General features: G+C 43.4%; 2 protein-coding genes across 3 annotated transcripts; one reads left to right on the top strand and one right to left on the bottom strand.

Moving 5' to 3' along the window:
- Positions 1-17949: 17949 nt before the first annotated feature.
- Positions 17950-27796, top strand: GOT1 (glutamic-oxaloacetic transaminase 1). The gene is made up of 9 exons (XM_061636322.1): positions 17950-18192; positions 20959-21140; positions 22111-22234; positions 23838-23950; positions 24538-24642; positions 25474-25624; positions 25911-26076; positions 26209-26351; positions 26717-27796. Exons 1-9 carry the CDS (start codon positions 18069-18071, stop codon positions 26854-26856), a joined length of 1248 nt encoding a protein of 415 aa, XP_061492306.1. The 5' UTR covers positions 17950-18068; the 3' UTR covers positions 26857-27796.
- On the bottom strand, positions 27524-50939 carry CNNM1 (cyclin and CBS domain divalent metal cation transport mediator 1). 2 transcript variants are annotated; one of them, XM_061636320.1, is made up of 13 exons: positions 49296-50939; positions 45995-46138; positions 43749-43889; positions 43098-43267; positions 41612-41711; positions 41300-41347; positions 38537-38599; positions 34910-35073; positions 32892-33072; positions 32448-32564; positions 32223-32339; positions 31821-31929; positions 27524-30343 (listed from the first exon to the last, which is right to left on the bottom strand). In XM_061636320.1, the coding sequence occupies exons 1-12, from the start codon at positions 50815-50817 to the stop codon at positions 31850-31852; spliced, it is 2847 nt and encodes a 948-aa protein (XP_061492304.1). In that variant the 5' UTR covers positions 50818-50939; the 3' UTR covers positions 27524-30343; positions 31821-31849. The 2 variants fall into 2 exon arrangements, with proteins under 2 accessions (XP_061492304.1, XP_061492305.1); XM_061636321.1 differs by lacking the exon at positions 38537-38599.
- Between the last annotated feature and the right edge of the window lie 20742 nt (positions 50940-71681).

Below are 71681 nucleotides of genomic sequence, written 5' to 3'. Positions count from 1 at the left end.
AATGGGGAATTCTTGACAATGGAGTTCTCTCTCTTCCTTACCTATCCCAAGCGTGGCCTGCCTTGGCTTGAGTTTGGACTACTGAGGAAACACAGCTATGGGAATTGGACTGGTCTACTAAGGGCATAGTCTTGCAAATATTTGCTACCAGATCCTACTCATTTTGTTAAGAGCCTACCTAGTTACTCTTGAGGATGAGGACGGTCTGTTCCAGAATAAACCTCCCCAGTGCTGAAGAACCTGTGGCTCTCCAGATGGTGTTGGACTCTAGTTCCTGTCATCCCTAACCATTGGCCATGAAGTCTACAGCTGATGGAAGGGGGATAACATCTGGAGAATCACAGGTTCTCCACCCCTAATCTAATTTTTGAGCTTTGAGGGTCAAAAGGGCTTTTGGCAGAAGCCTCCACTGGTGCAATTAAAGTGGACTTCAAGCTGAGTGGACTTCTGTAGGAAGGGAAGCATATTTGGTCTTCAGTAAGCACTGGGATCCTACTGCAGCCACAGAATAAAGAGAATGGCACCATGGATTAAAAGTTGAGGAAAGGCAACTGGGAGTAACTCTGGGAGATACATTCTTGGAGACCCAAATCTGAGGACAATTTGAAGGAGTTGGATATATTTAACCTGGAGAAGAAATAATTAAGAAGCAACAGGATAGCCATCTTCAAATATCTGAAAAGATATCACATACACGATGAAGCAAATTTGTTGCCTGTTGCTCCAGTGCAGGTAGCATCTGAACTAATTAGGGTTCAAATTAGAAGAAAGGGAATTTTTGACTGAATGTTTAGAAGAATGTCCTGATGATATGATGTGTTTGACAGTGGAATAGGTTCCTTTTAGAAGGTGATGAACTCTCCATTGTTAGAAGTTGTTAAGCAAGGGCTAGATGGACATCTATCAGGGATGCTGTAGGACTGGATTTCCTGCATTGAAATGCTTCATATGTTATTGTTATGTTTGTTTGCATTATTATTATTCAATACCTTGTCATAAATTTTCTAAAATACAGACTATAAATTTATTAAAGAAAGAAAGAAGTCATAGAAGTTGGACTAGATGAACTTTGAGGTGCCTTCTAACTCTATAATTCTATTGTTCTATTCCATGAAAGGGCCAAAGTGGTTGGATCCTGTCTGTTGTCTGTTAGAAATGTTCCTAAATGCAATAATATGCCCTCCTGTCTCAAGAAAAAGAGTCAAGCATAAATCATTAGTGGAGGGGGGGCAGTTTTCAGGCTTGTTGGTTCTATTTTATTTTTTTACTAGAACCCCAAGATCTATCAACCAGGGCCTTGGGCAAAAGACATAGAAGTAAAGAACAAGGTGCCCCTAAGCACATTCTGAGCCTAGGATATGCTTTCAGTATCGCCAGAACTGAACTGACGTACAAGTCTGTTCCTTATTAGCTTTCTTCATTTCAGGGGCCTAACTTAGATGGAGAAAAGTCATTTTCTCATTGCTGCTGTTAAATAGCTGGGAGTCAGAAACTCATGCAGATCTACTGCTAATCACCCAAAGATCTACCAATATATCCCAGTGGTCTATTTTCCCCCATCCCTGCATTAATGGTATTAACATCAAAACAGTTCTTATCATACCCCAAAGTAGGAAATAATAACTATGAGAGTAACTATTTACATAATATCCATTGGAGATTTGCTTATTTATATGGAGCCCAGAATAAGTGAGAATGTCACGTATGCTCAGAAACTAAGCAATCTCTGTGCTTTCTATCATATTCATGATTCAGTTGGCTGGCCAGCAGATGCATCTTTCTTGCTACACGTTTTCCAAACAAAGCTGCCAAAACCTGAGCCACCAGTTTAAATAATATTCTGCATTGCTGCTGTGCATTCCCATTTCTCAGACAGAGAGCTAAGTCTCAGAAGTAAGTGACTTGTCTGAGGCCAGAAAATGAGTTCTTGCCAGAGCATTCTTAAAGCATGCCACTTATTCAGCTGTCTTGACAGCAAGACTTTCTGACTTCATATTAAGTTTTTCACCTTTGATCTGATATATAATTTCCTCCTTAAGCTCACAAAATTCATGGTCATTTGTGCACACAATTTTTATTTTTCAATATTTGGGTTAACAGTTGTTGGGTGGAATACACCAAGGATGTAGCTTGGCTAGTATTCTAGCTCTTGGCTGGCTGGTGACACTGGTTTGCAGCAAATGACCTGCAGAGGTGGCATAGCTGAAAAAACCTGCCCACATGCAACTGATGTTTTGCTTACATGGCTACAATGTCGAAATAGCACAGCCTTAGAGGTTTCCCAAGTTGTAGCATGTGCAGTGCACTGATGATAAGATTGTGGCATTTCAACTATTGTAAGCCACTTTGAGTAATGTGTAGATATTAAGATGTTGGGATATACAGTACATTTTAGAATAAATAATGAATAATTACAGGTGCCAAATACATATCAAGGCTACCCTGAACTCTAAATCCAGTACACCGGGTCCAATTATACATGTCTGTTTGTGAGCTTACCCATAGAGGTGCTTGGCACACCATATGGACTTATGATGCTTGTCTCTGAATCATCTTCTCCTATTCTTGCACAGTTGTGCTTTTTGATCATACCTGAGCAAATGCAGGAGCTCATCATGGATCATAGCAGTCAACATAGCCACACTCCTAAGGAGAGTTCAAAACTGCAGGGAACTGTATTGGTCTCTCTCTCTCTCATTCCATATATAGTCAGCTGATAGTCATAGAATAGCAAGTTGGTCTCAGTTTCTGATTTCCTCTATACTGATTACCTTAAATATTAGACAGGCACCATCTCTGTTATCTTTTCGGTGCCTATTGAAGATCTTCTTCTTTCAACAAGACTTTTAAGTTGAGACCTTGTCCCAGTCTGCTTCTGTGTTGGAATTGCTTTTTAATATGTTTTTAAACCTTTTTTTAAAAAAAATACTTTTTTTAACCTTTTTTTAAAAGATGTCTTCAAAGCCGCCATGAGTTCCAGTTTTGGAAAAATCACAGGGTATAAATAAAGACAATAAATAAAGACAATAATTTTAAAGAAATGTTTTTAAAGTTGTGTTTTAATGTATTTTAAAGTCTGTTTTTATGATGTTTTAAAGTGTTTTTAGTGCTTTTGTTTGCTGCCCTGGGCTCCTGCTGGGAGGAAGGGCGGGATATAAATCAAATAATAAATAAATAAATACATCACAAACAATAGTAAAACTTGAAAGCCTCATTATCCCCTCATTCACTTGTCAGAGCAAGGATGCTCCATCAATCACCCTGGCACTCTAACAGATGACATAATCATTCATACTCTAAAATAGTCCCAGAGCTATCCTCCTCTGCATTTCCCCACCATTATACCACAGACTGTGATGCTTGTTATGGAAACACATCTAAGAAGACCTAACAATTGTGGCATCCCAATTATGCTCTAATTACTCAAAAAATGTTTGGAGGAGGTGCATAGGACTGGGAGCCTAGATTTCAAATTATCTGGAAGTATGCTCACATCATCATCAATTGTTATTATATTTATATCCCACCTTTCCTCTAAGGAGTTCAAGGTGATGTATATACATGGTTCTCCCCCTCCTAACTTTATCCTCACAACAGCCTTGTCAGGTAGGTTAGGCTGAGAGACAGTGACTGGCCCAAGGTCACCCAGTGAGCTTCATGGCCAAGTGGGAATTTGAACCCTAGTTTCCTAGGTCCCAGGGTGACACTCTATCCATTGCACCACACTGGCTTATGTTTCCAAAGACCTCCCTCTATCCATTCTTTCACAGCTTTGCCTTTTCCTATAGTATATCTGATTTTCTTCTCATGCAAAAGTTGAGGCTTGCAAGCAAATCTTGGGCTGATGTGTGTGTGGGACACTGTCAACTAAGGGTTAATGCTGCAGATCTGGACATGCTGTTAGAGATCAGCTAATCTGAGAATGGCAGCAGAAAAAGCTTCCTGACCTGACCTTGGGGCTGAGAATGAAAACAGCCTACTCTTCCTAGTCTGGACCCATCCGCCAGAGAACAGCTGCAGTCAGAGGAATGCTAATGTCACTAAGGTTCTGAAGCAACCCAGCTACCTCAGAGCTGTCATGAGAAGATAATGGGGGCAAGTAAAGCAGGACTAGGTCAGGAAGCAATTGAGCAAGGTTGGGGCAGACAGAAGAGGGTGACATTACGCTGGCAAAGATATATAGCTCCAGGGCTGGATCGACCATTAGGCAGCGTGAGGCAGCCACCTCAGGCTGCAGATGCTCAGGGGCAGCAGTAGCAGCCCCTAGATAACACTTCTGAGTCCCCAATCATTTCCTTCTGTTGCCACTCCTAGACTCCCTAATCTGACCTGCTGCCTCAGACGTGCTGAAAGGATGCTATTCTATCACCAGTGTTGAAGTAGACCAGTCATGTTGGCTTCTGTGTGTGGAATCGGGAGGGACGCCGTATTACCACTTGCCTTGGGGAGCAAAATGTCTTGAGCTGCCCCTATATAACTTTCTGTCTGCTTGGGAGTTTCCTGGAAAGAACCAGAAGATTGGCTCCTTGAGTACATAGGAAACACAGTTGCCACTTCCTGATCTGGAAACACTGTCTATGGCTTCTAACAGCTCTTTGAGCGATCATTCAGGAACAGTGAACCTTACCCTGATGATCTAGTCTCCCATTTTCTTCTGTACCTTCTGTATCTGGCAACACTTGAGTCCATTTCCCCACCTGTTGCGAATTAGGACTACTTGCAGCGCTGGTGTGAGAAAGAATAATATTGGCAGAGCAATCTATCCTGAAGCTGGAGACGGTGTGCTTTGCTGGGGAGTTGACAAACTGTGGCTAGCCAGAAGCTGCTTTCTGGGGAAAGAAAGATCCAAGAAGGCTTCCATCCACAACTGGTTTTTCTTTTCCGGGCCCCCTCTACTTCTCTGTGGGGAGTCTTTCTCCACGGCCTCTGTGGTAGATGTAAAAACATAAACATGGATTCCCTGCCAGGGTCATGCTGCAGGGTGGGGCTGTATAAGTGTGTGCTGTGGGGGAGGGTCTCCCTCTTGGCTCAGGTGTATGAGTGTTCATGTTAAATGGCAGGTCATTTCTCTGTGTCAATCATAGTCAGAAGATTAAGGGACAAGGGTGCCTCAGGGCCCCTTTCTTCCTTTTTATCTTTTTGCATACCTTTTCCATGGCAACCTTTGTGTATCTGTGCAAGATTAAAGTGCAGCGGGTGGGAGCTTGAGGATGGAGAATTATCTTTCTTGGAGTGAACTGCCACATGGATAATTAGTGGAGGGTCTATATGTCTCCAGTTTTGTGTGACCTGCATGCATTTGCTGAAGTATCCATATCCGAAGATTGTGACTAGGTTCTAGGGTGAGCAACATCTAAGATGGTCAGTAAACAATGGGTGATATTCAATACTAGTTCTGCTCAGAGTAAACCAAGTTAATTGATATGACTAACTTAGGTCCATTAATTTCAGTGGGTCTTCTTTGAGTAAGACATAGTGGAATACAAGCCAATACACTTAACACTGCTCATATGTTAAGAGAGTTGTATTACCCTTTACCCCAGGAGGATGGTCTACACTGCCATTTACCAGTTGGCTTCTGTATGTGGAAATGGTAAGGGGCACTATCTTGTAATTTGCCTCAAGCAACAATTGGTTTCAGAAAGCCAAAGCACCCCAGTCAAGATCTGATGTTTTTCTGAAGAAAACCTCATAGACTTTCTCCTACAGACACCTGGGAGAAGAGCCACCATTTGTTCCCAATACACAATAATATAAGAGTCCTGCTGAAGCAGGCCAATGGCCCATCTAGTCTAGCATCCTTTCTTACAATAGCCAGCCAGATGCTTATGGGAAGCTGAAAACAAAACCTGAATGCAACAGCATTCTCCCCACTTGTGATTTCTAGAGTCTAGTATTGGTATACAGAAGCATACTGCCTCCGACAGTAAAAGTAGAAATAGCCATAGCTCAATAAGGATATTAGCCATTTAGTCATTGGGCTTCCATGGGGTTAAAAAAAAGGTAGATAGAGAGGGGACCTCCTGGTTCCTAGACTGTACCTGCCCTTTGATCTGCTAATCCTTCCTTCCTGTGTAAACTGATATTCTTAGGTTGCTGGCCACATCTTCTGTCTTCCTCCCCCCCCCCCTTTATTCTCATGGGAGAGAGAAGGCATCTTCCCTTTGTCTGTTTCTCTCCTCACAGCATCAGAGCAAACACTGGGTCCGGTGTTTGCATCTCCAACCAGCTAGATAGCTAGATGTAGAACTCTTAACTATCAAAGTATGTATTTCCTGAATAAAGTAGTTTTCTCAGTATAACTAATTCCAGGGAAGGTGTGCTATATAGCAAAGATTCAAACACACACAAAGCTTGCTGAGGCACTTCTTTGCAACTCTATAACTTATCCTCCATGAATTGGTCTTATCTTCCTTTACAGCCATCTAAGTTGGTGGCTGTCACTACATTTTGTGGGAGCAAATTCCATAATTTAACTATGTGCTGTGTGGTTTCTTTAGTCTGTCCTGAAAATATTGAGAAAATGCAGATAAACTACAATTAATCTTATATGCTGCAATTGTAATTATTTCCTACTCAGAAATTATAAAGAAATTGTAGAGGGAAAGCCTTCTTCTGTTTGAATCCTTCCAGGTTCAGGAATATCTCCGAATGCATGAGCAGTTAAGAGAAGCAATGGAATGGAAGAAGTTAATAATAAAAAATAATAAATACTGAATAGCAAATATTTGTCATCTACTGGTCAAATATGATACAGAGCCAGAAAAAGTTAAGGAATATATGGTGAAATGGGCTCAGAATGTAGGAGCAAATATTCCAATTGAGGTTTGGGGAAATTTGTGGAAGAAAGTACATACATTTTATTTGAATATGTCAGGGAGGATTGTTACAAGCAAATGAGTAGATGGTCCATTACTCCAGTAATAATGCCTAAAAGCAGTAAGAATTACCTGCACACATATTGGAAATGTAAGAAAAAGAAATGAGATTTTTTTCTACGTGTGGTGAGAGTGTGGGGAGGCAAGTTTTTTGGAAAAAACCCTCAAGAAGTATTTTAGGATATGAAATATTCCTAGATCCAGTGTCATTTTTATTGAATTGCACAGAAGGCCTGATGAAGCAAGAACATTAGGAACTGGCTTCTTATATGCTGGCAGCCAGAATCATATATGCAAAGAAGTGAAGGTTAATAACAATTTGATCTATTAGATAGTCAATTGAGCAAGTGTGGGAAGATGCTATAATGGCTAAACTAACATATGACATCACTGAAAGGATATTTCATAGCTAATTGAGTTGTTTATTGAATATTGCAAGAAATATTGGTTACTACCCAAAATAGTAATGAACCCATAATGAACTTTGGGGTTTATAATGGTCAATTAGCTTAGTACAGCATATTTATAAGGTATTAAAATAAATTGGGTACCTGTTGTTATAAGCAGGTAATATACGATATATAGTTTTTGTAGATAATGTATTTCTTCGATGACAGTTTGGTGTATTAATCAGAAGTGATTTGATTAGCCTTATGGGTTTCTCATTTAAAAGCCTTTTGTAATTCAGGTATGACTATTTTTATTTTCTGTTTTTGTAAACTGACTATTAATTGTATGTCATGTGTAAATACACTTATGCTATTTAATCATCATCATCATCACCAATGGTAATTATTAATTAGGAAATTGCCAAGGGCCAATTTGGAACTTGGAAATCTTTAACAGGGCTGCAGATGAAATGAAAAGGAATTAATATTAAATTAATAGATGGCCTGGCCACCTATCAGTGCCCTGGTCAACTTAGTACCCTTGCAACACATTGTATGTGGGGCTGCCTTCGAAGACTGGTCAGAAAGTGCTGTTCATTCAAAAGCACAGCTGCCAGTCTACTGGTCATTTTGGATATAGCTTGGTGGTGGTGCTTAAACCCTTCCACTGGCTCACAGTCTGTTTCTGAGCACAATTTCAAGTGCTGGTGCTTAGCTTTGAAGCCCTACATGGTTTGTGTCTTCTACCACTCGGGGGTGTAGCAATGGGGGAGCAAATGGGGGCATTACCCCTCCAATGATAATTCTGCCACTCCAAATGAAATTTTCTTTCAGTCCCCAAATTTCTAGAATTGCAGTAACTTAACACTTCAGTTGAGTTTTTAGAAATACGGTGTAGGCATCGAAAGAGGAGGGCAAAGTTGCCAAGGGAATGTGAATACAGCAAATATAAGAGTTAAAGGTGTGAATGAAGTGAGCACAAATCTTGATGGATGTGGGATAAGGGCTGGCAACTGGAGGAAGGAAAAATAGGAAGGGCAGTCTCAGGACCAGTCCCAAAGGGTGGCGAGGTCGGGCCCTGGCCAAGGGCCCCTGGAGCCACAGAGGCCCCTGAGGGGCTTCTCAATACGGTGGGGAAGGAAGAGTGCTTTGCTGCGGATCGCAGGGAGAGAGCTTCTTCCACTCCCCGGTTGCTGGCTCCACTTACCCATCTCTCCTGTCCTTCGGCTGCGCGTGCAGGACTGCCATTAACCAAGACGGCGGCCGAGGTTTCCCTAAGGGGCTGAAGCCTCCGCCGCCATCTTGGTTGATGGCAGCAATGCGTGTGTTTGTGTGTGTGTGTGTGTGTGTGTGTAGCAGCCTGCACAGCCATAAAAGACAGGAGACAGAGAGGGCGAACGAGCTGGTGGAAGAAGCTCCATCCCTATGAGAGACAGGTAGGCATGCGTGTGCGTGCGCACGTGTGTGTGTGTGTGCACCAGGGCCCAGGGCAAGCTGGTGCCTAAGGGCTCCGGCATGTCTGGTGCCAGCCCTGGGTAGTCTTGTTATACAGTGCAGAGCATCTCACGCTCCCCTATACTGCTCAGGCAGAGTCTGTGGGTGGTGGGTGTTATCAGTGCATGGAGTGGGTGTGCCTAGGCTTTGGGGCCTAGACTGTACAGCAGCCTAGCCTAATCCAGGGCAAGACCTGAGAAGAAGTTGAGAGGTGGGTGAGCTGGCTCTCCAAGGCCCAGGAAGCCTAACGAAACCTTACTAACTTAGCCCAGGCAAAGGTAGAGCTTGGAAAAGTTACTTTTTTGAACTACAGCTCCCATCAGCCCCAGCCAGCATGGCCACTGGATTGGGCTGATGGGCGTTGTAGTTCAAAAAAGTAACTTTTCCAAGTAGCTGGAATATTGTGTGTGTGTGTCTCTGGGGGCATTTCTTCCCTAGTTTGTTAAAAAATTGACAAATACATCCTTTCAATCCTTTCAAGCTGGTTCCATTTCAAAATGGGTTTGAAGAGTATAATGTAGCTAGAGCCCTAGTTGCAACAGTTTTAAACCTCCACCCAACGGTGCAAATTATCATTATAAATAATTTACCTTATTTAACTTTTCTCATGTGAACCTATGTTCTACTAAAATAGGGTATGTGAGATTTGCAGTAGAGTCATCAGAAACAATGTTAGCTGGCTAGCTCAGGGCCTTTTTGTAGAACAGAAATTGTGTGCTTGTACAGTTGATTCTAGTACCTATAGTTTGGAGAGACATATAGTTTCTCTGTGACATGCTGTCAATCATTTTCTTATGAAAAGTGATGTTTATAGGTATTCATTTAATTTTTAACACGAAACTCCTCTTAATTGCTTTCCTGGCATGGCAATGGACACCAGAGAGTTCCTGGAAGCAGCTACCTCATGAGAACTGAACTCACAGTTCATGAGCTTACTAAAACATTGTACCTATATGCTGCAGGACTCACCTTTGGTGCATCTACAGCTGTGTGTGAAAATTCATTATGAACTTTGACACATGTTTTGACACCATACAGGCATTTAATGCTTCATTAGAGAAAAGCAGACTTAGTAACCGTGGCTTTTGAAAGTAACATATTTGAAGGAATTTCACGTGAACAGTACCTCTGCAGGTTTGCAGAGAAATCACGGCTGATTAGACTTTGTTAACAGTTCAGATCATTATGGTAGGATGACTAGTGAATTTTACCTCCTTTACACAATAGTTACAGTAGTTTACACAACTATTTTGCATGTGCAAAATATTGTATTTTAAATTGATTTGCTTTTTTGGAAACTTCACAAGTCATAGTTCCTAATTCAAATGCATAAATTGGGATTTATTTTTCTCATTACCTATTGAAACATCCCTCCCAGAAACCTACTTTATAGTGACCGACACCCCAACTTCTGCCCCCTTCATTTTTGTCTCTGCTCACCAATGAAAATTGTCTCGCTATACTCCTGCTACCACTTCAACCTGTCTCTGTGCTTACGTAAACTTTGGAGGCTCTTCAGGTGTCCCCACTATCTATTTTGGGGACTTCAAAATACCCATTTCACAAAAGAAAAACTGGGAACACTGTCCTACAAGAAAGCAAAATACCTACATACATCCCCAAATAAATGAAACAGACAAAAAAGAAGCAAGAACCTCCCAAAACAAGGAGCCCTCCCAACTACCACAAAAGCAAGCAAGCAAACTGAGCTAAAAAAAAAGTAGAAGGGGCAGGGGACATTGGCGAGCACCAAGGAGAGTGTCTGAGGTTGTCGTTGTTGGGTCTGATGTAAGGCAGGGGACAATTGGGTAATAACCAATTTTTGGCTATGGTATCCCAATTATGAAACTCCTTCCCCATCAGGGCATCTATCTTGATATATTTCTGGTACCAGACAAAGATCTTTTCATTTTCTTAGACAAACTATATATTATGAGATTCTGTTAATGCTGCAATTTGAGCTGCTGTTTTATTTTAGTATATTTTTTTATTTTACCGTTTTGTGAATGTAATCCTTAATTATTGTTATACTGAAGGCCACCTAGGAAATATTAATACTGAAGGGCAGCATATAAATCTATTAAATGACAAATGAATATTAAATATTTATTTCTTATTACATTTATATCCCACCTTTCCTCCAGGGACCTCAAGCTGGCAGATATGGTTCTTGTCCATACAGCATATAGTTAAACTATAGCATTCACTCCCACAGGAGGCAGTGAGGGCCACCAATTTGGATGGTTTTAAAAGAGGATTAGACAAATTCATGGAGGATAAGGCTACCAATGGATACTATCCATGACAGCGATGCTCTTTCTCCAAGGCAGTTCGCTTCTAAATACCAGTAGCTGGAAGCAGCAGGAAGGGAGAGTGCTCTTGCGCTCAGCTTCTGCTTGTGGGCTTCCCATGGGCATCTGATTGGCCACTGTGAGAACAGGATCCTGGACTAGATGGGCTACTGGCCTGATCCAGTAGGTGCTTCTTATGTTCTAGAAGGCCTAGATGTTGATGATGCCATTGGAATATCAGTGTCTTACATATGCACCAATTGGGTGAGGGCTTGCCTTTATCCTCTGCTTATAGTTTTGCTGCCATGTAGCGGCTATATTAATTATTTGAGCTAGAGGTACCCAACATGGTGCCTTCCAGGTGTTGTTGGACTACAAGTCCCATCACCTCCAGCCAGCATGGCAAATGGTCAGGGATAATGGGTATTATAGCCCAGCAACATTGGGAAGGCACCATGTTAGCTGCTACTGATTTGAGCCATTCAGCTGTTTTGAGTTTTGTTTTATACACTTTGACCTTTTATATCAATAGGAGAGCAATTAGGGGCTCTACTTAACATTTCTAGTGAATTTTAGTAACTTGTGTTGAATTTTGGTGTTCTTTGTTGGTTGCTGGGTTTTTTAACTTTGAAACTCTTTGACACCTAATACACAAAGTGAGACAGATGGTAGAAATTAGAGGTTGAGTCCCTTCTTGCCCTAGAGAGATCAGCCTTCTGGAATTTTTGCATCTGATAATTGTTGCTGGTAGCAAACAATTTTTTGTGTTAGGATTTCCCTCCAGCTTGCAAAAAAAGTAGCACTGAGGCTAGATTTAAAGTTTCCAGTCTAGCAAATATATATTTGAAGACAAAAATATAGGGGCCAGAATATCAACATTATGACAGACTATGGCCTTACAAAGTTGCAATCTCTTTTTTAGAGTTTCTTTCTTTCCCTTTTTTTTTATTAAAAGAACCAAGGTCCTGCCTGTAACTGGAATTATCTCTCTGGAAGCAGTAGATCAGATTTTAATCGCAGAAGCCTGTGTTACATTTTATGTATCGAGTCTCTGAGAAAAATCCTAGGAACAGAAGATCTAATTTTAATTAGGATTCTACTGAACTTATTTTTAGATGCTGATTTGTTTTATAGAAACACACACAACATTGTGGAAACAGAGTTTTGTAAGAATCCCATTTTGAGTCCTGTATCCATGTTTATGTAGAGGGGGAAAGCTAATCAAGGGAGATTTCTGTTAAAAACTTAGTAGACATACTTTTTATTTCATGGAAAAACACTTACTACAGACATTAAATAATTAGTCTAACAAGCACCTACAATTCAATATCTTAAATATTTACACAATTTTAAATATTCTATTAACATACTTTAAACCACAAAATAAACTTCCAGCCCATACTCTTTTTTAAACAACATATAACCCTTTCCCTCTTCTTCAAACCCAATTTTAGCCTGATGTATAGAAGTACCAGATCCCAACTTCTTAAATTCTTCATGTAATTCATAGTTTCTTAAAGATGTGGTCAATTTATTTATTTCTATTTGGTCCCATTTTTTGACAGCAATTCAGTATTACAAGGTGCTTTCAGATGTCTGTTTGTTGTGGGATTGGTGCTCCTCATGCATGCAAGCTTTTTGTAGCATCCACATGATGGCATGGGCTGCAGCAGGATACAATTTTTAACAAAGTAGAAAAGGTACACTGCTGGATTCATTTCCACATTAAGCTGAAATATTTCATGTATCCCTCTCAAAATCATCTTCCAAAAAACTTAGTAGATGTTACTTAAATACCGCTTACCATGAAAACCCTATTCATAGGGTAGCCATAAGTCAGGATGGACTTGAAGGCAGTCCATTTTTCATTCAATGCAGCAAGTGCTTAGTATAAACTACAGCAAACAAAAACAACACCATCTTCACAGTAACTGCTACTCCCACCCAAAAAAGTGGCACATAGTTGTAGTTTAATGATTTGATCTTGCAGTACAGCTAGATGGAATTCACTTTGTTTTGGAAAGGAATTTTTTGGACTTTTAAAGGAGTCAATGATAATCTGTCTGTAGGAAATGTGGATTAGTGTTCTAGATCTAGATAAGATCTGCAGGTTGTTGGTTAAATCAAGCCTGGGCAATGCAAACAATTAGAGTACCGACAGTGGGCGACCTGTGAAAGGTAAGCTCTTTAATCAACTCCAAAAGGAAACTGGAGTCTGAATTAATAAAGCTTCCTAGTTGCCCTTTTCTTCTGATAGAGTGTTGCATGAACAATCTAATTCTTTAACTTTGGGTAACAGAGTAAACGCCATACTTTCAGTCCTCCTCAGAACTCATTATCTGGGTCCCTTTGGCAAGAATTGAGTTCTGGCACAGAAACAAAACAATTTAATAAAATAATAGAAATAAAATCATTATTCCAACTACGCAATTTCCTGAGTGCCAAACTATTTCTTTCTTTCTTTCTTTCTTTCTTTCTTTCTTTCTTTCTTTCTTTCTTTCTTTCTTTCTTTCTTTCTTTCTTTCAGATGCTTACTAGCTGCTGAAGCCTTCAGAGAGGCTTATAAAACCAAAACAATAAACCACAGCAGTAAAAGAAATCGCAGCAGGGCAAAATAAAATCTGTTTTTCTTCTCTTGTTTTGTATCATGGGACCACAAAGTCAACTTTGCTGGTATTTGGTTTGTTTACGTTACGCATGATTAAAAGGGGACTATTACACTTGTTTTAAATGTTTTAGCATTCCTGATACAGTAAATATGGTATAACAGCGCCCCCAAGTGACCCTACAGAGATGACTAACACTGAAAGGTAAAGAATACTGGTATTTGCATTATGTTGCTGTTTATGTATAGCACTATCAGTATAGATGGTGCTTTAAAGAATAAAAGAACCGACTGACAGATCCCTTCCCCATGGTGCTTACAGTCTAAATACAGTATGTGTTGATCTTATATATTCTGGCCTATGGGGCAAGCGTTATGTTTGGGTAAGAGATCTATTTTGCCCCGCCCACCTCTGAGAGTTTCTCCTCTCCTATTTTTGGTGTTTTCCCTTTTCCTGCCATCAAGTTGCCGATTGACCATCACCCTTAACCCTTCCCCCTGCCTTGGCCATCCATACCTGATCTCTTCCCCACACACCTATCGTTGACCTACTAAAGGAGACTCTGGCTTCTGCCCCCTTGTTGAGGAAATTCTGGTCTGTTTTGCCCTTTGTGTCTCACACCATCAGTCGCTCCTCTTCAGTCTTGTTCCTGTGTTTTTCCCCAGAAAAAAAAAAAGATTCAGTTTTTAATTTCATGCAGCAACACATCTTTTGGTTCTGTTATTCTATAAAATAAAGTGATGGTGGTGCAGGTGACATACCATTTATGTTGCTGATGTGACCGGTGCAGCTTCCTTTGCTTTTTGTGGGCGCTTCCAGATGACTTTTTAATTGAGCAATCATCTCATTTGTTTGCAGAGAGATTAGACTTTGGGTATTTAATTAGTATTCACGCCAGTTTTTGTTTGCAGGGAGGCCAGACAGCATTGCATCAAAGCAAGTATTATCCCACACTTTCCACGGCATTTTACCATCACTTTCCTTATCACAAAAAGTCTAATCTTTTGGGAAAGCAGATTGGTTGGAGAAGAGCTCCAAATCAGCTTTATTTGCAGGACTTGAATTTGCTGGTATGTTACTGAATCTCATCTGAAAATAGCAACAGTCTGGAAACGGCCTGTGTGCCTTGAGGAATACCAAATTCAGCCATTCAGGAGTGGGTTTCTAAAACTGGAGGAAGATTATGTTCTGCCACCTAAAAATAGGCCTTAACTATTTAAAGGTTACTTTTCCTCCAACTACTAGGTAATGATACCCAATGTGGCTTCTGTTGACTTTGTTTTAGCTAGTATGCCACCTGAAATTAATATCCATCTTTTGTTACTATAAAAACTGTTAATTCTATTCTCTACCTTACAAGGAACATGTATGTTTTGCTTAAAGCCAGAGACAGAACTGGGTAATTGCAAGATTTTATAGTTTCAAAAAAGGGGAACAACCATTAGTTGCTTCTTTGCCCAGTAGTCCTATCTGTACCAGAAACCTGAATAGCATCTAGTTGAGTCTAATCCAATTAGCAATGCAATCCTATACATGTCTACTCAGAAGTAAATCCAGGTTAAGTAGATATAGGATTGAAGCCTGCTATCGCTTCTTACACTTAAGGGTTAAAAATGCAGACTTTGTGGCTTCAACATCATCAGTTTTTTCCTCTTCCCACCCCTACTTTGTTTAACATCCATCCTGGTGAAGATTTCTGGAGAACTTGAAAGTTTGCTGACTGTTCTGCAACATTTTGGTTAGCCCTAGGAAATATATTATTGTTTGAGTGTAGGTTTGGACTTCCTAATGAACCAATGCAGCTTTTCAAAATGATTGTGATCTAATGAAATATATATTTCATTGCAACCAAGTAGCATTTTGGCAATAACAATATTGCTATAGCAACAGAATAATGAGGAGGTTCCCATGTCCAGTCTTAGTCTTGGCAGCTAAAGTGGGGATATTCTCCTGATTTTCATAGAGACACATCTTGTCCATTCTTGTTTTTCTACATTTGAAGGAATTCAAATTCACTTTGGTTGTAGTTAGTTGCCATTGGCATTTATTTTTTATATATTATCAATTTCTGGCCTACCCTTCATCCTATGATATCAGGATGGCTAACAACAACTTAAAATACAATAAAACCAATAAAGCATATTCAAGTAAAATATTGGAATAAGAATATAATACAGTATATCATCCATCAGTCCTAGTGCAGGACCAATATGATAATATGTGAAATGTGTGGCGGAAGAGAAAAAGTCTTTAGCTGGCGTTGAAAGATGGGTAGTGTTGGCATAAACCAAACCTTGGGGGGAGGGGGTGTTTCACAGCTGGGGTGTCAGTACTGAGAAGTCCCTCTGGTTTGAAAGATGGTGTAGCCAAGAGGGTCTTCCTAGTTGTTCTCTAAAGTTCAGGCCACCCAATAAGGGGAGAGGCATTCCTTCAGGTAATTGGGTTCTGAGACATCCAGGGCTTTATACATCAAAACTAGGTCCTTGAATGGACTCCGTAATAAACAGTGCAGCATTTTAAGGACAGCTGTAACAGGGCCCCATGCAGAAAGGTTTATCAACATTCTGGCTGCTGTTTTGAAATAGCTGCCATCTCCAAACAATTTTCAAGGGTAGCACCATGCATGCAGAGCAAATAACAATAGTCCAAATGGAAAGTTCCTAGACTAGAGCATGGATAATCGGAAGTATTGCTAGAATATCTGTGAAAGACAGATAAGCAAACGAATGGTAAAAAGAGGTGTTTGTGACCAGCCACTGTCCAAAATAGCTGGACTACAGGCAAAGGAGATGGAGTCAAATCTTTTTAGCCATTAAATCCCTGCGTTGCCTCAGTTTCTCATCTGTAAGATGGGACTCTCAACTTTCTCCCTCACTCAGTTTTGATACCCCGCTTAACCACTTACTCAAACCCTTTTTCCAAACTTGGATTAAGGTAGAACAGAAAATGGAGAAAAGGAATGGCTAATTTTGGAGGGTTTCCCTCCCAGTCCTGAAGGGCTCCTCCATCTTCAAAAAGCAGACAGTCAACAGGAGAAGCTTCTCCCATCACTGCTTTGCTATACTGGAAGAATGTCACCTACTGAATTTTTGTTGTTGTGTTAAAGACCTAGGAATACTTCAAAAAAACCCACCTGGCAACTTTTAAAGAAAACTCTACTTCCACCCTCCATGTAGGAACTGGGCACAGAGAATGATGCTCAGAGTGTACTCATGTATTGGGTGGGTTTATTAAATTTGTGGAGTAGGCAACCAGCAGCACCTTCAATAATCAAATGACAGAGGAACAGCCAATAGCATGCATTGATATCCCTTCAAAGGGGTATCAGAATGCATTAAACCAAGGACAATTAGTCACTTATATAATGGTTTTTAGGAATCTTCCACAAATGGACAGGCAGAAGAGAGCTGTTGCTCTAAATGGTCATTTAAAAAGCATCAGGATGGATTGTAACTTTGCACCCTGATCTGCTTTAGAAAAGTTTGTACAAAAGGTCTTATTCCAAATGATTATAGAAATGCATTTGAATTGGATGGGATCCTACCGATAGCATTGTAGGCCTAAGAATGATAACTGGAATGGGATGTAATTCTGCACCCTGCAAGTTTCAACATTTTTCTTTTTTAAAAAGCTTGTCGCTTGAAATGCCTGAGTCCCTTCCATCGTCAAGTGTAGGCACAGCTACTCCAGTGCTTGTGGTTCACTTCCCACCCTGTTCTTTATTCCTTTTATATATAAACGTGTGGGCAGGGACTGACATATATTTGAGAATCTATACAGCAGTTAAAAAAACCAGATGTTTTATAATAGCTAAATAATAAAAAATATGAAGCAAACAATGCGTATTTATTTTGTCCCATAAACAATTCTTTTAGGGCAACAAATATTTTATTTTAATTTAAAGATTTTTTTATCCTGCTCTTCAGCCAAAAAAGGCTCCCAGAGTGGCTTACAGATCTCTACAACCAAGATGGTCCTCACCCTCGGGCAAAATAAAAAGAAAAGACACAACACAAAATGAAAAGGGATTGGAAGGAGGAACTACGCAAAGCCAAGTACACATTCCTTTTCTACAACTGACTTTGTTACTCGTCAACCCACAGCTGAAGGATTGGGTATTTTAGCCTTGGCACGCCCCTAGGAGGCGATGATTGGCTGTCCTTAAAGTACCTCCATTCTTTGCGGGACTTGATTAGCCGAGCCAACCGGCAACCGCAAGTCTCTTACGATTGGCTGTCCCGCCTCACCCCCCCCTCGAAAGCGGCTCTGTGATTGGTGGGTTCGAGCCCCACCCCGCTATTGGGAATCGGGGATTGATTCACCTCTCTTTCTGTCGACGGTGAAGGTGAGAGTCTCCTCCAGGCAGCGGCTTTGGCAATCGAAGAGCTGCAGGTTTGACATCATCCCGCAATGGCTCCTGGAGCGAAATCCGTGTTCTCCTCTGTCCCGCAGGCCGCACCAGTGGCAGTCTTCCAACTCACGGCGGATTTCCGCGCCGATGGGGACCCTCGCAAGGTCAACCTGGGAGTGGGAGGTGAGAACCGGCGAAGGAGAAGGGAAGTGTGTGCACGCGGCTCGTCTTGGTCCAAAATAGGTGGTTGAACTTGGGAGGTCAGGGACTTCATTCTGATCCCACTTATTCCTGGTGAGATGAGTGTTGTCATTCTCTGGCGGTAGGTTGACCACCACCTATCTGTCTTTTTAAAGACGGGTCCTGAGTCGTTAACAGCTGTGGGGCAGAGAAAAGACCGTCAGGTGATGGTTTCTCAATAATTGTAGCTCCATGACTGTACTTGCAGAATTTCTGCCTGCGACACATCTCTATCAAAAAAGAAAAAGATGGAAATTTGACTGGGATGTATTGGGGCCTTGATGAAGGCAATTTGTTGTTTATATGAATACTTCACAAGTAACTGATTCAATATTATTTTATATACTATCAAATCCCTGTTCAGAATCTATAGAATTAATGTTATCTCCAACTTATTTTTGTTTGTTTCATTTTTTTGGTTGTCTAATACCAAATGGTATAGAGGTGACTCACAACAGTTTAAACATATACATTTAAAAACCCCGTAACATTGTAAAAACTTTATCAACAGTACAAATCTGCAATAGTAAAGAGCATAGTAACCAGAACATCACATGCCATGAAATGCCTAGGAGAAGGGATAATTTTAATGCAGTGCTGAAAAGACATTATTGTTGGTGCCAGGTAGACCTTGCTGGAAAAAGCATTCTAGAGGCAGGGGCCACAACCAAGAAGGCCTTATGCTTTCAGTTGAATATGCATTGGTGTTTGTTTATGTTTTAAACCATTTTAAGCCTATTGGTGATCTGAACTACTTCGACCATATGTGCAGCCTCTGGAAAAATCCATTATTTTTCTATTAGCTCTCAGGCTTAGGAAAAAAAATATACATCAGAATTCCTTTCACTTCTATACATCAAAACTAGGTAGTGCCAGGGCACCTCCAGACTGCAGCTATTTTCAGGTAGGATTCAATCACGTACTGACAAATGGAGGTTGCAGTTATCGCTGATTGGGAGGTCTTGCATAGTAAATACATTTTCCCCAAATGCTGGACTTTTTGCAATAAGGTGAGCGATGGGAAAATGCACTGGAAAGTGTGGGAAAGCACTTGCTTTGATGTAACATCATCTAACCTTGTAATCTAATCTCCCTGCAAACAAATCAGGATGAATGCTCAATAAACAGGTTGTCTGGAAGCTCCTCTAAACATAATCACACTGGTAGGCCATGGGGTTGAGAGGCTTTAGCCTCTTGTAATTTACATCCTTTCTCATGATTAAACATAGCCTTTCATAAGTCCAAAGACAATCTGAAAAAGTTCAGCAGGAAACTGTATGTAGTGATTGGGTTGTGGTTGTCGGGTTTTGCACAGATAATCTGTTTTGCCTAAATGGAAGACTTGTACGCTCCGATGTGCAGGCAGGCAGAAGGATGTTTTGTAACCTTAAAGACTGTTGATGCTTTGTGGTATGAGCTTTCTTACAGCCCACATCACTTTACAGAAATCATATCTGTACTATATATTGCCTTTTGTCTGTACTGTTTATAAATATCCACATGGATTTCTGTGGTTGGTCATTACAGATACAGAAGAATATTGATGCTTTTGACAGAGAGTGTAAGAGACTCATATAGATATGGATGCTGTTCTGATGTTGATACCTTGATCTGAGAGATCCATTCAGAAAGTGAGAGAACTGCTAGCAGTGGGGCTGTGTATTACAATAATCAGCCTGTACCATTACTAGAAATACTGAACCAGTATTGCTAATGAAGTTGTGTAGCCTGGTTTAGAGTGAAAAAGCAGTGATGTCAGATGAAAAGAAAACAGTGAAAAGAAAGAACAAGGAAAAGGATCAGGTTGGCTGTGGAGAGGAAGAGTTATTTCCCCTCTCTTAATCTAATACTGTCAGATTCAGGACTGTTTTGGATCCATACCTTTTATCTGCAATGCCCTCCTATATTCATTTCCTCATCTCCACTTTCATCTCTACTCTGTGTCCTGTGACAATCTCAGTTTATCCCCTACTTTGGGCTTTACGTAGTACTTTCTACAATTGGTCCTGATTAGCTTTCCTCAGGTGTGGGGCTATGATACTGCATAGGCTTCGTGCCAAGGTTCTGTTGCGGTCACTCACATGACCTTGAGCAAGTTAATGCCTGGGCCTTGCAGAAATTGGAAAGAGGACTTTGCCTTGGTGTTAAGAAGCAGAGTCCAGATGGAGCATAGTGTTTAGTTAGCTGCCAGTTCTGCAGCGTCTAAAACGTTACCCTTTACTCTTAAGTCATTTAATCTGTGGCTACCTGGCTTCCCTCTGCCCCAAGAGCATGGCACCTTCTACAGCTGAATTGTTCATAATGTGGCCCTCAGTAAACTAGTTAGAAGTCAGCTGATCAGTTCCCCCTCTGCCAGTGTCCTCTGGGACACTTGTCAGTTGTTGCTTGTGGCCTCTCCTGTCCTGCTGGGCAACACATGCTCAGGATTTGGATCTCTGTCTTTGTAATGGCCTAAGCCATTCCCATGCAGACTTCAGGTGAACTCTCCATGTTCCAAGATGGGCCTCCTTGCAGTCATTTTTTTCCCTATTTTATTTCAGTTACATTCCCCCCTCCTTTTCTCCAAGGAACTCAAGGCAGTGTTTATGACTTTCCACGTCCCCTGCCCAATCCACGCAACAACCTTGTGGGGTAGGTTAGATTGAGAGATAACAACTGATCTAATGTGCTTATATATCTAAAATAATTCCCTCTTCTTGCACCTTGCAGCCTATCGCACAGATGAGGGGCAGCCATGGGTCCTGCCAGTGGTCCGGAAAGTGGAGCAGATAATTAACAAGGACATCAGCTTGAATCATGAGTACTTACCCATCCTGGGCCTGCCAGAATTTCGTGCCAATTCCTCACGAATTGCCCTAGGAGATGACAGCCCAGCCATCAAGGAGAACAGAGTGAGCCAGAAGAGGACGCTTCTGTTGTGAATCTTATCCAAGTGGTATTTGGGCTGGGGGACAGAAGTGGAGGTGCCTGCTTCTCGGTGGCCGACAGGGATTAATTTGTGTGACTTCCTGTTCCCATTGTGTAGTGCAACCTTTCCCAACCTTTGGGTCCATAGATGTTGCTGGACTACAAGTCCCATCAGCTCCAGCCAGCATGGCCGATGGTCAGGAATTATGGGAACTGTAGTCTAGCAACATCTGGGGGCTGAAAGGCTGGGAAAGGCTGGTGCAGCGGCAATTGCAGAAGCTACAGAGTGGCTGTTGAATGCTAACAGACAAGGCACTTCCTTGAGGTGAACAGAGAAGACTCTGGGCTGTAAAATAAAAGAGTGGCTTCTGCCTAGGTCAGCAGCAGGAAATCTCTGACTCACCAGGGCTTTTCCATTGTACCTCGCCCACTGCCATGTCACTCTTTCCATGTGCTGAGAACCGGGAGATCTTTATTAGCACTTTGAGAGAGAATACAAGCCAAGCTCTGTGTGTGTGAGGGCTGGTGGGTCAGAGGGAGAGGAGGGTGCATGTTTTGGCCCTGCTGTCTTGGGACATGCGTTTCCCAGCCACTTTCCATGCAGGGAATTTGGCCCTTGGGGTGAAAAGGTTCTCCACTCCTGACCCAGGGGGAGTGGAACTGGCTGGTGTTCTGTGTATTCTTTGCTAAGGCTGAAACCCCGTGCACGTTTTCCTGGGAGTTAAGCCTTATTGCTGGCATAGAAAGGGATCGGGCAGGAAGAGGCTGGCACTTATCGCTTCTGATATATAAATAATCCGTGGGGTTTGATTGGAATGGAGAATTTGTGGGCAGCTGAGCATCTCAGTATAATGAAAAGAAGATCTTATGGGAAATTGGGTTCTTGCTTCTAGGCTGCCCAGTAATCTTGCTGTAAACAGCATCTGCCTTCTGATTATTCTTTCCTTGTTCCAGGTTGGGGGCGTCCAGTCCTTGGGGGGCACAGGGGCTCTGCGTATTGGAGCGGAGTTCTTGAGACGCTGGTACAATGGAACAAACAACACAGCAACTCCTATCTACATCTCCTCCCCTTCCTGGGGTGAGTGCCAAGGCCTGGATCGCACCCTTGGCATGGTATGGAGCAGAGAGAGGGAAGGCTGGGGTTCCCCATTGTTAGCAAGCCTCTTCAGTAGACACACATTTCACATTCACACGTTCTAGGGGTCTCGTGAATTAGGACCTTTAGAATGTGGCAATAATGCATCTTGACAGATTTACACTCACACAGGCCTTAAAATGGGGATTTTTGTGTGTGTGTGCATGTGCACACACAGAATCAAAAGATACACATTTAACACTTCAATGGGAAATAGTTCAGCGAATAATGCATATCCGTTATGGCAGTGGGGAAAGCACAAGCAACAATACATATATACATTTCTTTGGGAGAATTCGCTAAATAATAGTAAACATGACTGAACTAACACGCACGCAGCATACATGCAAGAAGAAATAAGGGCACAAGAGGAGAAGCAGGAGGTGGGGTGAGTAACAAGGGGTAGGCGTCAGCAGTGTGTGTTTTGAAAGAAATGCATGCTCAGCGCTGCTTGAAGAGGCACACAAGTCTGCTTTTTCTCTCTGGGCTCCCATTGCAGAATAGGCCTCAGTCATGTGCAGCTGTGTTAGAGGTCCAGAGGATAGCCTCTAAAAGCAGTCCCATACACTTAAAGGTTGGATACCAAACATAGATCTTTTTTTAAAAAAAGTCTCACACACAAAGATAGGAAGAAGGAGCAGATGGGGAGGCTACAATTTGTAGGGACCTCCAGCTGATAGGATAGGGAGCAAGATAAAGCTTTCCCAGCCCCTATGGGTAATCCTGAAGAACTGGGGTATGTTGAAACGTCTGGGTTAGGCAGGAAATAGTGGTACAGGCACCCTGAAAAGGGCTTCTGAGTAGCTGGGCCCAGGATTTCTGTTTCAGTAAGCAGGGATCCAGAGAAGCAGGGACCACAGGGAGTGAAGGAAGCAGGGGATAATGGGGTCAGGCCCCAGTTTCCATTTGGGACTAAGTGATTTCAAAGAGTTTATGTAGGCAACCAGTGGAACCGAGCACATGGGAACAAAAAGTGGCTGCGAAGCCTGGAGTTTTATTTACCTCCCAAACAAAAGCTTCAAAGAAAATTCCAAAATTGATTGGATATAGGGAGATGTCATTCCTGGACAGCCTTGCCTATAGCTCTGCATTTTGTGGGAGTAAGGGGGTGGGTCCACTCCCTGATAGGATTTTCTTTTGTGGGGACAGTGGTGATCTTCACTCTTCAGCTAGTCTGATTAGATTTAGACTTGAAAAATGGGTGTTTCTCCTGAGGGGCATGCTCTTGTAATGATAGTTTGATGGGATCGCATTGCCCAAATCTGTGTCCTATGCACAAGACTTGTGACATCACGTCCACTGAGGTGACCACTGTTCTTCAGGCAGGCCTCCAGCAGCCTCCTTGCTTTTATTGCAAAGTAAACCAAACTGAAGCCGTTTAAAAAATCATACAGGCAGTACTGCACTGGAGTGTCTCCCAGGCTCTTGTGGCTAGGAGCCTGCAAACACCATGCATAAGCATTTTTAAAAAACCCTTCTGCATAAGACAGCCTAGCCTTGAATGGCTTGAACCTTGACTGAATGACAAATGCTTATCTTTTCACAGAAAACCATAACTCTGTCTTCACGGATGCTGGTTTCAAGGACATCCGAACCTATCACTATTGGGATGCTGCAAACAGGGGTCTGGACATCCAAGGATTCCTGGAGGACTTGGAGGTAGGTCAGGTCTCTTCACAGGTTGGGTGCGTCCTAGATGGAAATCTGAGTAGGGATACCAGGTAATCTCTTAGGATTGGGAGCCTTCTACTGCTGTGGAGATGTTCTATAGGAAGTACATAGAGGGCAGGAATAGTCTATTGTAGACCAGTGCAGTATTGGATTAACATCTGGTTAGCCAGACATTTGCTACAAAGATCTGCATCTCTTGACTGCCAGGCAGCTTCACACAGGAATCCCATCTACTCAGGATTCAAAGAGCCGTGGGCAGAACTCCCTATGTGAACATGTGGGTGCTTCTGATATTCATGCCTCCTGAACAGCCACTCCAGAAACTGGACCCTCTGTAGAGCTGCAGTCGAAAGGGGGAATCTGGAGAGCTCCAGATGTATGGAAATGTTGGTATTTAAGGTTCTTACTATCTGCCAATGCCTGGTTGAAACCTATCTAGCTCTTAAGTGTCATCCATCATGTATGTGTGTTCATCTGGACCCGCTGGTTGGCTAGCTACAATCCCATCAGTGAATCTCAAACATGAATGGGTTGTGTTACTTGGCAGAGTCTGTGTTTCCTTTCTCTTTATCCAGAAAGCTCCAGAGTTCTCCATCTTCATCCTCCATGCTTGTGCTCATAACCCAACTGGCACAGACCCCACAAAGGAGCAATGGAAACAAATTGCTGCTGTTATGAAGGTATTAGTTCACTTAATGCCACCAAAGGGCAACAGAGCTGTCTGTAGTAAAAAAATAAAATCATTCTGCAACAAGGTACTGTACTCCCAGATTCTCTGATCAAAGCCGCATTTGGTGATCTGAATTGTTTTTACTGTTACATTTTATCCTGTTCTTTTTCCAAGGAGCTCAGATAAGTGTACATGGTTTTCCCTCTACCAATTCTATCCTGACAACGACGTCGGGAAGTAGGTGAGGCAGAGAGACAATTGACTCAAGGCCACCCAGTGAGCTTTGTGGCTAAGTGGGAATTTGAACCCAAGTCTCCCCAGCCCTACACTGACACTCATACCAGTAAACCACACTGGAAGACAGCTTTTTAATGTTTCAATATTTTAATATTTATTCTCACCGTGAAAATACAATGGAGCTCCTTGTTGTCAAGGGAAAGAGGAATGGATGATGATGATGATGATTTATTAAGTGTTTTAATACTGCACTTTAATCCTATTCCCAGGGCAGGTTAGAAAAAGAAAACAATTAAAATGTAAATACAAAAACCATTACAAGCCACAAAATGATGAGAGTCATAAAACCGTTGGCAGGATTCAAACTGCATAAAAGAAATCACAGGAAGATTAAAAGGATTTTGTCTGGCGCCAAAAGGACAATAAAACAGGTGCTAGGTGAATCTCTCTGGGAGAGCATTCCACAACTGGGGCACCACCAGCCCCCTCTTTGGCAACCATCTGCTACTGGTATACAGGGATGTGCTTCTAGGGAGGACAGATAAGCATGCTATGAAGTATGCATCTAAAGCCAAAACTTCCTGTAACTATTTCTTCCTTGCAGCGCCGGTTCCTGTTCCCATTCTTTGATTCTGCCTATCAAGGCTTTGCCTCGGGTTGCCTGGACAGAGACGCTTGGGCTGTACGCTACTTTGTTTCTGAGGGGTTCGAACTTTTCTGTGCTCAGTCCTTCTCCAAAAACTTTGGCCTGTACAGTGAGTGTTCCATTAACTTCCGTGCTAGCTGGATTTGATTTTGCTCTAATATTAGCTTTTTCTTTAACTTACTTTTTCTTTTTTGGGGGTATTATATATTTTAGTGTATATTAGGGTTTTAGCACTTTTTGTATTGTATGGTTTTAATGTTGCAAGCCACTGTGAAGACTTTTCTTTTTTTGAGAACTGAAAGGCAGGATAGAAATAAGCTTTTCTCTCACCCAGTGGGCTGCTGTTACACAGGACCTGAGGCTTATGGCTTGACTTCCCTTTCCTTTTCCTTCAGACGAGCGGGTGGGAAACCTGACTGTTGTGGCAAAGGATGCTGACAATGTGCAGCGGGCCTTATCTCAGATGGAGAAGATTGTTCGCACTACTTGGTCGAATCCCCCCTCGCAGGGGGCACGGATTGTATCAACTACACTCACTACCCCAGAGCTTTTTGCCGAGTGGTAAGGAAAAGCAGTAAGTGGGTGTTAATCTCTGCGGTGAGGGGATTGTGGGCCCAGTTTACTGTCCAACAGTTCCCGTTCCTGTCATTTTAAAAGGTGGTGCTTAACTTAAAGCTTTTTTCCCCATGACAGGAAAGAGAATGTGAAGACTATGGCAGACCGGGTCTTGCTGATGCGGGCAGAACTCAGGTCTCGGCTTGAGGCTCTGCGTATACCAGGCACTTGGAATCACATCACTGAGCAGATCGGCATGTTTAGCTTTACCGGCCTCAATCGTGAGTACAGCTCTGGGGCAGTGTAGAAAACTGTCATAAGAGTATGGACAGAGAGGCAAGAGGGGGTCCAAGGGACCAAGCAGGCTTCCTTACTTTTCTTGTGGCGATCTGGCAGAAGTTTCTCTCTTCAGTCTTTCCCTTCCCAGCCCCTTAAGTCCAATTAGCCTTCTTACTATGCAGCTGTTCACTGCAAAAGATGCTAGCTCTGCATTTCCTTTTCTCTTCGCAGACAATGGCTAGGATCTCTCTCAATTGCTGCTTATTGGTGGCGTTTCCTGCTATGACCTTGGCTATAGCAGGCAAATTTTAGCAGATTGCTGTAGGTTACGGGTGAGAGCTCTGACACATTTTTCTTCTTCCTCCAGCTAAGCAAGTACAATTCTTGATCAAGGAGAAACACATCTACCTGATGGCAAGTGGCCGCATCAACATGTGTGGCTTGACCACAAAGAATCTGGATTATGTTGCTCGCTCCATCCATGAGGCTGTCACCCAGATCCAGTAAATCGCCTGCATGTAACTTTTCCCCTAAGTTTTGGGTTGTTCTTAAACCAACTGCAGCCTTTGGAATGTGTGAGTTTTAAGCAGGGAAATAGCTAGGGGGGCAAAGTGGGGCTGCTAAACCCCATCTTCCTCCTGCCAATTTTCTGCTTAAAATTCTTCCTGAAGCTGCTTGCTCCTCTCTTCTCACCCTCCCCCCCCACACACACAAAAAAAAACGTGGGAGAAATGGGTATTTATTTCTTCCTCTGAAGATGGAAAATTAGCTGGAGGGAAGGTATGGAGTAGAAAAGTGGCTGTGGGAAGAGAAAGGGTTAAACTATCCTCCACACCCTTTTGTCCCCTGCTTAACACGTCCAGAGCCTGCTGCTGTTTTTGAAAGAACCCAAAACCCATAACGTTTTGTTTAGCCCTAAGAAACACGAACAACAGATTCCCTCCATCCTGTAATATGTAACTTGTCTGCTCCACTGAGCTCACCTCCCTTACCCGACTTGATATAGACTGAGAACTGTTTTGTCTGCAAAGTGTCTCCCTGCCTTTTTAAGGGTCCCTCGCGTGCGTGTTGATGGGAGACTGTTGACGAGTGTGCTTTCTTTCTGGGTGTCCATTTTGCACACTAGGTATTAATGGCTCCCAACTCTGGTATCCAAGCACGTGATCTGTTCCTCTTCCACATGGCCTTGTCTGTATGTCCATTTGCACTTTATGTAACCAACCCTCTTTGGCCCATGCCTGCTGGAGTAACAGGGCCGGGTATTGTGGGATAAGTACCAAAAATGATTGGTCTCCTGTATGAGCAGCAGAGTGGGGCTGCATGGGCTATTTCAGGGAGCAAGGCTGGTGCTACTTCACTGGTTTCCAGCCTTACACAAGCAAAGATTGTAATCTTAATATCTGTACCTTTTCTGTCAGGACAACCAATAAAACATCTCTTCATGTCATATCTGTCTATTGGCCAACATGGCACTGGGGAGGATAAAGTAGCAAAGCTGTTTGTTGTGTAGAAAATCCTGGGCCCCTGTTGGAGCCACCCATTACTTCAGCCTAGTAGCTTAAACCCCAATGGAATGGAAGTATTTTTGCCCTCTTGTTAAAGAGTTGAAATGATATTTCTCAGGCTCGGTTTCCATCTCTCAGAGAATCAGGTTACAGTATTAGGCTGCGCTAGTAGTCCTGAGGCTAGATTTTCTACACCTGGATAGCTTTTATTAATCAGCTGTCAAGAGCAAAGCAAGGTTGGTGTTACTGATCATGAGGGTGGTGCTGCAGATCAAGGTTTACACCCCAAAAGATCATTGTCTAAGGCAGCTGAAGCTTCAGCGAGTATTTCTGCCATACAGACGGAGGCATAGAGCATTCTGTGAAGGGTGCAGGCACAGCTCCTGCCTTTGGCTTCAGCAAAACTATTGTGAGCTGAAGTAAGGTTTGCACCTTTTTTTGCGCAGCTCTCTGCTGCTCTAGAAGAGCATATGATCTTTGCTCATTGTTACACAAACTCCTAAATTTGATCACTACCCATTTGAACATCTTTTTGGTGCCCTTTGCCAGTGGAAACAATCTAATGATCTGAGAGTTGTCCTTGCCTAACTTCCTTTTCTATCTCCTTCACATGGCTGCAACCCTAGCCAAACTCATGCTGTTCTCCCCTTCTTCCTATTTGGTGCCACTCTATACCAGGACTGAACAAGTCTTTAACAGCTGGCCTAATCTGAATTCAAATAATACCTACAGTAAAGGTTACATTCAAGTGAGTAAGGGAGAGTGGAACATCCTACACTCTTCCCCTCAAAATGCTGGCCTACACTCTCCTTTATACATTACAGGCCTTAATATCCCTCCAAAATCCAATTTGAAACAATGCAGCATGATAATTATTCTGCAGTGCAGGGTGAGGAACCTTTTCCGCCCAAGGATCACATTCCGAGCAACCTTTGCCTGGGGGTGGTGGAGCAGGGGAGAGAGAGAAGCAGCACATGCCAGTGTTGGACAAGGCCAGAGGCAAAAGTAGGCAGAGCAGCTCATGTGACTTTTACCTTTGCACAATCAGCTAGTTTCTATCCCCCCCCTTTTCCAGGCGTGCCAGAGGCATTATCAGAGTTGAAGAACACATTCCAGCCAGGGAAAAATACTCAAGGAGGTTGCGAAGCAGGGACAATAAGGGATGTGGCTGGGGAAGAGTCTCAAGGGCCGGAGAGGGGGGCCTGGAGGGCTGCATTTGGCTCCTAGGCCTGAGGTTTCCTATCTCTGCTGCAGCCGGATAGCCAAAGGGCTACCTGGCAGGGAGGTATTAGAATGAAGTTGCTTAATTTTTTTATTTTTTTACCTAGAGGCCCAACTTTAATGTAGTTTCAAACAAGACTCAAGGTAAACTGTCTTCTAGTACGCTTAGGAGCAGAAATTTAAAAGGAGATGGATGAGGAAGACAATGGATCCCTTGGGCTTATGATAAAGAAGGGGAAGGCAGCACAGGCATGGTTTCCATGCTGTTGCCTGAGACTTAGCGTGCAAAACCCACTTCTCACTCAGAAACTCAAACGTTATAGCCCCAGATGCCTGGACACAGAAAAAAAGTAAATTGCATTCCAAGCTGGTGCCATTTCTGAATTCTTCAGCAGTAAAAAAAATTGCAAAATCTGCTTGAAAAGCACTTCTACTGCATGTTCAAAAAGAGATGCACTCAATCTCCCACTTGACCACCAAACATCAGGAATGGAAAGACCAAGGTCTTTGGCAACCCCTCCCAAAACCTTTAATGTACTTTCCCCCCTCTTTCTCTGTCCCTCAAATACATGCTCAAAAGCTATGAAAGGACTTGATTTAATGTAAAACAAGGACATTTTATTTATCCCTGCCAGATACTTGATGTCAAAACATCCTCTTTGTTTCAGATGGACCTGGAGCACAAGGTTTTGTTAGGGTCACATGACTGTGTTTGTGTTACTCAGCGTGCACACGTGAAAGGTGATCAGTGCACTGCTCTGTGCTTCAGACTGCCAGCACAAAGCCAGTTGGTGCTGGTCACAAATGGCAATGAGTCTGGAACAAATTGGATCATGATCAGATGCACATGAATACAGAGGGAGTGGACGGTGCAATGCTGTTACTGCACAAACATGCACTGGGCTCCACTGTGCTGGACCATGCAGAAGTAAGGGTAGATCCTTCCAGCAGGAAGGGGGCATGTGCCTCCCTTCCTCTGGGCATTACCTCATGTAAGTAATTTTGAGATGGTAAGGACACTGCCCTGTTAAGCTACCCACAGGGAGCCACACACCCCCTGCCTTTGCTCTCATCTTCACGTTCCCACCTTTCACCAAGACTTATGTGCTTGGCTCTCTCCAAGTGCTGGCACCCCCTCTCAAGCTCAAAGGGCTGCTGCCTGAATCACAAGCCCTTGGAGATAGGGAATAGCAATTAATGTGAGACAGAGAAGCAGGTGCCATCACGCACACACGAATCTTGTCACAGTCGGCTTTCATGCTGCAGACCTGAGAGAGAAAAACAGCTTTTCAGCAGCATAAACGCTGCAGGGACCTCTGCCCCAGCGTTTCATGCAGGCTCCGTGTTTGTTTATGGGATAGGTCAGTGCCAGGTACCCTCCCACACAGCACTTTGAAAAAGCTCAGGGTCTTTCTGCACAGACGTGTGCCCTAAGTGCATTCCTCTTAAAAGGAAATTTAAGTTGTTGAGTGCCTATCAGTTTGGAAGTAAAATGTGGCCACCTCAAACATAAGGTAGTGACTTACATGTACTTGAGAACCATACAAAGGTATGCAGAGCTACATAAGTTGATGAATGAAAAGAAAATTAATTTTTAAAACACAAACTATGTGGTAGCTTATAGAATGTTGATGGCAGCTGAGGGTAGAAAGGAGATGGTGGAGGCAGAAAGGTTCTACGAAAGCCAGCAGTAAAGCAGACAGAGCGTCTAATCATCAAGTGTGAAAGAGAGCAGTTTGAGACATGGAGTGAGACATGGAGTGTTCTTGTATGAGTTGGGGGTGGGGGGAGAAAGGAAAGAAGGAACTGACTTGCTCAAACCTCTTGGCAGCTTATAGGGAGTATCCTGGAAGGGAATGCCTTTCCTATCTCCAGAACTGAGTGCCCCAGACAACTAGACAGCTCAAAAACACTCAGATTTGGAGCTGGTAGGCTTAGGGCTATATAGCACAGCAGGTGAAAAGCCTTTGTAAGCTGACCAGGGAATATTTTCTGATGGGTGGATGATGATGATGATGATAAGTTGTTGTTATTATTTGTGTAGGAGGAAGGTGTCCTTTATCCTTTCTCAAGAGCCCTGAACAAAACTATTCAAGATGTCTGGAGCCACAAAGAAGGCCATTCCTCTTTAGGGATTGGGGATACACTGCTACATTTTGCAGTAGGTCCCGCTTGTTTTATTCTTAATGCGATACTGTTAGCAGAGCTTGGAAAAGTTACTTTTTTTGAACTACAACTCCCATCAGCCCCAGCCAGCATGGCCACTGGATTGGGCTGATGGGAGTTGTAGTTCAAAAAAGTAACTTTTCCAAGCTCTGTCAGAAAGCGGCATGCAGTGCTAAAAGTGTCATATATACCCACCCCTTTATATATACCTAATAGTAGAGATGATAGCTTAATCGCTGCTCCCTTTAAAAAATACATGGAGCTGGAGAAACACTCTAGCATTGGGTTTGCACAGCATGGGACTGCACAACTACCAAAGTTTTTGTTTTAAATCAAAGTACAGGTACATGAAATGATATATACATACACACACGAAAAGCAACACAAGAGTGCTTTGGCACTGGGACTGCATTGCAAGGGAGTGAAGGGTCACCAAAGAAATGGAAAGTCCCACACCCCATGAAGTCAACAGTGGTGTTTGTGTGTGCAGCTCATGTATGTGCCCAGCTCACAACTGGTGAACACAGCTTAGGGAGAAAGACCAATACTGCCAAGGAAGGAACACTGCATGCCACTAACCTGTGCGAGAGGCAAGGCCATGTCGCCACTCAGGTGATGAGAGGCGTGAAGTTGGGATTATCATCTGTGCTCTTCTCACTGTCTGCCGACGGTTCCCTCCTTCTCCCACCTGCAATATCCAAGTAACGCACTCTTAGGTAACAATGCCAGCTTTGTTAATGTTAATGGGAGGGTACAATACTCTTCAAGGCTCCCATTAGTCAGTGCAACTCCACAGGCTCAGGGAATTACAAGCAGATGGGTGGCTGGCGAACCAAGGGCCCCCTGATCGCTTCCTCCCTCAGGAGTGAGCAGAACTATGCTCTCAAGTGGCTAGAACTGTGTACCTCTGCCTCTCCAACACACAACGAAGTCAAATGCCCCTCCCTATTCACCCACTCCAGGGGCTTTGATGTGACTCACTAAGGGTCCGAAGTAACTTCTTGCCCAGGGGCTCCTCAGGGCCACTTGGGGATATGTTGATCTCCAGTTCTCTGCTGTATGTCTCAGGTTCCAGCCTGAAAAGGCCACCCTCGTTTTCTGGAAAGCAACGATATCCAAGAGAAGGTTGGATCCATTCCAATACCTGTGGGACCAACTTCCTGTTCCTGGCCTGCCTGAATGTCCCTGTGCTCTTAACATACTTACTCTGCTGTGTGTTGGTCTCTATCCTGCCTGCCAGCTCCTCCTGGATGTGGGGGATTCCTTCCATGTGCAGGAACACGGAGTCTGTGGGGCTCTTCAGACGCCCATCTGACTGGCTAACTACAGGATACAGAGGGAGAGGCCACAACAGCAAGTGTGTCAGGACACATATATACATTTCCAACGTGCATGTGTGTGACAGGATAGCAACCTGTCAGTGTGAAGGGTGGTCATGGATCAGGGATGGAGACACAGTCAAAGGCAGTGCATCATCAAAGTTACGTTTAACTTTTTCCAATCACTTTTTGTAACAGGATGGGTGCACATGTAATTTAAAAATGAAAATGAATGAAATGTATGTCAGTATCAGCCAGCAAATGTACTTAGCAATGGTGTTTATTACTGTAGGCCATCACTTTGTTAGAACATACCTCAAGCTGTACCTACCCACAATGCCACTACTCTTGTTAAGGAGGATGGCAGGATCATCCTTGGGTGTCTGTGGAGTGCCCCTGACTGTGGGAGCCTTTGTGGAATCCCCATCATTGAAGACCTCCATGTCAGGAGTCTGGGGTGAACTATCCATGTGGCTGGCAGCCAGAGCATTCTGGTACTGCTGCCGAGTGATCTAGGCATGGGAAAGAGAAATTGCCATTCAGATTGTTACCTAGTCCTGCTAGTTCATTTGGGTCAGCATCTCTAAAATCCACTGTTTCTTCTCTACATCTTCTGCTACACCCACACCCACATTGTATCTTCACTACTGGAACTCCATTTCATTGCAGCATCTTTTCCTCCTTCAATATATTTAAAATAGTGCCACCTTCTTGTCCTGTTTGGGGTTTCCCATAGGCATCTAGTTGGTCACAGTACAAAACAGGATGCTGGCAGGTGGTCACTGTAAGAAAGAGGACGTTGGACTAGATATGCCTTTGGTCTGATCCAGCAGGTCTCTTCTCGTTTCCTTAACCCCCTCCCCCAATAACTGCAAAGTCCTTGCAATACTTTTATGCTGCTTTCAGTTTTGACCCTGATCCTTACACACAATGGTCACCACTCTGGTCCTCAATAGTCTGCTTTGACTCCTCTTCCCAACTTTACATGGAAAAGAAGTAATCTTATCTGCTTTCAGTTGCCTTCCCTTATTCAAATTGGCCCCCCTTTCTGAACAGCCTCCTTGTTATATACCAAATCATTCCCCACTCTTAGATCTCTCCTCAAAATCTTTTCTTCTGCAAAGTATTCTGTGGTCTACTGTAGGACTTCCCTGGCATCTCACTTGCATTCAAAGTTTTTTCATTTACCCAGTGAGTTCAATTTAAGTATTGTGATTAATTTAAGGTCATACAGCAAATTCATGGCTGAACAAGGATTTGCATCTGGGTTTCTTGTGTTATAAGGCCATCATTCTAACCCAGCCTTCCCCAACTTGGTGCCCTCCAGATGGTTTGGGCTACTTTCCCCATTTACTCTGACTGCTGGCCAAGCTGGATGCGGCTGACGGAGTTGTAGTCCAACACATTTGGAAAGCACTAAGTTGAGGAAGGCTGTTCTAACCTGAAAACCACATTGCCTCTGATCAACTGTAACATGGAGGCAACATGTCTTTACAACTTATTTCAGAGGGCAGGAAAACAAAGGTGAAGTGTGAGCTCTATTGTTGTATAGAACAAAAAAAAAGGAAGATCTTTTTTTAAAAAAGGGTGGGGCTTAACATTGCCAGAGCATTGCTGCAGAGAGTAGCTTTGAACTTCATCACCCTTTTAAATAGACTACACAGATACTTGTGTGGTACAGCAAAGTAAAGTCTTACTTTTTACAGAATTCCATTTCCCATTAAAGAAACCCCTTTTTAAAATCCAAAAACTGCATGGATGCTGGAGTAGGAAAATATATCTTGTATCAACAGTTGCTATCATGGGCACTATCCATAAACAGATGTTAAGTCACCTGTCGCTAGCAAGCTGGTGGTGCAGCAGAAGGGTAGGCATATTTGTGGCACAGGGGCAGATAAAATGTTTTGTTGTGCTCCACATTAGACTTATGTAGCAGGGAGAATTGCATTTCCCCAGCAATTACAATTTATGCAACTCCAAGGAAAGACAGCTGTACCTCAGCAACCAAAAGATTACAAGGATGCGTTAATCTCTCCCAAAACAAAGCCCAGAGACTTGCAGATTCTGTGTCATGTGTAGTTGGTCAACTCTCTCCCATCCATCCTTGTTTCTTCCATCAAATCTTGTCCTGCCTCTTAATTTCTGTCCATCTAAATTAAGGTTGAAAGCTCACTAGGCAGGGTTCTCTTCATTTCTCTGTTGATGCTACATGAGTGTTCAGCTAATAAATAATTTTCACATATGAGGCAGTCTTTTATGTTAATAAAAAGTTATACTCTTGGGCATGGAGCTATTAATATAACATGCAAGGAGTCTACACATGCTCCAGTCATCCAGTCCAGCAGATACCTTGACAAACTGCACATCACAGAGGATGTGCACAGAGTAATCTGGCGTGTAGATGTTGTTGCTGCTGCTGTGGAGTTGGCTACTGCTGCCTCCATAGTCATTGCGCTCTCGGATGGGAGACTCTGAGCGGTTTAATCCACTGCAACGGGACGGTGACTGGTTCACTAGAGACAAAGAGAAAGAGGCAACAAATAAAGTGAGGGAAGCATTTCTTAAGTCCCTTCTCAAGTCTGGCATTTTAGTTTGTCCACAAGGATCTCCAGCCATGCACTTCCAAGGTACAGTTCAAAACATTTTGCTGCTGGAGGATAAGATGGTGCCCCTTCTCCATTCTACAGAAGCCAACTGGCCTGATAGCTGAATCCTACTTCAACAGCGAGAAACAAGAATGACCTCCACTGCACCTCAAGCAGCAGGCTAATTTAGGGTGGCCAGGACAGGTCATGTGGCATGCACAGTTCTGTCCTCCAACAGATGGGAATGGATGGGGAACTTAGGAGAAAGAGCCCCACCACCACTCTGCTATCACAAGTGGCTGCCTCACTTTAATAATAGTTCTCAGGGGCTAATATCACAGAGAGGCTAAAGGAGAAAAAAGGTTCTTCCTCCTGGGCTCCTGCTGGGAGGAAGGGCGGGATATAAATCAAATAATAAATAAATAAATGGTCGAGCATCTTCTCACAACCGAACTATGGGGATGCTGCATGGTAGAGAAAACAACATACAGCAGGGTTGGAGGGGACAGCCTGCTTGCAGGTTTTTTCCTTTTAAATCAATAGCTGTTCTTCTAAAATCACACACATACACACTTGCCGCAAGCACGCACCATGCTCCTCAAGCTGATTTGTGGCAAGACTAAGCAGAGATATTAGCAAGAGGAAAATGTGAGGGATTATTCACATGAAGTGGATTCAGGTCACCAGCTATAGTTCTGCCTGCTTGAAAAATAAGAGGGCTGGATGGAGGATGGGGCGAGAGAGGATTGCAGAAGAATTTGGAGAAATTGCTGGCTCTCTCTTGCTTAATGCCCAATAAGGAATGAAGTGGGTCAGGTTTTCCAATTTGACAGTTTGTAACCATGATGCCTTGTATCAGCTTCATGTATTGATGGCTTTTATAGCTAGTAGAAACAGAGATTTGAGTGGTACCTTTGTCTGCAGCAGTTTGAGCTGCAGTAATCATAGTTTATTTGCCAACAAGTAGTAGCTTGTTTATCTGTTTAATGTGCTCTCCAGGCAGAAACGCCCATCTTTGGTGGAAGTTTTGACTGTATTAGTATGGCCAAGTATGGACCCATAGCAAAATGGTACTGTGTATAATCTCCACTTCCTAAGGAAGAGTGCTTTTATTCGGGGCTCCAGCCAGCCTGAAACAGGATTCTCTTAGTTCAGGACTTGCAAGGAGCTGAGAGGAGGGAACAGAATTCCTTTTTTCTTCCCCATGCTATGTAGTACTAAGAGGCTTGGGTTAGGGATTGGAGATCAGCCCCCAAATTGAGCAATTTATTGCTATGTACTGGGGAAAAGGTTTCTGGAGAGTTGGGAAAGGGAAAAAAGTATCCTATCGCTGTCCCCCCACCCCCCATTCCTCAAACATCCCTGCAACGTACAGGGAGGATTTTTTAAAAACCTGACACCCCAGGATACAATAAACTGCTAGGGGCTCAAACAGGACAATTCTATACTCCTCCATTTTCTTTTTTCAACAGACACCTTTAACATTCTGTAGTTCAAATGCTTTCATAATTCTGTAGGTATTGTAAGTTAAAGTGAATAGTTCCCCTTGTTCGACTATTTTTTATCCCCCCCCTGTAATTTACAAACTAATGTACTTCTACACACCCTAGGAGTCTCCTGTCTATACAGAAACCACAGTATTCTTTTTACATTAATTTAGGGCCAGACCAAGGTTTTTGTTTTTACAGCTGTTTGCAAATTAAGTCTGTTTTCTTTTGTGTCTTATATGCTGAGCAGCATAATGCCTTTTTAAATGATCAAGAGTTTACCAGGATACTGTTTCCTTATTTTTTTTTAACTTTTAATGTCTGTCATTTCTTCACTTTCTCCTTTTACAAGCTGGATTTATGATTTGTGGCCAGCATTGATCAAAAGTCTCTCAACTGCATCCTCTGGGAATACAGGGGACATCAGCCCAACTAATGAACTGTTCAGCTGCCCCTATGTGCCTCCTCCAAAAGTGCAGGTAGCAGCTCTTTCTCCAAGACATGTGCCTTGCCAGGGCAGGCTTCCTTGGAGTTTGGGCTTTCCAGTTTGCATCTCTGGTTGGGCTGATTCTGTGTAGTTTCTGTTGGGTGACATATTCTTTCCTATCCTCCCAACAGTTACTCAGGAGTCTATTTAAAATGTTCTGAAGTCTTCATTTTCTTTCTCCCTCCCTCCTATGTCAGCAACCTAAAGCTTATTAGCACACCTACAGCTCCCTTTGAATTCCTCTGTTCTATGTCCTTTGTTGCTGTCATGTTCCTCTACAACTTTACCAATGCCACGTCTTCTTATTTACTTCTTACTGCCAAAACTGGTTAACACTTTTCTCTTTCATCCTTTCCACTGGCTAAAACGCATCTCTTTAGCTTCACATTTTGTGCAGCATTACTCAACCCTATCTTAACCATTCTATCTTGCAACATTTCATGTCAAGTTCTTCATTTTTCTAGTTCCCTTGATTAATCTTTCTTGTGTCTTTTGTTTTTTTCCTTTCTTGCTAGCACCTCAAACACTTCCTAGGATACCTATCCCAGTAACAACAAGAGAAGAGACTTGTGGCACTTAATGAATTTTATGGCAAATGGTTTCATGGACTAGATTCCACTTCATTAGATATAGTAACTACTCTTACGTTGACCTTTTCAAAAAATGTATTACTTCCACACAATTTCCCTTTGACTCCTCCCCTCCCGTTCCAAATCCCTATTGCTGCTTGTGTAAATTATACACAGAAAATGCGTATTTTACTATTTTCATGTGCAGTCCTAGCTTTCCTGCCTTTCCCTCTTCATTTGCTAGCTCTTAGCCAATTTCCATTTAAGAAGATATCTCTTAATTCAGGCACTATGCACATTGCTGGAAAAACTATTATTAAAATGAAGGAGCATGCATAACTGCAGTAGTGAGACCACAACCCTCAATCAAGTGATGTCCTTAGACCCTCATTTTGGACCTGGCTAATTGAACATATGCCTTGGAACATAGCAGCATATTTCTGTTTATGCGCACATTCATAAGACACATGCATCTTCATATGCAATATATGTTGACTGTAGCTTCTCTATGAGTACAATACATCATGAGAAAGCGGTAATCCTTGGATAGACTTGGATACAGATCACTGCTCAGCACAGGCAAATAGAAAACAGTTGTGGAGAAGCATGCCACATGCAAAAATATTTACAGTGTTTCATTTCTGCATGCATGCAGAGCTTATATGCAAATACTTGGGATTGGAGGAAGGGTGTACGTATAAGCATAGAGTCATGAGGCAGTGGGGTAGTGTAGCATGTGTTCTTCCATACTCCCAACACTTGTGACTGGAGGAAGGGTTCAGGTATATGACCCAGGATTATCAGGCAATAGAATGGGAATCTTTGCTGGGTGCTATGCGTACAGTTACCTGGGGAGCCAGCGAGAGATTCCCCTCTGCTAAAGGCGAAGGTACGGGACACAGACACGGGCACTAGATGAGAGGGCCAGGATCAGGAGACAAAAACCAGAGGAAAAGGGAAGGAGCAAAGGATTGGGTTTAGAAGGAACAAAGAAGAACTAAGCTGGATAGTTAACAGTACAATGGCTTTTATGATGCCCCTTGTAGCCTGCCCTTGCAAAATTGTAATCCATACATGGCTTGTTGGTAAGGAAGAGTTGTCTTCCTTGCAGCTATAAAGGGAACAGGTAGAAGGGTCCACCAGGCACACACTGCCAGATGTAGGACAGGACCTGTTAATATTCCCCAAGCCCTCTTAGTTTTGTAGGGTTATATTATGGAGGATCTAACTCCAGACTGAAGGGGGGGAGCACAAACAGAATATGGACCATGAAAAGGGATTTCACACCATGTTACCCAGCATTATCTCATAGACACAACACCTCACTTAATATCAGCACATTTAGACTCCTGGAAATGGAAAATGAGGATTTAATAGTTTATGAGCACTTATTATAGATCCACGTTGCAATTCCAAAAACCACCACTGGATGGCACTAATATACAAGATGGAATGCAGATACCCAAGGAGCAAAGTTATTATTTCAGGGCATTCACAAGAGATTATGGATCCAAGGTTTAGCGGTCATAGCTTTTATTTCTACAGATTTTCCTTATTTGCATGGAGCATTACTGACTAGAGGAAAAAGGGTATTCTGCATGTGAACTGGGCTATATGCATGCACTTGTTTATGTACATGTTGCTACATGCCTTCAAGTCGATTACGACTTATAGAGATCCTATGAATCAGCAACCTCCAATAGCATCTGTCATGAACCACCCTGTTCAGATCTTGTAAGTTCAGCTCTGTAGCTTCCTTTATGGAATCATCCGTCCCTTGTTTGGCCTTCCTCTTTTTCTACTCCCTTCTGTTTTTCCCAGCATTACTGTCTTTTCCAGTGAATCATGCCTTCTCATTATGTGTCCAAAGTATGATAACCTAAGTTTCATCATTTTAGCTTCTAGTGATAGTTCTGGTTTAACACCCAATTATTTGTCCTTTTCGCAGTCCATGGATGGCTTGATGTTGTTACTGCTCCTACTAAGTATACACAGGCCCAGCTCCAACTTTTCATGGGCCATGAACAAGAGATGCACACATGAGAGGTCTGGGGCTGCTGTACCTCTCTGCTGCCTCTTAACTGGATGTAGAGTCATAGGAAAGAAATGATGGAAGATGAGAGAACATAGTAATCCAGACAGCAACAGGAGCAGCTGCCACCACTTCATAACTTGGGCGGATGACAGCTCCATCAGGCAACTCCTAGCCCTGAACTGTTTCTATGACAACCGGTCATTATAACAACTACTATTTAAGAACTGGTATCCAAGATTGCTTCCCCCCCTTCCCTTCCTGTCCCCCTTCCCTTGTGTGCCCTGTTTTTTAGATTGTAGGCCTGTGGGCAGGGACTTACTTATTTTAACTGATTGCATATAAGCCACTCTAGGAGCCTTTTTGGCTGAAGAGCGGGGCACAAATGCTCTAAATAAATAAATAAATAAGGCCAAGAGAGAGAAAGAATAGCTAGGTGTCTGTGGCTCCTCCTCCTTTTTGCCACTGCCACACTGGATCCAGAGAGAAACACAAACAGGAAGTGGAGATCAGCCACAGGTGCTGCCATCATGGGTCTCTTGCTGGTGTGTGTGCAGTATAGGTGCCTGCCAACACCTGTCATTGATGCTGGGCCTGACTGTGTGTCAGATCTGTGTGACAGTGTCTGCAGGAACAACACATTTATTAAATCAACCCAGATCCCTGTTCATTCCCAAAGGACCATTTGAAATTCTAAAGGCCAAAGTTTGGATCAGGCATTCATGGGCTGGGGTGGGAGAAACAAACACTGGTTCTGTAAGGCTATATTGGGGTTGTTTGTTTAAAAAAATAGAAGATGAAAGAAAAGACTGTATTTGACCTTAACAGTGTTACTTTAAATGCCCCACCAATACTGTTGTGCAGCCCAGTCTCCATTCTAAAGGGGTCAAATGTCAGATTGAATAAACTGGCATATAAATATATTTTAGCAATTATACATTTGCAATCCTCGCCCTCTGAAACACTTATTGGTACCTTCAATGGCTTCTTCATTCCTCAGCATTGTTTCTGATGTCTACCATGGTTTCCTTTCTCCTTTTCCCTGCTTCCAAATATGCCCCCAAACCCACTCTCCCTGGTTGCATGCTATGACCCATGGCAAGCAGGGAAGTGCACCCAATTATGGATCAGGGACTCGGGGAAAGACAGTCAAGCCAGACTATCTCTAGCACCACCACAAGTAACAAGCTGACAAATATTCCAAACGTCTACCTGGCAGTAACTTAGATACCAACATCTAGAGGAGTGCTGCTCTAAGACAGCTAAGCCAAAGTAGACGTTGACATTGATAAAACTTAACTGAAGACCTGGACTCAAGAGCTGGATGTGGCTGAGGTTAGGGATGTTAAAATCACAGCTAGCAGAGAGTCTGGAAGCATTCCCTGGAAAATCAAAGACAGCTCCTTCCAGGCTGGGAAGGGGGAAACGTGGGCTATGGAGGGGACAGAGAGAAGTGGCAGGAAGTCCAGCCCTTTATCCACAGACCTCTGCCTGGTGCATCAGGGAATGCCCTGCCTGGACCAGCCCCCTCCACACAATCCACATCAGCAAAAGATTAGGTCAGGGAGAAGATACATACACAGGAAAGATGACCCGGCCAGGCTGCTCATTTTGCGCACGTCGTTATCTGAAAATACAGGGGGCAGATGGAAGATGAGTCCTAGTCAGAGGTTTGTTGTGCCTCCACTACCTGGTACAGAGGAGAGGCACTTTCCCAAGAGCATGAAGAGGCACCTGGGTTATACCAGCTGTGGCATGCTTGAATTGGCACAGATGAATGGCAGTCCCTGGCACAGACGTATTTTTCGCCCAACTTCTGCCTTCTCAGTTTAGAGGAGCCTAATTCTTGGGCCTTTCCCCAACTCATCTGTGGCTTGCTCTGGGTTTTTACCTGAGCAGACAACAGCCATGATGGCTGGAACACCATAGTATGTGAAGGCTCCGTTCTCAAAGCGCAGACCTTCTTTCCCCACTTCCACCTCCACTTTACCCTGAAGAAACAAAAACAAAAGGAAAGGCAACTCTGTTTTTGTCCTCACAATATTTGCAGCATGACAAATTTTCTTTGCTCAAGAGCAATGGTTGTTCACTCACCAGTCACTTGTGGCCGTTCCTCTTCATAAAGGTAGAAAGCAGGAGGCAGAAGTCAAAGGCTACTGGGGGCATCAAAAGTGGAAAGCACAGGAAAGTGGGGGAGATAAAAGCTGGGACTGAGGGGCACTTGCTGAACTTGGAAAACCCATGCATGATATGTGTGTCAGGAGGAAGAAGCATCAACGAAAGTGACAGAGGAAGAAAGGTCCCAGGGTTGGAAGTCAACGTTAAAAGCCAGCCTCGTGCAAGGAGAAAGGTACACTTGGCATACCTAGTGACTGGCTGCCGTAAGCCAAGCTCAAGCTAACAAGGTTTCTCCCCCCCCCCCCGTACCGGCTTGTAAACAACATCATGAAACAGAGAGAAAGAATTAGCATTTACTGTGGACAAGACTTTAGCATGCTGATTTTTTAGCCATTTAACAAACATTACTAAACTTGTAACCCATTACAGATAAGAGAGCCCAAGGCTGGAAGCTGAACATCCAGATGAAGGTGTGGTGCTATGGTAACAGATTTAAGAGTGTCACCAATTTTAAGGCAAGAAGAATGGACATTATGTGGCTTAATAGTTGCTAAGAGACTCATAGTGTGAGTCTGGAAGGACAAATACCTGCTAGCTATGATGCAATGGTTTGATGACCTAAATGCTCTTGCAACATTTGAGCATGTTCAAACTGGCTACACGGAGCCAGTGTGGTGTAGTGGTTAAAGTGGTGGACTATGACCTGGGAGACCAGGGTTGGAATCCTCACATAGCTATGAAGCTCCCTGGGTAACCTTGGGCCAGTGACTGCCTCTCAAGCCTCAGAGGGAGGCAATGGTAAACCCCGTCTGAATACTGCTTAGCATGAAAACCCTATTCATAGGGTCACCATAAGTCGGGATCGACTTGAAGGCAGTCCATTTCCATTTTTTCTATAAACACCAACTTTGTCTGGATACATATTTGGATAGCTTATATTGATCCATACATTTAAACTAAATGGATGTGTAGCTGTTTAAATGTTTTGCTAATGTGAATGGACATGGTTTCTTCCTTCCTTCCTTTCTTTCTTTCATGAAACTGCAGTTAAAAAATTTAAAAAAGTTTAGGACAAAAGAGCCAGAATCCAACACCACAGACCTTTCTTTCGGCTGCACCATTTGTTGCACCACCAAATCTACTGGAGAAGTAAAGCCGCTGCTTATAGGCCTAAGGGGGCCTAAACACCCAAGGGAGACCTGTACTAAGCAGTCTCTCCACTCTTGAGATTATGGATTCTCAAGTAACATTTGACAGACCTGCAGGATGAGCACAAAGTAGTCAACTGGCCGGTTACGTTGAAAGAGGTCGTGTTCAGGGGCTCGCTTGTTCTTGTGGTCAAATTTTATCTCTTGGATGACATTTGGGTGTTTGAGCAGCCTCAGCAGGATCTTCTCAGAGAGATACGGCACCTTGAAGGGCTCTACCTCTGCAAGGACAGAATGGGAAAGGAAAGCAGTTAAGAGTTTTTTTTTGAGGGGGGGATACGCCTTCTATAACCTTACACAGACAGCCCAAGAGAGTTACCAGGTGTGGCATGGAAGCTTAAGAAGAGCAAAGGAATCCTTCAGTTCAGAGACTGCGGGTGGGATCAAGTGATACAAGTCTGGCTTAGTTTCACTGGGGAGAATGGCACCTAAGGCAAAACTAGTGCCCTGCATCCACCACCACCCCTCTCCACACAAAACCGGGAGCTCAAAATAGTTCCCAGCAGTACTGTATTTCCCATAAAGTAGGAGGAGGCCAAATCTTGAGGTAGGAAAGCTAGTGCCATCCCATCTTTGAATGTGGAGGATAGAACATCAGCACAACTCCTTAAGGTATACAGGCATCATGCTTGCTGGCAGCACTGGCCCAAGGCAAGGACTGGTCAAAGTGTCAGGACCCTCATCACTAAAGGTGCTGGATACCTGTAGCCATGAAGCGATGTGTCGCCAGTAGCAGCTGCGGGGAGATCTTCACCTTCATCTCACTGTCCGAAAGCTGGAAAATGGAGAAGTCATGAGGTTTCCGACCCCGATGGGGCACCCGTTCCTTCTTCTGATTGTCAGCTGAAAGTCAGGGTAACAAAAACAAAGAGTTATGGCACTGCTAATCTACAAATGGCACCATATAAGCAATTTCCTCTCCTCTTCCTGAACTTCAAAGCAAATTAAAACTCCTGACCTTTGGGGCTCTATACTACACAGATAGCAGGTTTCAAGTATCCACGATTGTTCTCCCATTCCCTCAAATCTTTATTGGTGCATGTATGTGTGGGCAGCTATGAAACTGACATCTCCTGTCTGCAAACTCAGATTGCCAAAGGCTTGTGTCATTTGTGGATTTCCTGAGCTGTTGTGTCATTTTTATATGGCAGTGACCAGTTGAATACAGGAGTTCTTATTCTTGCTCAACACACCAAGGAGTTTCCACTATGTAGATATTTAGCCCCAACATTTCTTCTCTGAACCACAACAAGGAGTAGTTATTTTATAGTATCTGACAGGTCCTGGGTTCACACTTGCCAGAAAGATGCACATCATGAATTTGGAAGCAGAGTTTATGGAAGTGTGGAAACTAAGAGTAGAGACACACTTACTGTTGTGCTGGTTCCAGCGTGTCTCTATCTCTCTTTTCCGAAAATACAGGCATGCAATGCTAGTCAAACTCAGCCGTTTCTTACTCTTAAAATCTCATCAGATCAGCTCCAGTGCATTTTTTAAAAAAATCAGCTCCAGGGACGTTTCGCATCTGATTGGTAGATCAGCCCCTTTGTCTTCCAGGTGTGGCCAATGGAAACGCTTTGCAGCAGGCTCAGGCAAAGACAGTGATTGACCCAACGTGTTCCTGTGTGGCGGCCCTGAAAGGTCTGAAGGTAGCAGTGGGGAAGGCAAGTGTGGCCAGCAGAGGGCAGAGTCGCTTCAAAACACAGCAAGAAAAAACATTCTAGCTGCTTTCAAGCAACTAGTGTGCCCACAGCCTAGATGTGGTGAGACAAAGGCATTCTGCACCACCTTAGGAGCTATCTATCATTCCTCTGTGTCTCAGGGCTAAACTGTGACACTGAAACAAGTTTGAAACTTAATCCATACATGACTTATTTTGTCCACCTACAGCTCTTTTCATTCTATTTTATTATTTAACCCATTAGTATACTGCCTGTCACCCACACAGCTCCCAGGATAATTTGCATTTGTTCTATTGGATACAAGGGAATGCTCCTGCTAGAACACTGTCTCGGTTATTGTGGGAACCAGCAGCTTCACCAAATGTGTACAGCCCATCCCAATCCTTTCTAAAGAAGTGTTCCTTCCTCTGCTACAGAGGGCTATTCCACGATGAGCGGAGCTACAAGTTGTGGTTCTGAAGTTTTTTTCTATTGACCAATTGAGTTGCACAGTATTCCACAGCTCTGTTTATTCAAAGAAGGAATGAGTAGCTTGATAAAGGGGCACGTTCGAGTTCTAGTATGGGCAACATCCACACCTCACAGAGAAACATCTCAAGAAACTGATGTTATAAAAGATACACCAAATCCCAAAGCTCTATACAAGCTGTGCCGGGTCAAGGAGAGAAGATGGCACTAGCAATCATTTATTCTTATTTATTTAAAAACACATTATACCTTGCCTTATTAAAAAAAAAAAGAGAACTCAAGGCAGCGTAATCAAATTATCAAACAATATGTAAAACAAAACAATAATACATAAAATAACAACTATTGTTTGATCATAGTTAACTAGGGAATGTGCTCCGACAAGACGTCGTGATGGACACCAGCTTGGATATCTTTAAAACATTAGACAAATTTATGGAAGGTAAGGCTAGCAGCAGCTACTAGTCATGATGGCTACATTCTGTCTCCACTGCCAAAGGCAGCATGCCTCAGTGGGGAGAGTGCTGTGGTGCTCAGGTCCTGCTTGCAGGCTTCCTATAGGCATTTGGTTGACTGCTGTGGGAGAAGGATGTTAGATTAGATGGACTTTTGACCTGATCCAGCGGGGCCCTTATTATGTTCTTAACAGGATTTGAGATGACAAGCCAAAAAATTCAACAAGCAAGCAAGGCCAATAATTCACAAAATCATGGTCAGAAAATTAAAGTATGTTCTGATTGAACTTGCTTGTTTTGTGGGGGGTGATGGAGCAGTCACCTCTGGGCCCCAAATACTTACTGTAGAGGTCTGTCTCATCCAGAATCTCTGATTTGATTATCTCTTCAATCACGTCCTCAAGAGTGACAATCCCCATCACCTCATAGAAGGGGTCCCCTTCCCCTTCATTATTCACCCGTTGCACAATGGCCAGGTGGGATTTACCTGCAAAGGAGGGAATGTACACAAACAAGCTGAGCAATAGTTCTAGTAAGCTGCCCACTGCACCCAACAAAAGGAAAGCAGTTAAATACTTGAGGGTCTGTTGACTCAAGTACTCAGTGGGTAGCAATCCTCTTGTGAAATGAGCATGCAAAGCAAAAGCACTCCTTTTTATCCCATGCCTGCCAAGGACAGATAAGCAATTTGCACCTAAGCAATGAGCCGTCTTCACATCTGGGTTTTAGTTATACCCTGAAGGTCAGGGAAGGAACACATTCTACTTGCTGCAGGATGAAATGGCTGTGAATTGAATGGAATGATGTTATGATGCTTGATATTGGTGAGAGGTTTATAATGAAGGGAAAGAAAAGAGTAATGTCAAGGGAACGCTTATCCTGTGGCAGCACAAAACATTCAGTCAGGGCCCCCTCAGCAATGAACTCAGAGTCCCATCCTACTCTCACACTGGAATCAGAGTATTACAAAAGGCTAGAAATTCAAGAACTCTTCAAGTCCTATGATGGTACAGAGAGACAGAGAGCAAAGGGAATTTAGACTTGGTGTTCAATGTTCATGGAAGAAAAATGGCAGGTTCTGCACCTGTGTCTCCTTTTCTGTATGATTCTCTGCCCCCTAGAGCATTGTACCTAACTCTATGGGGAAATGCCAGAACTGCCCTTTTTCATGTGTGCTGCCTTTGGAAGAGCCTTCCAAAGCATCTAAAATGGGGAATAATTTGGTAGGAAGTAGCACTACTGAAAGCAAGCTGAATGTGACTCAGCAACATTATGCTGAGCTACAGCAACAATGAAGAGAAGCCGTGGGATGTAGTATTTAACACTGGCCAGATCTCAGCTTGCATACTATGGATAGTTCTGAAAGCTGCTTTAAAAATTTTCTTAGCAAAGGGGAGGTGACTGAGAGGCAAGATGCATGGATCTCAGAAATGCTTAGTCTTGGTGTCTTTGCTAGTAAGTAAGCAGTGCAGACCCGTTATCTGTTAAAACCTGACCTGTTAAGTTATTCCTACCCATCCAGATATTTTCTGATCACCAACATGGTATCATTCAAAGGTGCAACTTCCACTATGTATCTGTTCATTTTAATACTAACTTAGGTGTGAGGATCCTTTTGCATTCCTTCCATCTGCTTACACAACTGGGTACATTTCAATGCTCTGTACAGCAGTGCTGATGCCCTAGTCAGTTTTTGAGAAAAGCAGTTATTGCTTGACCTCTGACCTCTTTTAACTGTACTGCAGAAGCAACATCTAGAAAAAGGATTTTTTTTGGGGGGGGAAGCGCAAAAATCCCAGAATTTCAGCTGCTGTGGCTTTGGCACCAGATATCACAAAATTCACAATAAAATTGTGAAGACTGGTGACCCTGAACAACATCAATGGATATAAATGATTTCCATATGGCCAGAGAAAAGCTCAACAGTGTCAGGGGAGCCTGTACAGCACACACCTGGAGATTAAAGAAAGAAGCCAAATTCAAGACCAAACATAAAACTGCCTGCCTTTCAAGAGGGCAGCTGCTTTAGATTGCCTGTGTCTGGCACAACCAGATGCAACTCACCCAAGTGACCCTAGCATCACTCAGAGATGAATGGGGAGAAGTTGAACCACTACTGGACAAATTAAATGTGGTATTATGCTGGTTCAATGTGCGCACACACCTAAAAATCGAGATGCACAATGCTCTCCTGAGAAACTGGGAGGATGGGCCATCTTTAAAGGCGATAGGATCTCTGAGCTGATGGAGGAGAGGTACTGAACACAAATGGAGCCGTCTGTTACTATGCTTGTATAGCAGAACTATAACCTTTGGTCTCTCTTCCTAACTGCAGCACTGAACCCAAGACACAATCAACCACGTTACAAAGCAAAAACAAGGGATTATGTGTATTGTGTTTTAAAAACCTATCAGGAAGCCAAGTTATAGTTTTGGACACTGACAGGATGTCACTTATTCATCCCCAGTCTCAGTTACGTCCGATGCTATTTGGCCCATGTTCCTCATTTAAGTGGACAGTGTCCTAACATATAATCTGCACCAGGGATGGGAAACCTGAGGCCCTCCAGATGTTGCAGGACTACAGTTCTCATCATCCCTGACCATGGGCCTTGCTTGCTGGGGCTGATGGGAGTTGGCATTTGGAGGGCCACACATTCCCCGCCACTAATTTAAACTTAAGACCGTTGGCCATGACCCTACCCATTTCTTGCCTTTATTTCTCTGTTCTGTCTCCCTTCTAACAACCTTACCTTGACAAAATGTAAAATAGGTGAGGTTCTGTGTGACGTTTAAAATTGGCTTAGGAAATGGCAGGGCTGGGTTAGTTGCTCTGCAGTCACCTTGCACGGGACGGCAGGTGCACAAATTACATGGTACGGGGTATTTTCAGAAGACTCCCACTTGAGAATGGGCCATAGTACAGTGGAGCACATGCTTTACATGCAGAAAGTCTCAGGTTTAACCCCTAGTATTTCCAAATAGGATTAGGAAACAGCCCTGTCTGAGATCCTGGGGGACTACCACCAGTCAGTGTAGAAAATACCAAGCTACATGAACCAATGGTCTGACTTGTACAAAGCAGCTTCATACGTCCATAACGACTGCATAATGCAATACACCTTGGCTGGAGCTGGCAGATTATGGCAGAACTCTCTCTCCTTACAAGAGTTGCTGAAGGCAAAGATCAAGATCAAACAGCAAGGAAGCTAAAGGGGAAATGCATGAATCACTCAGCTGAGAGACTGACAGCAGAATATTGAGTCCATAGTAGTTTATGCCCCCCGAGCGGAGGTAGAGGAAACACCTACATACCAATGCCTTCCTCCCCAAGCAGCTTCAGGAGAACATCCTCTATGTTTATCCTGAAAGACTCAGGAGGAAATACTGGAATCATTCCCATAAAGTGCATGGGCCATGCATGACAAGAGCACAGGCGCACATACACACCCTTGGATCCCCCCCAGGAGTCCAGCCACATTATCCAGGCAGGACAAGACTGAGCTAAGACAATGGGAAGAGGGCAGGCCAATGCAGGAAGGGGCAATGTGGAGTCCCAGGGTACCTCGCAAGCAGGGCACGCGGGGAGCAGAGAGGCATGTGATGCTGGCGGGAGGCGAGCGGCTGGGGCCTCGGGCCCTCACCCTTCTTGAACTCCTTGAGCAGCGCATCTAAGCGGGTGTCATGGAAGACACAGTGCAGCAGGCGGCGGTAGAAGCGGGTGACCGTCTGCAGCGGGGTGCAGTCATCAGGATCCACGAAGGCCAAGTCCTTGACGAACAGCAGGTCGACAATGTTGTCACGCCGCTCACCTTCGTAGACTGGAATGCGCGTATAGCCTGAGCGCAGGATCTCAGAGATGGTGGTAAAATCCAGAATGGCATCAGAGCGCAACATAAAGCAGTCACTCAGTGGCGTCAGGATGTCCTCGACCACCTTAGTGCGTAGCTCCAGTGCACCTTGCACCATGGCCAGCTCCTCGCTCACCAGGTCACCATGGGGGTCAGCAGCCCGCAGGGTCTCCAACAGGCGCTCCCGGGTGGAGAAGGTACTCAACTCCTGGTGCAGGGCCCAATCCAGAAGGCGGCTGAGCGGGTAGCAGATCGGGAAGGTGGCAGCCATGAGCAGGCGGGTAAGGAACAGTGTATGTGCTGCGATGGCGAGCCCATGGCGGGAGCACACCGAGTAGGGCAAGATCTCCCCGCCCAGGAAGACGACCCCGGTACAGAGCAGTACAGGCAGCCACGGCACGCCTTGGCTTGCCTCCGGCAGCGGGCTATGGACGGCCTGCAGTGAGGCGCACAACCAGCCTGCCAGCGCGGCGTTGGCGCCGGCCTGGCCAAGCAGCAACGTGCACAGGAGGTAAGTGCCGCTCCCGCCGCGGCCGCGCGCCGCCTCCACCTTGCGCGCCTGTTCCCGCTCCGCCGCCGAGCCGCTGTTGCGCAGCACGCGCAGCTCCATCGGGTCGAGCGACAGCACGGCCAAGCGGAGGCCACTGAAGAGCGCCGACATACCCAGCAGGATTAGCGCCCCCAGGGCCCGCAGCCAACCCTCGGCGGGCAGAGGGACCAGCCCCGCGGATAAGCCCGCGGCCGGCGCCTCCACTTGCAGCACGAACCCCCCACGCGCGCCGTGCAGTTGCCAGGCGCGCCCATCCCAAGCGCACAGCGAGAAGCGGCGCCCTTCAGGCCCGGCGCCTGGCTCGCCTTTGCGCGGCTCTCGTACCTTCACCTCGGCCAACGCCGAACCGGCCGAGCCCCCGGGCAGCAGTGGGCCCAGCACCTCCACATCCGAGGCCCAGGCGCTGCGTTCTGGGCAGCGTTCCGCCTTGGCGGGTTGCTCGACGAAGACCAGCCGGCGCTCGCTCTGCTGCCCCCCGCTGTTGCTGCTGTTGCTAGCGTTGCCTTCTGCCGGTGGTTGGAAATAGAGACGTAGCAAGAAGCGGGAGCCCTCGACCGCCCGCACCGCTCCGCCTTCGAGCCACACGCGCCCCGGCGCCGTATTCTCCGGCCGCAGCCCCAGCAGCCACGCCGCTCCTCCAAGGGGCCGCGGCGACAGCGAGAAGAAGAGCAGGAGGACCGCGCCCCTGCTCCGGCCCCAGCAGCAAGCGCTCCTGCGCTCCAGCCCAGGGCCCAAACCCGCCGCCTGCGCAACCATCCTCAGCATCCCAGGCGCCCGGCTCAACCCAGCGCTCCGAAGGGAAGGCGCCGGCCGCACGTGATACTGCAGCGGCGCTGGTGGTGGGAGCGGCCGCCGGGCCACGTGTGCGTGGGGCGGGCTTGCAAGCCCCTTAGTGGGTCTCATTGGCTTAGCGGCGCCCTGCTTGCCCGCCCAAGGGCTCCCCACACCGTATGGGACCAAGAGTGTGCATGAGCGAGGAGGGATGCGTGAAAATGTTCTGCGGTCTGGAAGCAACCGTTTCGAGTAAGAATTCTCAATCCCATCCATCTTCCATTTGCCTGGGGCCTTGTGACGTCGCTGGCGGGGGCGAGGGTCTTCCAAGGAGCTCATTCGGCAGCCTAAGCCCCGGCAGCAGAGCAGCAACGTTCGGTCCGCCGAATGCAGGAGGGCATCCTCGTTCACGGCAAAATTGCGTATGTCCGTTAGTTTTTGCTGTTTCGACTGTTGCTACATTAGGCATGCCATGTATGCCTTCCCCTGTAACGCTTTGACGAGGATGAGGATGAGACCGTGGCGAGAAAACGACTCCTGGAGCAAAGAGAGGAGTGAATTGTGTGAATACGTTGAAGGGGATGGATGTAAAACTCGTGAATGCTTTCTAAACACTTCGTTTGATTTGTTGGACAGAATGAATGTAGAAATATGGGGAATAATCGTTTTGCAATGCAATAAAATAACAATCCAACTTCACCAAATCCTGCAGAGACAGAGGGATTCAATCAGTAGGAAAACTAGTAATTATGGATCCACGAGTGTGTTTTAAATTATAGTTTGTTTTTTTAAAAAAGCAGGCTTTTAGGAGGGTTAATTATGACATTAATTTATTTGATTTTCATTTCAGTGCATTTTAAAATTCAGTTCATTTCAGTTGCTTATGTCATAAGGCGTTGACCCTGCCTATTTTGGCTTAGGCCCCTCCCACTTTTAGTATGCGGCCCACGGAGACAAGGAGACAATGCGGCCCTTAGACAAAAAAAATATAGCACCCCTGCTATAGAATTTACAATATTGTAATGTATCTTATATTGGCCCAAAATGTGTGTGTGTGTGTGTGTGTCTGTTTATCTAGGGCGTTTCTATCATCACATGTCTTTCCAGACAGTGGTTTTCTGGGAGGAAGATGGTACAGCAGCCATCATTACATTATGAAATTAGTGAATGGATCAAACACTACAGCATCTTCTAAACTGTTACCTAATGAAAATCAGGAATTTGTTGAAAGAGCCAGAGAACTCAATTCTATATATGGCTGCTCAGAAGTACATCAGGGACTTACTTCTGAGTAGACATTATAGGATTGCTGTGTTTAATGTTCTGTTAGTGGCTGCAGAAGTTTCTGAATGGGTGATGGGGCCTCAGGCCAGTAATCTAGGGCAGTGGTTCCCAAACCATTTTTCTTCTCAGACCACTTGAAAATTACTGAGGGCCTTGGTGGGCCATTTAATGATTTTTTTTTGCCTGTTAACAGCAATTGTAATGCGCTGTGTTAGATGCTATGTTTATTTATTTATTTATTAAATGTATATTCTGCCCTTCCTCCCAGTCACATATATAAACAGCCAAGACAGTTTTGAAAGCAACAAACAGACCTTCACTCAAGCTTGCTCTGGATTTACTTTTGGATTTACTCTCTGGACACATTGGCACCACACGGCCTGAACCTGGAGGACAGTACCACCACTACTTAGCTTCTGCAAATGAAGCCCCTCTGAGCATTCCATCCTCAAAGCTCTATAACTGCCACCTTGGTAACAGCATTTGTATTTTAGCAGCTGATGAAGGCGGAAGCTGAAACGTTCTGTTAATACAATAAAAACCTCTGTTTGGTTAATCACAATTACGTTCATATATATATATAAAGCCATATACATTATGTTTAGCCTAAATCTATCCCTGTCTTTCTAAATCTCCAGAACATTATGTTTAGCCAAAATCTATCCCTGTCTTTCTAAATCTCCAGATCTGAATATACTAAGATGTAAATTGCACTGAAATTAGTGGAAATTATCCCAAGTAAAGATACTTAAGGCCAGGATGCTATAAATTCTTTGTCCTGAGAAGAAAAAGCAACCTTATTTATTTATTTTTGTTTAAACAAAGTTGTCTAAAAATTGTTTAATGTTTAAATTTATTATTATTAATATATGTATATTCTACCTTTCTGTCCCACAAAGTGTACAACAACTTATTGTTAAGAACGCCTGGTTTTTAAAATGGTTCTGTGGCAAGAAATTGTGGGGAGAAACATCTTGCCTGAAATGGAGCCTTTGAGAGGCCATGAGATAGCAGTTCTCACAGCTGAACTTAGTTAAATAATAAATGTAAATGGACTGCCTTCAAGTCGATTCCAACTTATGGCAACTCTATGAATAGGGCTTTCATGGTAAGCAGTATTCAGAGGGGGTTTACCATTGCCTCCCTCTGAGGATGAGAGGTAGTGACTGGCCCAAGGTCACCCAGTGAGCTTCATGGCTGTGTGGGGATTTGAACCCTGGTCTCCCAGATCATAGTCTAGCCCCATAACTACTACACCACACTGGCTCTCAAGAGTTAGTTAGTTAGTTAGTTAAGCAATAAACAAGAACACCTGCTTATCAGCCGAGACTGGCACTTCAAGGGCAACTGGCCTGGGAAGGTTGGTGAGTGCATGACTGTTAGGCACGAAAGCTCCAGAAGATTTCATCATCAGAAAGCCCCCTGATTGGCTAATTGTTTCCTGCTTTTGCTAGACATTTTCCTATAAGAACAGGACCCAGACTCTGGGTCTTTGTTCCCCCAGTGTTTTGTGGTGTTACCTGATGTTGGGGTTCCATCTTCTATTCAGGCTATGCATCTCTGGGGAGATGTGGAACCATGAAGTTATTTTGCTGTTTACCTCTATTGTCTACCTCTGTTTACCTCTAGTATAGACTAGGCTAGACAGCTTTGTTATTTTTATTTGTGATTTGAACTCTCTGTGTATTTGACCTAGCCCTTGGGGGTGTTTGGTTTAAGGAACTATTTTGCTGCTATACTTTTTGCACTTATATTTTATTTTAATAAAGCTACCTCTTACTTACCAGTATGTGTTCATTCTAAGGGGAACTTGGCACTGAATCTAGCACCTTGGCCAGTTAGCCATGGACTACCATATATTTGGGTATTTTGCCTAAGGCTCCAAGACAAGGAGTGCATCTTTGGCTCTTGTCTTTTGGAATCCTTGGCAGGTCTATTTCTGGCACTTTGGGTTTCCCCTTGGCCCAGAGTGGGTGACCAGGTTTAAGGGGTGGTGGCAGTCTACCAGCTTGCAGGGTTGTTGTTGGTTTATTTAGTCTTGGTAAGGGAGGCACGGGTTGTGCCTGGCCAGGATCAATTGCCCTGGGCTTGGGAATTGAGCCCTGGTGTGAACTGGCAGTAGTTCATGACACTTATAAACAAGAATAAATGAAAAACAAAATAAAAGCACAGCAATGGACATTACATTCCTATACTGCAATTACGGCCAGAGTGGTGATTATGCCATTGTTACACTAGTGGAACAATTGCTGCATCAAATACATGCTCAGTCCAGGATAGGAGTTCACTTGATAAGCTAGTCCCACTAAGCAGAATGCCAGCAGGCCTCCTGCTCCCCCTTCCTCTGGTCCATTCACTCCACCTACTACTGACTGCCTCGTCCACCCTGGTTCCAGCACTCATCCCTCTTGTGAATCCTAAGAGGCTCGCCCCAGAGCCAGAAAGAGAGGAAACTGAAGAAACTCTGGTAGTATCAAGCTCCCAGCCCTCCCAAGGGTCCCATTCTGTGGTCAGCTGAAACCAGTTGTGCACTAGGGTAAGGGAAGGGGAGTCCTGCCCACCAACTGGGACACTGGGCTGAAACCTGTACGCTTACAGGCAACACAGATAAATGTAAAGTCCTGCATTACAGGTAGAAAATATCAAAGGCATGAGTAGGATGTGGAGCGGTACATGTGAAAAGGATCTGGATATCTTGATTGAACACACACTGAACATGAGCCAGCAGTATGATGGGGCTGCTAAAAAAGCTAAGCATAGTGTCCAGATCATGAGACACAACAGCTCCACTCTATTCTGTGCTAGTCAGCCTCCATCTGAATTACTGTGTCTAGTTCTGGGCACCACATTTTAAGAAGAACATTGACAACCGTTGGAAGTGGGGCAAGAGCAACTCCTGTTTTGTTCTTTTGTTTATGTTCCAGAAGGGAGATAGAGTTAGGGTCCTCCAGATGGCTAGGCTTGACTACCTTTACTTGTGATGCTCTGACTGACTTCCTTCCCTTGTTAGATTGATATGCTTAGGGAAGCTTATCTGCCCCTCCTCCTTCCACCCTTCCCCTCCTTCTCTTCTTTGACTGTCCAAGACAGAGGAGATGCCTTTGTCTTCTCTCCCTCCTGAGCCATGAGGGCAACTCCCAAACCTGCGCATTGCGCCTCCAACTTAGTTAGTTAGAACTAGGCATGGCTTTCCTATCTACTATGTATTCCTATAAATAAAGTTGCTTTTCTTATTTTACTAAGTCTTAAGTCTCAGTGATCCTAATGCAGGGTAAAAGCCTGCTGCTTAGGTAAATGCACACACTGGCACACATGCATCACAGACTGTTGATAATCTCAGCTAATATATATGCAAATTTACATAACGAGGATGTGTAGAGGATAATCAAAATTGTGACAGGTCTGGAAAGCAAGTCTTGTGAGGAACAAGTTAGCACAACTGAGGATGTTTACCCTGCAGAATCGAAGATTAAGGGGAGACAGGAAAGTGGTCTTCAAATGGCTGAAGGGCTGTCAGATGATGGAGTAGGCTTATTCCCTGTTGCTCTGGTTATTGTTGTTATGTGCCTTCAAGTCGGTTACAACTTATGGCGATCCTATGAATCAGCGCGACCTCCAAGAGCATCTGTCATGAACCACCCTATTCAGATCTTGTAAGTTCAGGTCTGTGGCTTCCTTTATGGAATCAATCCATCTCTTGTTTGGCCTTCCTCTTTTTCTACTCCCTGCTGTTATTCCCAGCATTATTGTCTTTTCTAGTGAATCCTGTGTTCTCATGATGTGTCCAAAGTATGATAACCTCAGTTTCATCATTTTAGCTTCTGGTGACAGTTCTGGTTTAATTTGTTCTAACACCCAATTATTTGTCTTTTTCACAGTCCATGGTATGCGCAAAGCTCTCCTCCAGCACCACATTTCAAAATGCTCTGGAGGGCAAGATTAAAGTCTATGGGTGAAAATTACAGGGCAGCATATTTTGGCTCAACATCAGGAGAAACATGCTCATGGTAAAAGCTGATGAATAGTGGAAACGATTGTCTTGGGAGGAGGTGGGGTCTGCTAGTGGAAGTTAAGCAGCTATCTGGCAGGGATGCTGTAGTTGTATCCAGCACTGAAGAGCCTGCACTGAGCTGGAAGTTGGACTAAGTGACCTCTAAAGTGCCTTCCAACTCACATGATTATATAACACTCATCAAACACAGAAACCAGGGCTGTAAGGTTGAAACCAGTGATGCAAATTAGCCCTGGTAATGGACTGGGGGGCAGTGAAGATGGCAAAGCACTGGAATAAGTTCACAATGCCTGGTCCCAGTTAGCAATATTGCATATTCTGTACCAGCTGCCAACAAATTTTCAGGCAATTTTCAAAGATAGTTCATGTATAAGGAATTGCAATAATCCAAATGGGAGGTTACGAGAGCATGGATTGCTGAAGCCAGGCTAGCTCTATCCAGGTAGGGTCATAGCTGGCATACCAGCCTAAGCTGGTAAAGGCCACTTGTGCCTTTAGTGACAAAGATGGATCAATGAGCATCCTCAAACGATGAACCTGGTAGTTTAGCAGAAGCACAACCACCCCTAAAACAGGCTGAACACTACTCATCTGGACAGATGAACCATCTACCAACCATACCTCATCTTTTCTGGATACAGCCTCAACTTATTTGCCACCATGCAGTCTAATATGACAGCCAAGCACTGATCTAACAATTCTACTTTCTGACTTGTTTGGTCAAAAAGAGAAATAGAGCTGGATGTTATCAGCATAGTGGTGACGCAGTCCTCCAAACAGCCCTGGATGACCTCAGTCAGCAGTTCCAACTAGGTATGAAATGGGATGGGGAGAAATTAAAACCTTGCCATGGGCTTGAGCAGAAATCCTCCAGCACTACCTTCTGGAAATAGCTATTCAGGTATCAGTGAAACCGCCAATGAGCAGTACTACTTGCACTTAATTCAAACAGCATCTCCAGAAGGATACCATGGTCACTGGTACTGAAAATTGCTGAGAGGTCCAGGAGAATTAAAAGGATCACATTCCCTCTCTTTCTCCAGGCAAAGGTCATCCCACATAAACACGTTTGCATTAATATATATTTTTTAAATTGGCATACCTGCAAAAGTCATTAAAAAAAAAAATGCATGGCTAAAATGTATCCCAGTGAAAAGATAATAGTGAAGGTGTGTGATGGTGTAGATGCATGGCAACAGGCTCCATTGAACAATACATGACACAAATGCCCAACCCATGCCTCTTAAAAAATGTAGAAGACTAGTGCTGTGGTGATATACGCCTATAGAGATTGCACTATTTATTTATTTTTTAAGTTGGGTTTTGTGCTGTATAAATGAAGATGGATGGAGCCCAGGGCAAGCCTAGGAGAAAATTTTATTATGTTGTGTAGTTACATAGTAAAAAGTGAGTGAACCAAGTGTGGTTATTCTGCAGTAAACACCCAGTGTGGAAGTATCCCAGATCAGAAGGGATCCTATAGAAAACATGTTCTGTATTGCACTACTTCAGCCTCTAGGTGTCACAATATTTGCAAACAATGTTTTGCCTTGTTAGGTTTGGTGCTCTGCAGGATTTAAACAAGAAAAAAAGAGAGTTAATCTGTATATTTTCCTGTCTGATTTAGATTATTGAACTGGAATTCTCACTTCAGGTTTTTAGGGGAAAAAATTCCGGTGTCAGCTCTATACTATGGAGCCTTTTAATTTTAAAGATGTACTAAGAATTGCTTGCTGGAAATCAGACCGAAGGCTCATCTTGCCCACCACCCTGTTTCAATAGTTGCAGTCAGATGCTCCTGGGAAACTCACAGTCAAGGAATGCTGAAAGTAGCCATTTCCTGTTCTTGCTCCCAGCATTTGGTAAACAGAGGTATAGTGTCTCTGAACATGGAGGTTTTTAACAGTAATAAACATTCTGGGTGAGCGGAGTACATAGTTCAGGAAAGTTTTATAGACAATACTGAGACAAACCCCAAATATTTGAAGTTCATGTGTCAGCTTCTCTCCAAACTCTAAATGGAAAGTCATAATTTGTGTGATATAGTAACACACCTATAATTATACACCCTTTGGTCATAGTGGAGAAAGTCTCGACATTAGCCATTTTGTTATTGTTATGTGCCTCCAAGTCGGTTACGACTTGTTGTTGCAAAGTAGTAAAATTGGGAATGGAGCATCTGAGTGTGCCTTTGTGTGTTTGAATCTTTGCTAAAGATTACACCTTCCCTGGAATTAGTCAGACTGAGACTTTAAGCTTTAAAATATGCAATAACTACTTTATTCTGGAAGTACATACTTGATAGGAAAGAGTTCTACATCTAGCTAACTAGCTAAGTTGGAGATGCAAACACTAAGCCTAGTGTTTGCCCTCATGCTTGGAGGACAGGGAGAGACAAAGAGAAGATGTCTGCTCTCCCTCTCAAGAGAAAGGAGGAGGAGGAAGGAGACCGGAAGATATGGTCAACATCCTATGCATATCAGTCTAGGAAGGGAGAGACAGCAGGAGATCAAAGGATAGGTATATTAGCCTAGCAATCAGGAAGTTTCCTCTCTAGCTACCCTTTTTAACCCCATGCAGCCTCAACCCACAAGTTGGAGTTGAACTACATATTCCAACACTTATGGCGACCCTATGTATCAGTGACCTCCAATAGCATCTATCATGAACCACCTTGTTCAGATCTTGTAAGTTCACGTCTGAAGTTTATTGCTTGTTTCAAAACAACTAAGATTTCCAGGACAAATTAAAGACAGGACTGCCGAAAAATACAAGTTGTGAGGTCAGAACAGAATTATTCTGGTCCATGCTACCTGGAAATAACATAAGAGTGGGAGCCTGTTTTGCCAACTTGTGCTTGGATCTGTTGGAAGCAGTGATGGTTATTTGGATATCCATCCCCTAGTACTCCTATTCCTGTCAGTGTGGACCTGTCCCTTGGATGCCGCTATGAATCTCATGCCCTTAGATTTAGAGGCCTGATATGTTTGAAGGTATGTGTACGCATAGGGACTGTGAGCTTTCATGACTGCCCTTGCCACTATTTCTTCCTTATCCTGTTCCACAGCTGCCAAAGCTTCAAGCAAGCGGGAAACATGAGACAGACTGATTTCTCCACAAACACTAGATTGGTTTAGCAGCTGGGTGAGTTATGACCAGAGGCATTCCTTGGTCTACCATGCATTTGTGCTTTTACCTCCATCCTGGATTATGTTGCTCCTCTCATGCAGGTTGTGTTGCAGCTTGTTAAACCTTGTTTTTATTTATTAGTGGAGGGGGCTGGAATTATCTGAATAAGGCTGCATCTTTATATAGCCACTACTTGGGGTTTGCAGAGCAGTAAAGAGTGGCAACTGGCAAGCTATGTCTACTCAATTGGCTTAGCAGACAACCACATGTTATCTGGACATACTGACAGGCTCAACTGACACATTGACACGGGGGAGTGAGATGTTCAGAGGAGACCACAACCAGCACATATATCCATGTATTGCATCAGTCATCCTGGACCATAGCACAATCAGTGGTGTTTCCTATATAGTTACATAAATAAACGAATCTGTATTGCTGATTCCTTTGGTTGTCACAGAATCCATGGGATGAAGGGTTGCAATCCATGGGTTGCAATCCAATACATGCCTACTCAGAAGTAAGCTCCATTGGGTTCAATGGGATTTACTTCCAGGTAAGTGTGTATCGGATTGCAGCCTAGACAATATCTTTCCTCTTTTTTCTTTTTTGGCAGGATACCCAAGGAATCAGAAGGCACTGTTTGGTTTGCCAGAATCTTTGGAAATCAGTGACTCATGACTTGCTTGGTCTCCAGGTTGCCTCAGTGGCATAGTGGAGCAGGGATGGGCAGGGGCAAAGCACCACCACTTATTTCATAGCAGGGACAACTTCTGGGGATCTGTTTGCCAATATCTGTACATGGCAGATAAGTTTTTCTCAGAGAGAAACCCACCAAATAAGCTAAGCAAAGGAAGAGGTAGGTTGTACTCATGGCTATGGGTTAAATTGTCATTTCCGTTTTGAAAAATTCCACCAAGTTTATTATAATCAACCAAAATGTCACAAAATAGCAACATTTTAAGTCCACCAGAACCCATCATTATGATGGATGTTAAGCAAAGCTTTGGGGGGGGTTGAGGGGGGGAAAGCTGGTATGGAAGCCATAATGTCTGTATTGCTCAACAATTAATTTTTGTTGTATAGTGCCTGCACTTCAGAAATTACCGCTACACCACTGGTTTTCTTATTGGAAGCTATTGCTAACAGTACAAGATGCAGCTTTACATTCAGCATAATGGCAATGTTACTGGAATTTATCGATGCTACATTATTTTTCTTCTGGGCTGCATTTCAACTTTTACCACTTCAGTTCCTTGGGCCTTTCTTCTTGCTTCCATTTCCCACTCTGTATATTTGCAAATAACTGGAAGAACCATAAGGTGGCTCCCTTTCTCCATCTTTCTACAAACAGAATCTGCAAATCTGGTGATTTTCAATGAGTGTATATGGGATGTGAAGATCGTCAGGGAGGCTGACTAGCAGCTGTTATGATGCTTGTTTTACCATGTTGAAGAGAATAATTTTAAATTGCAGATGAGGCTTTTTGGGCAAAATAAAGAAAAATAAGAGAGTCTGCAGAATTCAAAAGCTGTGGTTGATCCTTTGCCTGTTTTTCTGTTGGGGTGTGCATAATAAATAAAAATAAGAGAGTCTGCAGAATTCAAAGGCTGTGGTTGATCCTTTGTGGGTGAGCATGTGTGCATGCATGTGTGTGTAGAAATTCTGTTTTTTCCTGGCAGCAAGATAAACAAACTGTAGAATCAGTTCTTTTAATTTCAGGGTCTTCCCACTGAATTATGTAGCGGCTGCAATTGAGTTAACGTTGTTAAGGCTTGTAAAGTTCATATGGTTACAATGCTATTTCTCACATATCTTGTTTAAGAAAATACATGTCATTAGCTGCCAGCAATGCCCTTCTACACTCTATATAGGACAAACAGGCCAGCCTCTATGCAAAACAATAAATGGATGAAAATCTTACTTCAGAAATGGCAATTTTCAAAGGCTAGTGAGGGAACATTTCAGCCACCCAGGACACTCCCTAACTGACCTTAAATGTTACCACTTGTGGACTGAATTAGACAAAATATTTTTATGAGATTATTTTTAATCACACTTTTTGGGATGTTATTGTTTTATATTTTTGTATTATATTTTTATATTATATGCTATTGTAATTTTTCAGTTTCATTGTTTGTTTATATCTGCATATTGTGTTTGTTATTTTGTAAACTGCTTCAAGACTATGGTGCTAATAAATGGTATGTGTCTATAAATAGAAATATGTGTGAATCGGCTTACTATGCAAGGATGTCTGTGTTATCAACATCTGCTTTGTGAATGACTTCTGTTCATTAATAATCACTATCTCTGTACTGTCTGCATTTCATTTGCTTTGATGTCACCTCACTGGTTACAGCCCCCACACCCACCATGTAGATATATAGATTCCTGTGACTCAGGATAATACTTCATGCATTTGATGAAGTAGACTGTAGCCAAAAAAGCTTACAATATCATAAATTTGACAGTCTCTGAGGTGCCATAAGACTCTTCATTGTTTTTGTTTAAGAAGATAAGTGATGATGTTGGCATCCGAGGGATTCTACACTGTAGGACAGTGGCTAGTAACACACACAGTAGGAAAACTGTACCTTGCTAAATACTGACTGAAGGTAAACTTTCTTTTGCTGTGACTGAAGTTCTGTGATTTGCAGCCATGAATCTCAAGTGGGTCAAGCCTTGGTCTCTGCTCAGGCTTTATTGGTGACAGAATGGAACTTCTGTGATGACTTTTCATGTTCCAAAGCGACTTTCCTGCTTCTTTCCAACTATTTTTAGGTTTTAGCCCTTCATCCTATGTATCTAAATTATGTCTCCTGGCATGGCTAATTCTGAAAGCTGCTAGACATAACAGCTTCCCTTTCAACTTATTATTTATTTATTATTTCAATTTATATACCGCCCTTAGCGAAATAGCTCTCAGGGCGGTGAACAAACAAAATAAAATACAATATATCATATTGACTTCTATGTTATCTCAATATTGTGTCTGTGGGATACAGGGGAAAATCTATCATGCATGTCCAGTGCCAAGGACTCAAACCAGGAACTTGGGATCCTTGCCCAGAGGGATTGCCCAGTTCATGGACAGAATGCTCAGATCTCAGAGTCCTCTTTGGGGACAGAAAGGAACAGAGATATGTAACATCAGCACCTGCAACTGGCAGTCAGTAAAAAGCCTCTGAATTGGCCAAGCCTTGTTTAAGAACTAGGAACACGGTCTTCTGCCTTTGCCAGCTCAACAGAACAGTACCTTCTGTTTCCAGACTCCAGTTTAAACCCACTGGCCACACTAACATAGAACACTGCCTTGAAAAAATGAAATGGACTGCCTTCAAGTAGATTCAGACTTATGGTGACCCCATGAATAGGGTTTTCATGGTAAGCGGTATTCAGAGGGGATTTACCATTGCCTTCCTCTGAGGCTGAGAGGCAGTGACTGGCCCAAGGTCACCCAGTGAGCTTCATGGCTGTGTGGGGATTCGAACTCTGGTCTCCCAGGTTGTAGTCCGACACCTTAACCACTACACCACACTGGCTTTCTAGAACACTGCCTTACACTGAGTCAAACCATTAAGCCATCTGGGACATTATTGTCTACACACAGTGTTCTTCAACCTCAGTTCCTAGATGTTGTTGGACTACAACTCCCACCATTCCTAGCCAGCTTAGTCAATGGTCAAAGATGGTGAAAACTGTAGTCCAACATCTGGGGACCTGAGGTTGAAGAACACTGCCCTACAGTACACTGACTGGCAATGGCTCTTCTCTGGGTTTCAGGAAGGAGCCTTTCCCAATTCTCTCTTGGGTGCCAATGATGGAACCTGGGACTTTAGCATGCAAAGGATGTGCTCTACCACTAAGCTATCTCTGGATCTTTTCAGGTACTTGAGATGGAGAAAATTATCTTCAGATGTAGATTTGAGCATGTCACTCACAGCCTTAGCCTGTCCTGACATCCAGCAAGGCTCAGGTATTCCATTGTGTCAACAATGCCCTTCTTAGCTGAAAAGACTGTAAGAAACCTCTCCGTGCAGAATGCAATGCAGTTCAAGTACAGATGAAAAACAATTGCTTGTCACCTCACAACTTCAATGATTGACAAAGCTCCTACTGATGTATCAAAATACTACTAATTGTGACAGCCATGTTTCTGGCCTTGCATTATAACAAGATAGGAAATAGTTTTTCAATATCTTCCTTCTGTAGATGAGGAATGCTAGACAAGACCTCCTCTAGAAAGGATAATCAAGTTGGTCCTTTTTGATTTTATTTTTTTGTTTGTACTTGCTTTTATAACTCTGAAGACAACTCAGAAGCATGTGAAGCATGCACGGAGCAGTGTAGGGCAGGGGTGAGTAGTTTAGGGGATCTACTTTATTTTTTACTTGAACATGAACATCTATCAGAGTCAGATGCAAAAGTGTATATGTGCGGGCAAGAGAGATATAAATGTAGAATAGGTAACAGGATGGTTCTGAGTACAAGTTCAGCCTAGGAATTTGTTTTCAGTACTAGAACTGAGCTCATGGTCCTTTCACTCAAAACTCTATGTCTGTTTTCCTCTTAGACTTTTCATTTCAGCAACCCCCTTTTAAAAAATTAAGCAATTAGGAGTTACAAACCTTTATGCAAATCACTGAGAGATCTATCAGGAGATCTCAATTTACCTTCTCTCTGCTCCTGGTGTAGGGATTGTTTTAGGGAGCAGATTGAAACAGACATCCCCAGAAAAGGAAGCTTCCTGCATGCACATTCCAAAATGCTTTTTTTGTTGTTTGGGCTGAACTGCAGTGCAGTTTATCTGGAAGTCCTTTGGGCACTGCCTTACAAGTTGTGGGGCAGATCTGGGACAGTAGCCAAGGGCAGTCTGTTCTCATAGGGAAGTTAAGGAGAGGAAATTGTAGGGTTTCATTTAGTTCTACAATTTAAATATATAATCAGTGACAGATGGTAATACTAACTGCAGAAGGGGCTATTGTACAATTTAACATTTTGCACATACCAAAAAGTAAATAGCCTGAACAACAAGTTAAACAGATCACCTTTCCACTGTGCCCACAGCCCAGGACACAAACTTTTCCAGACATATTGCCCTTGCCTCAGGAAATAACAGCCAAGAAAGATGACCAATAGAGAGCAACATCCAATGTGTGTGGTTAATTAGTTTTCCATATTCTTTTGTGCTGGAAGGAATTGTGGTGGTGAAGCCTTTGCATCTAGAGTGGAGGTACGGAGAATGGGGCTATGTTGCACGCACAGCAGTTGGCAGGGCACAGCTATGTTCCTTGTGTACTGAGCATTATCTTAGCTTTCCTCTCGTGAAGCAACTTTTTATCATTCTTTTTGTCATATCTCCATATTGGAAGCAGTGAGCTGCATTCCCAACCTCCTGTGGCAGACACAGGAGCTCCCAAGCCCTAACCAGGCAGTTGTGATGATAGTGCTGATTGTCTCCTGGGTATGCAACTCCTTGCAGGGAGAGACAAGTACAGAGAGCAATCCTCTCCAACTGCTGTGCTGCCTGAGAGTCTGTGTATCCTAGGCAGTGATTGTGGTCGGTCACAAAAGTAGCCTTACGTTCTAATTCAGATTAGTATTGTTAGGAATGCATGGAGTGCCTTCAGACTGTATTTTGAAGGAGGTATTCAAGTGCATGCTGGAAATTTGGGTTTGCACAGTTAAAGTAGATTAAAAAGCTCTGTCACCCTAGTACAACCCATCCACAAAAACAAACACCCTAGACCAGCCTTTCACAACTAGTGGGCCACCAGATGTTGTTGGACCACAACTCCCATCAGCTTCAGCCAGCACTGCCAACAGTCAGGAAAGATGGGAATTATGGTCTGTGAGGATCCCACGTCAGACCTCCACCCGTCAGGTCCCTCCAGTCAGGATCCTGGGTTTTATTTGTTCTCTCATCAGCTCTAGCACAGATCTCGCAAGATCCCACTGCTAGGCAACACCACGAGCCACTCCCTTTGCCTTAGTCCCCTTCTGACTTATTGTTACTTTGTGTCTGGGTGCACTTGCAGGCCACAACCCCCCTGTATCTTTGTGCTTATAAAGCATACAGCCCTGGGTTGCCCTGGATACTTGATGATACACTATCTCTTCACCGCTGCCACCATTTGATACTGTTTCTACACCTTGGTAATTACCCTGCCCTCCCTTCTGGTCTGTGTAAACCCTAGCCAAGGATCAGGCTTTTGGTAAACCAATAAAATATTTATTTATAAACACCAGGAAATAACAAGATTACTTATAGTATATTTAACAAGCGTATGGTTTCATATATTGTGTTACTCTTTACGTTTCTAGTCATATATAATCCGCCTCAATACCAGCCTAATACAATCCTGCCCACAACCAACTCTCCTCTAATAATCAACCAACCGACCCCCTCTCAACTGTCATCCTCTCATTTATACCTCCAGCCACTCAAACACTCCAGCCAATCATCATCCAGCATTCTCCAGCATTCTAGCCCATGTACTCCCCCCTCTCACTCAATCCACTTAACATGTATACTTTAATAATCCTGCACTTACCATATTTACAGTTATCAAAATACAGGGGCATCACATGGTCCAACAACATCTGGTGGCTCACTATTTGGGAAAGGCTGCCCTAGACTTTTCACAGATAGGAAAGTGATGGGAAGCAGGACTGAAAAGTGTGGGATTAATAAATGATGAATAGGAAGACGTATAAACATCCTGCAAATAAATCAGGATGCATGCAAATTGTCATATAAGTTCCCCACAAACAAATCAGAACAAATGCTCAATAAAGACTGGATATAGTCTAGCCTCCACATAAGCTTCCTTTGTACATGGAAATCAGGATGAACACTCAGTAAATGGGTTGTCTGGAGGAGCCCATACTGGTGTCATTCGGAGGCAGCTGAAGTGATATGTTGTGGTTTTTATGTGCAATCTACAAGAACTTAAATAAAATGACAGCCATCAAACTATGAAAGAGCTAACTTACGATCACTGGGGGATATCCAACTAAGTCATACTCAAAGGAGATCCACTGAAATCAATGGAATTAAGTTTTACTTTCTGTCCTCAGAGTGTGATGAAAAAGAGTGATGTGGCTTTAATTCATTACTACTTTTGAAGTACTACCTTTGTAGGCTTATACCAACTAAAGTAGTAATATGGTAAAGTTATGTTGTTCACAGAAGTCTTCACTACTTGGAAAACTAAATAAATTATGAAAGATTATCAATGAATGTCTTGAACTAAAAAAACTACATGAAAACAATAAAATGAAAAGATGTATTAGGATGCTGGTGCTGAAAATCTTTAACCTGCCTTAACTTCCTGCAGCTTTGTGATCTGAATTTCTTTACTATTCTCAGCTAAAAAGCTTTTTCCTGGCTTCACAGGAGTAGTTGCATCACTTTTTATATATCCTCTGGGATTACTATTCTGCTGTACTGGAGAAGACTCCATATCAGATAGATTATGCAAAAAAGAAAGAGAGGGAGAAAGAGAGAGCAAAAGAAACAAAAGAAATATCCTGTACAATATGCAATACTAAATGCATAGCAAACATATGTGGGGAAGTATGAATTCCTGTAAAGCAATGACTTCATCTATTTTTCTGCTGAACAAAGTTGTTTGTTGTATAGCACATGTAAGACTTATGATGTATAAAAATCATATTTATGGGAGAATCCTACACTCTCTTACCTGGAAGTATGTCTCGTTAAAGTAAGTGGGAGTTACTCCTGAGTAAACATGAATATGATTGCACTCTAAATATATAATAATTCAACTGTATTCAATGTATACACTTCTGTTTGTTTTATAATGGTACGTTCTTTTGATTATCACATTGCTGATTAAAAATGTAAATAAATCTGCTCCCATAATCACCAGTCCCTTAGAGTTTCCCGTAGAGCTACAGAATGGACAAATTAAGCTCTTGACTTGTGCCCTGAAAGGGGCTTAATCTCTTCCATGCTAGAATTCAAGTAAATTGCCCACTGCAGATGTGAAAACTATCTGTGCAACACAATCGTATACATGTTTACTCAGAAGTAAATAAATGCATTGGATATGTTCAATAGGGTTTACTGTCAGTTAAGCATGCTTTGCATTGCAACCAGAGTCTCAGTACCAACATTTGCAAATTCCTTTAGGTCAATTTGCACTTTGGCATTATTGCTTAGTCCTATGACATGAGTTAACTCATCAGCAACTGCTATTCACGGATGTAGGACGAAACATCTTCCATGTTGGAGTATCTCATTGGTGAAAACCAGTCACTGATGTGTGAACTCATATAACCACATTCCTGAATGCCTACTAGTGCTATCTGCACCATACCAGGTCAATTCCTGGAGGTAAACTGCACTCTGTGATTTGAATGAGGTTTATGTGGATGTGCAAGAGTATGGCAGTAAAGTAAATCTTTCCCACGGTGCAGGTAGCACTGGTATATATTTTGTCCTGATGTATATGTGTTCATGTTTATTTGTACAATCTTTTGGGGAGGGACTCAGGGTCCTCTGGTGATGGATGAAGAATCTCCACTATGTTTGGGACAGTTATAAACAGTGCCTATTCCTTGCTCTATGTGAACAAGTGCCAAGACATCCTGAAGTGTAGTTCTTCTCAACCCAAAGTGTCTGGGATTTCAGGGAAGACGAAACTTTTGTCAGTGCTTGTTCTTTTTTCTTTTCATTACTAGTTCTGGATTTCTGGGTTGCTGTGGATTCAAATTTCTCCATGAGCTTTGTGCCCAGACCTATTTGGCTTTCTAGCTTGGCTCTGCCATCCCTTCCATTCTGCCAGTGCTTGGCCTTTCTTTCTGCATTCTCTCCTTCCACTAACAACATCCAGGTATTTGGAATTGAAGCTGTCATTGTCTGTCTGTCTGTCTGTCTCTCTCACACACACACCCCTGCCAATGTTGCTAAACAGGCCACCATCTCCTTGGTGCTATTGCCACTGTATTTCTCCATATGGAATGATTCCATTTGCTGGCCTCTGACACTTTTCAGATCTTTTGGAAGCATGCTGTTTTCTGTGTACATAACTGAATTGAGGAAACCGATCACCATATTTTGTTTCCTTTTAAGGCACTGAGAGCAAAGAGTTAAAAAAAAAGGAGGAACCAGGGAACTACAGACCAGTTACCCTAACATCAATCCCTGGAAAAACTCTGGAGCAGATTATAAAGCAGTCAGTCTGTAAGCACCTTGAAAACAATGTAGTGGTTACTAGGAGCCAACATGAATTTAGGAAGAACAAATCCTGCCAAACAAATCTTATCTCCTATTTTGATCAGGTAACCTCCCTTGTAGACTGTGGGAATACTGTGGACATAATATATCTTGACTTCAGCAAAGCTTTTGAGAGTGCCCAATGATATTCTGATTAGCAAGCTAGTTAAATGTGGGCTATACAGTTGGCTCCAGAATCGTACTCAAAGAGTGCTTATCAATGGTTCCTTCTCAAACTGGGCGGAAGTGGGGTACCACAGCACTCGGTCCTGGGCCCAGTACTCGTCAACATTTTTATTAATGACTTGGATGAGGAGGTACAGAACATGCTTATCAGATTTGCAGATGATACAAAATCACAGCTAATGCTGTGGAAGACAGAAACAAAATTCAAAGGGACCTTGATAGGCTGGAGCATTGGGCTGAAAACAACAGAATTAAATTCAACAGGGATAAATGCAAAGTTCTACACTTAGGAAAAAGAAACCAAATGCACAGTTATAAGATGGGGGATACTTGGCTCAGCAATACGACATGTGAGAAGGATCTTGGAATTGTCGTTGATCACAAGCTGAATATAAGCCAACAGTGCGATGTGGCTGCAAAAAAGGCAAATGCTATATTAGGCTGCATTAACAGAAGTATAGTTTCCAAATTGCATGAAGTATTAGTTCCCCTCTATTCAGCTATGGTTAGGCCTCATCTTGAATACTGTGTCCAGTTCTGGTCTCCTTACTTCAAGAAGGATGCAGACAAACTGGAACAGGTTCAGAGGAGGGCAACAAGGATGATCAGGCGACTGGAAACAAAGTCCTAAGAGGAGAGACTGAAAGAACTGGGCATGTTTAGCCTGGAGAAGAGAAGACTGAGGGGAGATATGATAGCACTCTTCAAGTACATGAAAGGTTGTCACATAGAGGAGGACCAGGATCTCTTCTCGATCGTCCCAGAGTACAGGACATGGAATAATGGGCCCAAGTTGCAGGAAGCCTGATTTCGACTGGACATCAGGAAAAACTTCCTGTTAGAGCCATACGACACTGGAACCAGTTACCTAGAGAGGTAGTGGGCTCTCCAACATGAGGCATTCAAGAGGCAGCTGGACAGCCATCTGTTGGGAATGCTTTGATTTGGATTCCTGCATTGAGCAGGGGGTTGGACTCGATGGTCTTATAGGCCCCTTCCAACTCTACTATTCTATTCTATGATTCTATAAGCCTATGGAAAGTGCTGATTGTTGGGCATGATATTCAATTTAGAGAAAGCAACAAGCATAAGCTGAAGGACCAATTAGGTCCTGTGGATGAGAATGACAAACCCTCCCTATGCAAAAGAGCACATTATATAGAACAATGGCATCCTTACTATGTATGTGCCCCAAAGAATTCACCCTCTGGATTAATCCTTCCAACCAAGCCAAGTATCCATATAGAAACGTCAGGAATTCTTGTTGTAACCATTGCTGAATCTGTGTGTCTGGGTTGCCACTATGGTTGCTGTTTTTGTCACCAGGTTCTGTCCTGTGCCTTGGCAACAGCTCATTGTGCAGACATTGGCAGGTGATCATGCATTTCTTGGTACCTTAGGAAGTTTCTCCTGCATATCAAGCCGCTAAAAAAAGTCTGTGCAAGAGCAGGCCAGGCTGCTTTTTTTGTCTAATTGGCAATGCTAATTGTCACTTTGAATGGTCCTTTCTTCTGATTTCTTGTTGTGTGCATGTGTGCTCTAGCTAGCTCTCCCAACTAAACTGTACTGGATAGACTTTCCCCAACAAAGAAACTGCAGACACAGGCAGGATTGCTAAACTCCTTCACTTTCTCCATGTCCCAAGCCATCTGGATGTGATCTACAGCAGTGATTTCAGCACCTGGCTATTACAGCAACAGGGCTGTAGAAATAGTTTAGATAACTCTAGTGTTGCAATATCTGAAGTATTAGAGGCTGTGAGGGCATTTGGTTTTCCACACAGTTAGAGATATTCTCTGGGCATTGGCAATAATTTTGCATTGGGTACTAACAAAAAGTCCCACCGATTTTAATACAACTGGATAATGACTTTTGTTTTTAATGCTGCAACACAGAAGGTGTTCAGGTTCTCCCCTTGGGAAGATAATTCCTTAAGTGGATAAGTAGTATTGCCATTAGTGTCTATTTGTACCTTAAGTTGGTGGGAAGTAGCGATAGCAACATAATATGAAGTCCATAGGAATGTAACATCAGCAAACAATACCCAGATGTCAGTTCATGAGTGAAGACTGCATAACGCAAGTACTGTTACAGAATGTGTACCAGCAAAATAACATTTACACTAACTTATGTATTTTGCTTAGGAAGAAAGTTCAGCTGTATCCGATTAAACTGACTCCCAAGTATGACTACAGTTCCTTGCACACTTCCTGGGAAGTAAGTTCCATTGAACTCTGTAGGACTTGACTGCCTAGGCAAGATGGTTCCACTAGGCAGGGAAGGACTGATAGGAGCTGCTGCTGCTGCTTCTTTTTACACACACTTGGCTCCCTGGCTTGACTTCCCTGGACGGCTACAGGCCTCAGCAGCTCCTAAGACCCTAAAGAATGGGCGGATGCAGCCCTCACAACCACGACCACCCTCACTTGCTTGGGGCTTAGGCATAAATTCTCTCACCCCTTCCCATCCAGGGAAAAGGAAGCCCCTGGAGATCGCCATCTTTTTCCCCATCTGCCTCGCACATTGCTAAGGAGGAGTCAGTGAACCATACTTTCCTTCTGAGTAGACCCTGAAGGAAGAGAGGAAGTTGAGCCGTTTCTTCGCTTCCTGGGAGCGCTGCGGAAACTTGATGTAATTTAGGGCCTCAGTATATCTTAATCTAGCCCTGTTGAAGGGAGAAGAAATACAGGCACAGGCCCCATGAGATTGGCTCTGCCCCATCTCCCTTTTTTTAATTCATTTTGACCTGCTGCTCATCTTTCCCAGAAACAACTTGTGTGCCTTATTAATATATCCTGCAGTTGACTGCTAAAATGGCTTGTGCATGCCTCCAAATCCCATGGAAATGATATATGTGCTTTACTGCTTGTACATTGATTTGATTTGGAACCAAACATTCAGTGAGTGGGAGCACCCTGCAAAAGGTTAAGCACATACACAGTGTTGCCACTATGAAGAGTGCACATGAATGCCCTCTTGCAGTTCTCTTTCTTCATCTTG

The sequence above is a fragment of the Rhineura floridana genome, chromosome 7 (assembly GCF_030035675.1).
Source record: "Rhineura floridana isolate rRhiFlo1 chromosome 7, rRhiFlo1.hap2, whole genome shotgun sequence".
Classification (NCBI taxonomy): domain Eukaryota; kingdom Metazoa; phylum Chordata; class Lepidosauria; order Squamata; family Rhineuridae; genus Rhineura; species Rhineura floridana.
Note: the sequence above shows the minus strand (reverse complement) of the source record. Positions and strands in the feature narration are given on the sequence as shown.

Excerpts from the sequence above, each read along its gene's own strand:
- GOT1 (XM_061636322.1), top strand. The coding sequence starts at position 18,069 with ATGGCTCCTGGAGCGAAATCCGTGTTCTCCTCTGTCCCGCAGGCCGCA. Across the intron at positions 21,141-22,110 it reads CAGCCATCAAGGAGAACAGA|GTTGGGGGCGTCCAGTCCTT; the intron begins GTGAGCCAGAAG and ends TCCTTGTTCCAG. Across the intron at positions 22,235-23,837 it reads CATCTCCTCCCCTTCCTGGG|AAAACCATAACTCTGTCTTC; the intron begins GTGAGTGCCAAG and ends ATCTTTTCACAG.
- CNNM1 (XM_061636320.1), bottom strand. The coding sequence starts at position 50,817 with ATGCTGAGGATGGTTGCGCAGGCGGCGGGTTTGGGCCCTGGGCTGGAG. Across the intron at positions 46,139-49,295 it reads GCTCAAGGAGTTCAAGAAGG|GTAAATCCCACCTGGCCATT; the intron begins GTGAGGGCCCGA and ends CCTCCTTTGCAG. Across the intron at positions 32,340-32,447 it reads AGAGACCAACACACAGCAGA|AAAACGAGGGTGGCCTTTTC; the intron begins GTAAGTATGTTA and ends GTTGCTTTCCAG.